This window comes from Durio zibethinus, chromosome 28, assembly GCF_047325235.1.
Source record: "Durio zibethinus cultivar Kanyao isolate XHJ-2024 chromosome 28, ASM4732523v1, whole genome shotgun sequence".
NCBI classification, from domain to species: Eukaryota; Viridiplantae; Streptophyta; class Magnoliopsida; order Malvales; family Malvaceae; genus Durio; species Durio zibethinus.
The window spans coordinates 11,580,998-11,653,086 of NC_143189.1; the positions used below are offsets into that span (position 1 = coordinate 11,580,998).

General features: G+C 31.6%; 2 protein-coding genes and 2 pseudogenes across 2 annotated transcripts; all 4 read right to left on the reverse strand.

Moving 5' to 3' along the window:
* Positions 1-2,654: 2,654 nt before the first annotated feature.
* LOC111280624 (uncharacterized) lies at positions 2,655-23,417 on the reverse strand (annotated as a pseudogene).
* A 2,111-nt stretch (positions 23,418-25,528) lies between these two features.
* On the reverse strand, positions 25,529-26,277 carry LOC149510769 (uncharacterized). The gene has a single exon (XM_089757462.1). The coding sequence runs from the start codon at positions 25,940-25,942 to the stop codon at positions 25,712-25,714; it is 231 nt and encodes a 76-aa protein (XP_089613588.1). The 5' UTR covers positions 25,943-26,277; the 3' UTR covers positions 25,529-25,711.
* A 17,985-nt stretch (positions 26,278-44,262) lies between these two features.
* LOC149510770 (MAPK kinase substrate protein At1g80180-like) lies at positions 44,263-45,253 on the reverse strand (annotated as a pseudogene).
* A 24,917-nt stretch (positions 45,254-70,170) lies between these two features.
* Positions 70,171-71,187, reverse strand: LOC149510771 (putative disease resistance protein At1g51480). Its single transcript, XM_089757083.1, has one exon. It carries the CDS (start codon positions 71,185-71,187, stop codon positions 70,171-70,173), a length of 1,017 nt encoding a protein of 338 aa, XP_089613209.1.
* Between the last annotated feature and the right edge of the window lie 902 nt (positions 71,188-72,089).

Here is a 72,089-nt window from a genome sequence, read left to right on the forward strand (position 1 = left end):
TGTTAATAAAAAATAAAAAAATGAAAAAAAAAAAAAACAAGTAGTTGAGTTTGTGTGAAATTGTTGGAATTGGTTTGTAAAGTTGGAGTTGGGTTTAAGGTTGAATTCAAAGAAAATTGGTATTTCTTTCTGGATTGGAGTCATCAGAGTAAGAACTCTATAAATACATGTCTACATAAATTATACAAACACACACAAAAAAAAAATTAGGGATAAAGGCAGAAATCAAAGAAAGCAGTCAAGAAAATTTTTTGAAGATATTTTGGGGTTTAAAGAATTTTTTTTTGAAAAAAAAATTTTAAAATTCTCAGATTTTGACGATTTTTTTTCTATTCTTATCTCAAGCTAAGCCGCTTTTTAAGCTATTTCGGCTTTTCTTCCTGCAGTCAAGCCTAGCTTTCTAGCCGCTGAATCAAACCATTTTCCTATTTGGTATTTTTTAATAATTTTTTATTAATTTATTTTATTTTTTTCATAGTATTTTTTTCATGATTAAATTTAGGAAAAATAAAAAATGTAAAACTTAATAAAATAAAATTTGAGAATAAATAATAATTATCCAATGATGGAATTTATAGAAATTTCAAATGATAAATTTCTATAAAATTTTTAGATGAGAAATTTTATCTAAATTTGTGCCAAATAGTGAAATAATTTAGATAAAGTTTGAATGACAATAATTAACATTTATTTTCAATCCAAAAAAAATAAAAAATAAAAAATTTTGGTTGAAAATATTTGACAATTATCTAAGGATGAGATTTTTAGAAATTTCAAATGATAAATTTTCTAAGAAATCTCTAGGTGAGAAATTTCTTTAAATTTGTCCCAAATTATGAAAGAATTTAAATGAAATTTCAAGAAAAATAATTGTCATATTATTTTCTCTCCAAAATAAAAGGGAAAAAGAAATAAAAAGAATTTCTAAATAAACCCAAATGGTAGAAATTTTAAAAATTAAAAAAAAAAATTTCTAATTTGACCCAAATAGTGAAATAATTGGATGTATTTTCAACAAAAAAATAAATAATTAAATATTTTTTCGATAATGGAGCCTATTTAAGAAATCAAACGGGATTCTTGAATACTCTTGAGGTAACGAAATATTTTTAAGAATTCTACCAAATTGATGAAAGAATCTTAAGAATTATTTCTAATATTTTAACATAAAAATTTGAAATCATTAGACTCAAAATCCTATGATAAATATAAAATAAAATGTTACCATCTTTTGGATGGGCATGTGAGGGTGCTATAACTTTCTCCATATATAACTGAACTTCCAAACCCTTTTCTAGTTTATAGATCTAAACTTATTCTTTTAGGGATTTTTAGTCAAACTTAGGAGTTCTTTAAAATGATAGATTTCTTAGGTGGTCAATCACACATAGTAAAAAAAGATTTGTAATGACTCCTTTTATTAACTCTAGCTATAGATTTTTAGATCTATATGTTATGACACTTATAATATCATATAATGAATTATACAATTAAATATATTTATAATAAGTTTAAAAAATTATCATCATTTGACTATATAAAAATTATATGTTTAGTATGGATCAAGAATAAGTTAAAAATATAAAATTCTTGTTTAATAATTTTTTATTATGAAAAATAAAATATTGTAAAAGTAATTCTAAAAATAAAAGTTTATATAAAAATGACAAGTGAAAATTTTCAATTTTACTTTATTAGAAAAATTCTAAAAAAAATTATAATTATACAATGATACAACATTATCTGATAAAAAAATATTGATTGCACAATCAAATATGCAACAGCAAATGAATGTGTGATGTATATTAAGACATATATAAAATGAAACATTACTTTTGTGATAAATAAAAGTTAGTAGATATACGAAACAAAATAAATTGTGTTCAGATATATTATACACAACTAGTAATTGTACTCGTAAAAAAATACATTAAACAATCACATGTAATCACAACATTATGTTTTCTTTAAAAAAAAAAATTATAGGATCAAATAATAATCAAGCCAAAGTTGGTTTTTTGTCACAATCATACACGAAATTTTGTGGGCAAAAGATTCCTTCGGGGCTGGGGACCTTTCGGCATTTTATGTTGGCCCTAGGCAGTAAAGAGGAAGGTGCTCAATAAAGCAATGCATTAACTTTCACGGACACATTTTGGGCATTAATTGGTCAATATTTAATTTTGTGGGGTCGGCTTTTCTGTTGTGTGGAAGAAGCACAAGCTTGATCCAATTTGGCCTGCACTTCTACAGCTAGTTAAACCAAGTCACTTCTTACAACAACATTGTTTAAATCTTATTTTTTAAGAACACTAATTAGACGTCAATCGCTATATTTTATGTAAAAAAATGTTCATTTTCTAGCCGATCAAATCTTATCTTAGTACTAAAGAATGAGCTTTTAAAATCTTCAAGTCTCAAATTTTAGGCTTGTTGAATGTGAATTATTTATTTAATTAATATTTATTAATTTTTTTCATAAATGATTGTATGTAACATGTGATGCATAAAATTATTCGATTATAATAATAATTTTAATTATAATTATAACCAATAAAAAAATAATTTTTATAACTATTAAATTCATCGATCACATAAAAATTTTATTTTGATCGAGCTATTTATTTATTTATTTTTAAATAAGTCCTCCCGTACCACTGGAGGAATGCTAGAGCTAGCTAGAGGCTTGTGGTATTGATTCTATTAAAAGCTTACATCTGTGACAAACTATTAAGCACCATGATGGGATAGCAATCAAATTAACTAAATCATCTACTGGAGCTTCTTTATCCCGGAGAAGAAGGGAGAAGTGCAAAAAGAGCATCACCATATCCAACGGGATCTGTCATGTAAGCATAACATGTAAGAATAGATGACGAGGAGAGACTAAAATGCACTGAAAAGTGACAACACGTTCGACTGGTTAAAGAATGATCAGAATTAGAAACAAAACCCAGATTCATTGATCATATAAACATAAGCACGCATGAAAAGTAAGTAGCAAGACACGTAGGGTGAAATCAACCCCTCATTTCCATCAGTCAACATACAAAAGTAAACACATGGTAATTCCCATCCAGTCAAGATTTAAACCTCGGTTGGAATTTCACCACCTAGTTGTTCAATGTAGCAAAGCACCTGGCCCTTCTTCACTATTTGCCCCTGTTGCAGAAAAAAACTCAGAATTTCTCAATAGAACCTCTAACATATGGAAACGAAAGCAACACTTGAGAGTACAAGTGAACCAATGATGGCTTCCAAATCAATGGTTTCATTTATGTTTTGTCTCTTGAAGACAACACGTTGGAAAATAAAAGGAAGAAAAACAGTAAAACCATTTTGAATGCTATGGCCAAATGAGAAAAAACATTATCTCTTTCTGCTAATGTGATCAAAGCAATCTATTGTTTGGGCCCCTAAAATAAACAAATACTCTTACCAAAATCCATTGAAGTATTACCTCTTTACACGATGGTGGAGCACGCTTCCCCTTTATGGTTCGTGATCTCCTGAAGAAACCTACCTGCACAATTTATCATCTTACTTCTATGAGTTCAAAGCAAGTGAAGAATTTAAATTTCATATTCTCACCTTCGGAGACTGAAGTATCACCAAGGCTTCATCTGCAGCTTTATCAAATAAGGATTGGATTCTCCCTGAAGAAGATAGGGGTTTGGTGACAGCTAAAGAAGGTGAAGAAAAGCCCCGTTTGAGTCAGGTGGTTCAACAGTTCTATTGGTGCTGACGCTGACAGGAGGAGGATTTGGGATCGCAGGTGGATGTTCACTTTTTCCCGCCAAGTCCCTCACTATGTATAGCCGAAATCCACCAAGCTAACAAATGGAGACAGAACAGAAAGCCACTCAAAACCACAATATCTGTAATTGTTTTGGATGCGAAACAGAAACAATTCAAGTAGAAAAGCCATTAACATTATCAAGCTATTTGCGGCACAAGAAATTAAAACCTGCTTACTTTTAGTTCAAACTCTGCAATTGAAGTTGTATTTCATATATCTCTGACCAGAGATTCCACCTGCAGTTAGAAATTCTAAACTGCAAACTTCTAAAATATAAGCTAAAGGTAAGATTTTTCATTCATTTTTGAAAGAAGTCCCTAAGCAGGCAATATTCACATATTTTTTCCCAATTTCTAACGTTTGAGTACATTAAAAAAAAAAAAAGAGAAATCAATTACTTCATTTTCTCCAAATCCCACATATTGTTTCTTCACAGCGGCTTAAAACAGAGTTGAAACTTGAAACAGCTAAGCATAGTTCACTAATTACCCAGTAAACTTAAACGGTCTACTAGATAAAATATTTTTAATTTAAAGGTGAAAAAAAGAATGGCAATAATGATGTGGCATAACATACATGCTTGCATTAATGATTTACAAAAAAACAATTATGAACTCACCCCAGAAGAATTTGGAATAAGCTGGCTGGTCAAACCAGACATTTTAGTCTCTTCAGAATCATCTGCTAAATTTGTAGTAGCTGCAAGTCAGCAACCAAAATGATGCAGACATTACAACAAATCATGTAGTTTAGAAAACTTAAAAACCAAAAAACAGAGATGATGGCAAAACTTCAAAATATTCAAATTTACACACTTTAATCAGTGAGGTACTTCATTTCTATTTTGACAGTGGTTAATCTGAGATAAGACGGCCAAAAAAGTGACAAATGACCAGAAACAATCGGGTACAAGATTTTTTTTCCCAATGAGTAGCATGTACATCAACCTTAAATGCAATAGGATTGAGCAGTTGAGACACAAATATCTGGATATTTCACGAACAAGATATTTCATGAAATTATTACAGATCCAAACAAGCTTCAATAGTTACAGCAGTTCTTTTCTTTTCCTCCTTACCTCACCCTGTATTTTTTTTTCGTACTTTTTTCTCTCAAAGCCTTACAGCATACTGACAGATTAGAGATTTTTGTAACCTGTATAATGAAGTGAGAATGACTTTAAATTGCAGAAACATTATAGACTATCCCTATTTCGACAAATTTGAGTGGACAGTAGAACCAGAAAGAGAGATGAATTGAATATTATCAACTTGCACCATAGGCACTGTCATTGAATCACATTACTCACCTCCAAAATAAATAAACTAAAAACTACTTCTCTATTCATTTGTTATACACGTGCACAACTACTGTGCATAAATAGACGTATACAGGAGTTATGTGCCAAAAACTTACCAAAGACTTTAAGGAAAGATTAGTCTGTAAAGCAATTCAAGGGTAAAATTTTACTAAATCTGAAACAAGCAGAAGAACATAGAATATATGTCTTCATGAGACTGCTACAATGTGAAATGTATTTCTTCAAGAATCAGAACTATTATTGAGAGCACAAAAGTTCATTGTGTCAACTCTTTATATTGACACACCTTACAGCACAATTTTATTTTTTAATACACTAATTTAATAAAAATACTTCATTTATATATAATTAAAATGTTATTTATATTTAAAAATGATATTTTTATAAAAATTATACCCAATTAAAATTATTAAATTAATTTCGGTCAAGTCAAGTTAAATGCACACTGAATGCATATAGTTAGGATTGAAGTTGAGTATAAAAAAAAAAATCTGATGTCAAGTTAGAGAAAAATTAGATAGAATTATTAAAGAGTAGGTTGATCAAAGGATGAATTTTAACTCATCCCAACTATATCCGTTATCATATTTAAATGGAGGTGTTTATGTGACACCTCAATTTGGCTTTCTTTTATTTTTCATTTTTGCCCTTTCATTTTTTTTTAGATTTTATTTATTTCTAGATAAATTTTATCAAGAAAGGGTCACTAGTTATATGAATGACAAAATAATCGGTATCTAACAAATTCTAACTCGACTTCATCCAATGGGGGAGATTTTTTCTTTTCAAAATTGGGATCAAGTTGGGCTAGGATGGTTTTCTATTTTTTAAATTAGGATCAAATCAGAGGCAAGTTCAAGGTGCTTCATGACGATCTCTTCAAGATATATAAAAAATACATATTCTATTATTTATTTAATTTTATATTTGTATATGTATTATATTAATATAATTATTATTTAATAACTTAATTAAATAAAAATACTACGTTTCTATATAATCTAAATACAATTTATATTAAAAATAATATTTTAATAGAGATTGTACTAAATTAAACTTATTGAATTTATCTCTTATTAAATTAAATCAGATGTGATTATACATATATGTGCTTAGTTGAGATTTGATATAAAAATAGTAACCCGATGTCGGGTCTAAATTGGATTCAGATTGAATAATTAAAAAGTTGGGTCAGAGCCAATGCTAGAAAATCTGCCTTAACCCGACTTCTTGTCATCCTAAGTGAATGTATCCACGTTACATCTCAGTTTAGTTCTCTTTTCCTTTTTTTTTTTTTCTTAGGCCATTTTCTTTTATTTTCTTTTTTAAATTGTCTATTTTATTTTCTTTCTTAATTATGTTTGAAAAGATAAATTTAAAAAAATGAATTTTGATTTTATTTGTTACATAAGATGTCAAAATAAAATGCACATATTATGCATAAATTAATTGATAAATTTTTGCTAATCATTACATTTATTAAAAATATTATAAATGAAACTATACTCGTTGATTTATTAAATTTATCTTGAACATTGTTTATTACAAATAAAAAAACATTGAACCAACGATAAAGTGCAAGACTATTTCTAGTTCATTTTAAAGAAACAAAAGTTCATTTATTTACCCTGAGATCATGCCCTATTGCTATGGACCATTATTGCAAGCATTAAACAAGAAAATTAGTGAGAAAGATTCAAACAGAATAAAAATTTCATACACTTAGTATATATTGTCGCCCTGAAGTTTGGTTTGCCTGATCCCTCATTATAAATCTTTTCGTAGTTTTTCACTCCCTTATCATAATTTTTGGTTCTTTTTAACTATTTAAGTGGAAGTTTTACCACAGTGAAAATAAAATTAAATTAGCCTAACAAAAATAAGAGAAGTTGAGAAAGCTATATTTCCTCATAACAGCTTCCAAAGTGTATTTGCCACAAAAATTAATAGATTGTATCAATATATATTAACTTAATATAAACTATTGACTTCTGAAATATGTGAAGGAAGCCATTAAATTTCAACAATTTCAGAATCTAACTATTAAAAAATCATAGAAAAAAATTATTTCCCTTACCTTTTCTTCTTCTTTGTTCTTTTGTTTTAATTCCCTTCAAAATCGATCGGTGAGATAGCTTACCTCCATCATCCAGCTCGGGTGAGTGGAGTTCAATTTGGTGACAGTCAAATGACTTTTCCCTTTCTCGTCTCTCCTTCCTCTTTCATTTTCCAATTCTTTCTCTAAAGGAAAGGCCATGGCTTGACCTCCCTTCCAACTTTCTCTTTTTTTTTTCCTTTGTTTTCCCCCTTCAGCTCCCTCCAGAAAATCTCTTTTAGCTTTATCTTCATTGTTTCTCGTCTCATCCAAGAGCTTTTCAAGCTTCTCTCTTCCTTTGGGGCTTTCTAAATACACCACAAATTTTTTTTTATACACCCTCAAAATTTTCTTTCAAAAATACCCATATAACAAGTACAAATTTTAACCTTTAATAAATAATAAAAATAACCTCAATGACTTATACATCCCAAAATCAACTTTGTACATCTTGGAAATCCATTCCGAGAATTATATTACTTTCTCAAAAATGGATTTTTGAGAATCTTGTATTCTTATAAATCCGTTTCCAAAAATGCATAATTTTTTGTTTAAATATATATTTAATTATAAACTCTTGATAAAATTTAATTTTAATTTAAATAAAATAAATACATTTAATCTTAAAATAAATAATACTAAAATAAATCAATCTCTTTATCAATGTCTGACATGAAAAATCAGATGTGCTGGAATCTCTAAACGTCTCTAATGATTTCTCTGAGGCATGACTCAATTCTAGCAATAAAGACCTCTAATTTTTAGGCCACTGACAATGTCTTCAGCACATTGACAAATCCAGCAATAAAAACTGGTGGTTGAAAGAGTAGAGTTCTTTACTGCCATATTTATCGGTCTGCTGATGACATGGTCAATGTTCTATAGGGTGTTCAATCTCGAACTAGCATGCATGCACACACATGAGTCATTGATGTGCCCATTCTTATGTGATCATATGTATTAATAGAAGAGACATGTTAGTTCTTAAGCATGCATAGGCATAAAAGTGTTGTTGTCTAGAGACCAAAAAACCAAGAACACCCTTTGGCCCATGCAAAATCAGAAAACTAGAAAATGGTTTTCTTGATTTTCTAGAGTATCAAGAGAAAGAACAAGTTTATGCCATGTATGTTGAGAATATCGATTTTAGTTTCAATCATACATAAGTAAATGGGTTTTGTCATAACGTCTAGATCCGGGGATCTATCGCTAGACATTGACTTATAGGGACTCGCCACCAATCTTTTTTATCTAAGTGCGATTGGCCACCTAGAGAATCTGTCATTTTAGGGAACACCTAAGTTTAAGGGTCCCTAAAAGAATAGGTTCGGCTCTGCTAACCAGAACAGAGTTCGGGAGTTCGGTTACATTTGAGGAAGGTTATAGCACCCTCACAACGCCCATCAAAAGATGGTACCAGCTTAAATTTGTGTTATCCAATTAGCCTTAAAATTTTACCAAGTAATTAATTATTGGAAATTGTTCTCAATAAACTCTAATACTTTTAGCAGAAAATTGAGAAAATTCCCTCACCTCAAGAGTATGCAAGAAAACTACTGTTTCACTTGCAGAGGCTCCGTCGTCGGATTATTTAAAAAAAATCAAAATTAAAATCAAAATAAAAAGGAAGGAAAGAATAATCGTTTTTGTGTAGGAAAAATTGATACTTTCAACTTTTCCCCAAAAATGTTTTTTGTTTGAAAACTTTGATTTTCAAGAAAAATTGATACTTTTAACTTTTCCTCAAAAATCCTTTTTTTGAAAATTTATTTTTAAGGAAAATTGATACTTTCAACTTTTCCCCAAAAATATTTTTTTGAAATTTATTTTTTTTAAGGAAAATTGATAATTTTAACTTTTCCTCAAAAATATATTTTTTTATTTTTATTTAAAGAAAATAGAACAAAATAAAAGTGAAAATAAATAAAGATAAAAAAATAAAGAAAAGTAAAACAAAAATAAAAATAAGATAAAGATAAAAAATATTAAATAAATCTAATCTAATAAATAAATAAATAAATAAAACAAATAAATAAAAAAATTCCAAAAAAAAAAAACCTGGAGCGACTCGGCTATCGGCTTGGCTCGACTCAAGGAAGAGAAACAGCTCGGGGGATGGCTTGGGAAGCTCGGCTCGACTCGGCTTGGTTCGGAGGGGGCAGGCACGTGCGGGTCAGGAAGCGGGTCGACGCTCGGGTCGGGTCTCGGCAAAACGCGCGGATCCCCTGGGTCACTTAAGGCCAAAACGACGTCGTTTTGAGAGGGTATAAAAGGCAGTTCCCTTCATTTTTTGATAGAAACCTTCTCCCCTCTCTCTCTCTTCTTCCCTTTTTCTCTCCCTTCTCTCTAAAAGCTGAAGAACTCCGATTGAATGTTCGTCAGATTCTGAAAAATGTCACCGGAATCTGGAAAATTTCATCGAAAATTCACCAGAAGTTGGCCGAAAGATCACCGGTTTCTGAGATTCTTTGTCGAAAACTGGGCTGATCACCGAAAACTTCAAGGTTGGTAGGAATTTTCGTCGAAAAATTCAAACTTCGTCGAAAAATTCATCGAAATCTGGAATTTTCAGAAATTCCCAAAAAAAAAAATCGCCAAAAAACTTCAAAAAATTTCTCCTAATTTCCCGAACACTCCTAAACCTTTTCTTAGCTCTCTATACGCCCCTATTCTCTCAATCAGTAGCTTTTGCTTACTGTTTTCTGTCTGTCCAGCATCTATTCTAGGAGGTCCCTTTTATAGGGGTTGATCAGGAGTTCTTGATCAATCCCAATTCCTCCTTGGACGGGGATTTAATCTTTGAATCCAATCTGGACTCTCTTGATTGAATTCCCCTTCACAGTGGGATTCTTCAACTTTCAATCACAGCCATCAAAAAAGGAAAATAATAATAATAATAATAATCGGATAATAAAAAAAAATGAGATAAATGAATAAAATAAAATTGACAGATAATTAAAAATAAAATAAAATAAAATAAGATAAATCCAAAAATATTACAAAATAATAATAATATAATAATAAATATATAACTATATAAATAAAATACATATAAATATTAACAAACAAAAAAAATAAATAAATAAACATATATATTAATACATAATAATAATAATAATAATAATAAATAATAAAATACATAAAATACAAAAAAATAATAATAATAAAAATAATACCAGATAGAAATTGAATTGGGTTTACCCATTTGGGCCAGGCCCAATTGATCCGGGCTTGGACCAAATTGGGTGTCTACAGCTGCCCCTCTTTGCACATTTTCTGTGAAACAGAAATTGCGCAAAAACGTAGACACCCAATCAAGACTCAACTCAACATTGTCATTTTTTGTTTTTTTTTTTGTTTTTTGTGTTTTTTGTGTTTTTTTTTTGCTTTTTGTTTTTTGTTTTTTTTACCAAAGCTCCTCTAAACATAGGCTCAACGACTTTGAGAAACATAAATTGCTCCTTTAAACAGAGGCACCACGACTTTTGAAAATAAATTGCTCCTCTAAACAGAGGCACCACGACTTTGAAAAGTAAATTGCTCCTCTAAACAGAGGCAACCGAACTTTGGAAAATAAATTGCTCCTTGACAATCATGTCCAAAGGAGTTGAAAGTTGTGTTTGTAGGAATTTTCGGAGATTATGCCCAAAGGTCTTATAAATCAACCCTGATACCAGAAGACATCCTATTTCAAGGATTAGGGACTTACCTGACAAGCTTTTTCTTTTTCAATTCTGCAAAATATCTTCATATCTGTCTTCTCCATGTGGGATGTTGGAACACCCTTGCTTCTTGAATTTATACACTATACTTTCCTGAAAGTAGTGTATGCTATGCAAATGCATATGAATTTCAATGCATGTTGTGCAAATGTTGGCCAATTAATTCCTGTTCAAAGTATAGTACTCAAGTTTCTCAAGCTTTTTCTTGGGCATCAAGCCTTTTGATTCTTCAAAGATCCAATTACGCTGCTCTTCTAAGATCAAGCCTGTGTAGCTCTCAATTGTCTTTTCCACTTACATTTTTCCTTGTTCAGTTTCTCAATACTTTGGAATAAGCTTCATCAATCGATCATCACTTGACCATCATCCAATGAATTTCTCAGCACTGATAAATTTCAAAACAAGTTTCATCCACCATCACTGGGTCATTACTCATAGGTATCTCAACATTATCCATTCCAAAATGAACTTTGTCCACTGATTGTTTTCATCATTCAATCATAACTTGCAAGTCATATCGACTAATTCATCTTTATACTCATCACTTAGTTATACCACCTTTCAAGATTTGCCCCATCACATTCTCCATTTGGTCACATCATATATCCTTTTAAATCATCTCTTCTATAATTTCTTCATTTTGTCACCATCATCATCTTAGATTTCTTTTCAAATGAATGCAAGACTCTTTTAAACACATATTCATTCATTCATTATCATTTCAATTTTTGACAAATACAATGCAATCAAGCATTTTTTCAATTCATTCTAGGGGTGAAACAATAAGAGAACGCAAGGTGAATTATGGTAAAGATAATCAATGAAGATCTGTTTTGGTACAAAGCAAATGAGAAAGGAAATGAATTGGATACATGTCTTTGGGATGGATGGTATGTCCAAATGATGAATATTCAAACAATTCTCAACATTAATCTAAGATTTTTTTCAAAAACTCATTCTATTTACAATTGAAGTCATATGGAGTTTGGCGAACTTTGCCCAGTCTTTGAGGGATCTTCAGATGTCTTTCATCTTCCATTCATGTGAGCCATTTGACTTGGATCTTTCTCTACCAAAATCACCCTTTCAGGTTTTCAATTTGAATCTTTTTTCTCATTTTCTCATTTCTTTCTTTTTTTTTTCATCATTTTTTTCTTTTTTTTTCATTTTTCATCCATTGTTGATATCTTTCATACATCCAACTCTAGAGCAATGTAGCATGATTCCATTTCTTTATCATGAGCATACCTTCGCTCAACATATGATCATTCAAGTTGAGTATTCGCACTTGATCTAAATGGACTTTTCAAGGTTATAATGTAGGCCAAGGTGAAGGGTCATAAAAAAAATGGACATAATAGGCTCAAAACATGTATTAAAAAGGTTTAAAACCAAAGGATCATTTCATACAACTTGGCATTTTGCCCCCACATCATTTCACTATTTTTTTTTTTTACACAAAGGATTCTCAATACTTTGCCCCAAGTCATGTGTGGCATTTATTTTTTTTTTATTTTTTATTTTTGAGACCTTGTGTGATTTTTTTCAAAAATTGCCCCCCAGTGTAAAGGGTGATCCTTGGTTGGGGCTCCTCCAAAAAAGAAATCATAATAGGCTCAAAAGGGGTAGCAAAGAAAAATGGTCATTTTTCATCTCAATTGTGAACACTTTTTCTGAACATCATCCATTAAACAAAGCTCATGATCCTGTATAAAAGATTACATATCTTCAAAACATATCTCTTTCACTTCTGGTAATGGCTTGCCCTCTTTTTTTTTTTTTTTTTTTTTTGCTCAAATTATCTCCTCATATTAATGTGGATGAGTTCTCAAAATTAAATCTCAGAATTATTGTTATCATTGTCTAAATATTCATCATCTGAAATTTAAGAATGGGAGTATAAAGTCATGAAAGGTAACAGAACATGGAGTAATGGTCAAGTGAAAAAGAAAAATGTAATAAAATGCATTAACTTGCCTTTATTAAGATGATAACAAGTGAAGTCATATTGCAAAAAGAAATCCAACAATCACTCAAAAAGAAATCCTAACATGACAAAAGAAATCTTCAACCAGCCTTATCTCCATTCTTTAAAATTGTTCCCCTATGCGATCAGGTGAAGAATCTCTATTGACATCTTGCCCCTCAATTCATTGTGACTCTTCAGACCGTTTCTGTTCTTGACTTTCACTCAGAATGCTAACATTAGGTGTTGTTGCTTTCCCTTGATCAAAACTTACCATTCCATCATTGATCAACCGTTGCGCCTTATGCTTTAAAACAGTGTAATTTTCAGTAGAATGGCTAGTAATTCCATAGTGGTAGTCGCAGTGGACTGTAGGATCATACCACTTTGGGAGGGTGGTTTAAGCGGCTCCACATGGCTGGAGGCAATCAAATGGCTATTAAAGAGTTCTCGATATAACTCTGTATAAGTCATAGGGATTGGATCAAATACAGGTTTTTCTCGAGTAGTTCGTTGTTCTCGTGAACCACTTGTTGGGTAAATAGGACGAATTTGGGTTCTTGCAGGAGCTTGAATGTTAAGGTTATATGTAAGATCTTGGGGGTTAAAAATTGATTGGTGTGTGGATGAATAAGGTGGTTGTGAAGCTAGCTGGTATGGGTAAGATGAGGCATTATTCACAGTAGGATAATATGAAGAGTAACCTTGGGATGGATAGGGTTGATAACCCCTGAATTGTTGTCTATCAAAGCTCACAGCTTGAGCTTCAGCTTCTTTCTTTTCTGATGTCTTCTTGGTTTCTCCTCCTTTTAACTTACTATTTTTTATGACACTTTCAATAATTTCTTCAGAGATCACAATGTCAGCAAAATTCTTTATTGCATTCCCTATCATCTTTTTATAATAGGGAGGTTTCAAAGTGTTAACAAATAGCACTGTGGTCTTTTTTTCTGTTAGTGGAGGTTGTACCTGTGAAGCTATATCTCTCCATCTCTGGGCGTATTCTTTAAAAGACTCGTTTGCTTTTTTCTTCAGATTCTGTAAAGACAAATGATCAGGGGCCAAATCGATAATGTGTCAATATTGACTGATGAAGTCATGAGCCATATCACTCCAAGAGTGAATGTGGGTCCTATCCAACTGAACATACCACCTGGCAGCAGAGCCAGTAAGGCTTTCTTGGAAAACATGCATCAAAAGTTTTTCATCATGAGCATGAGCTGCTATCTTCCTACAATACATGGTGATGTGGGTTTTGAGGCATTTTGTACCATCATATTTTTTAAATTTTGGTACCTTAAACTTATGAGGAATGACCACATCAGGGACTAAACAAAGCCTAGCAGCATCAACTGACCCATAAAAACTAAATCCTTCCACAGCCCGTAGCCTCTGCTCTAGCATGGTAATCTTGGAGCTTTTCTAAACTTTCGCTCTTATCTTTTTTTTCTCCTTCTCTTTTAAATCATCTAGATCAGGAATTGGTTCTGCTGCCTTTTCAGTGAAAACAGGATTTATATAGCTATTATACTACCCCGGATTGAAAGCTGATGGCATTCCAGGATATGTTGGATATGCGAGGTATTGTGGCGGGACCTCTTGAGCAGAATGGGCTTGAGGTGGGCCAAAACCTGGAGGGTACAAAGGGTCAGCCACTTCTTGTGATGGGGGAATTTACTGGCTTGTATCTCCTTCAACTCTTTTTCCTTTATTCATGTTATTAAGAGCCTCCAGGATCTTGCTTAGCTCACTTTCAATCTTCTCTTGTGCTTTTTCTATTTTTTCAAATCTATGGGAACTTTCCTCTTCCATTTACCTTGCTCTGGATCTTGTGTTGTATGGATGAGCAGGGTTTTCGCTAGATGGAGCTATCCTAGAACCTTGAGTACCATACTTATGATTAGAAATGTTATGCTATGCTTTATGTATGATGCTTTGATGCACGAATGAAATGCACATTTTCCTGAATGAAATATAGTATGAAATGGATGCAAATGATTATGTTAAAACATGATCATGAAAATAATACAGATGCATACAATTAGACAAACAACATAGTTAGTTCCATGGATGAAATGAAAGTGATGCTGATGCATAATGTTACATATGATAATGAAAATGATACACAAAGTTAAACAATCAAAATGATTAGATAAACACCCTTTTGTGTCTTAATTTCAGGGTATATCTATCATTGGGTAGAAAGGGCTCTATCCTAGGTTTAGGCACTCTTAAGGTTCACTATATGCGATTTTAGGGTCAAAGTCTAAAGGTCCTCAAATTGTTCCTTACATCCTTGTCCATCACAAACTAGTAAGGCACCCTAATCCTCACCCATTACAGGCTACAAGTGAAAAAGGTTCAATTTGAGTGGGAGTATTTCGCTAGCCACTACAGAGGTATTAGATCTCACGAAAGCAATAGGTACTTTACTCCCTCCTAGAGGGACGGAGCTCCGGTGTAGAGCTCATGTTATGCACATGCATATGAATGACATATTAACAAGGTAAATAAACATGAATGAATAATAACACATATATACAAACAGGTTCAACTTTATTAGGCTTTTGGATAACACAAATTACTTTCTGGCCTGACTCTCAAAGTCCCCAGTGGAGTCGCCAAGCTGTCATAACGTCTAGATCCGGGGATCTATCGCTAGACATTGACTTATAGGGACTCGCCACCAATCTTTTTTATCTAGGTGCGATTGGCCACCTAAAGAATCTGTCCTTTTAGGGAACACCTAAGTTTAAGGGTCCCTAAAAGAATAGGTTCGGGTCTGCTAACCAGAACAGAGTTCGAGAGTTTGGTTACGTGTGAGGAAGGTTATAGCACCCTTACAACGCCCATCAAAAGATGGTACCAGCTTAAATTTGTGTTATCCAATTAGCCTTAAAATTTTATCAAGTAATTAATTATTGGAAATTATTCTCAATTAACTCTAATACTTTTAGCAAAAAATTGAGAAAATTCTCTCACCTCAAGAGTATGCAAGAAAACTACTGTTTCACTTACAGAGGCTCCGTCGTCGAATTATTTAAAAAAAATCAAAATTAAAATCAAAATACAAAGGAAGGAAAGAATAATCGTTTTTGTGTAGGAAAAATTGATACTTTCAACTTTTCCCCAAAAATGTTTTTTGTTTGGAAACTTTGATTTTCAAGGAAAATTGATACTTTCAACTTTTCTCCAAAAATATTATTTTAAAATTTATTTTTTTAAAGGAAAATTGATACTTTCAACTTTTCCTCAAAAATATATATTTTTTATTTTTATTTAAAGAAAATAGAACAAAATAAAAGTGAAAATAAATAAAGATAAAAAAATAAAGAAAAGTAAAACAAAAATAAAAATAAGATAAAGATAAAAAATATTAAATAAATCTAATCTAATAAATAAATAAATAAAACAAATAAATAAAAAAAATTCCAAAAAAAAAAACCTAGAGCGGCTCGGCTATCGGCTCGGCTCGGCTCAAGGAAGAGAAACGGCTCGGGGGACGGCTTGGGAAGCTCGGCTCAGCTTGGCTTGGCTCGGAGGGGGAAGGCACGCGCGGGTCAGGAAGCGGGTCGACGCTCAGGTCGGGTCGGGTCTCGACAAAACGCGCGGATCCTCTGGGTCACTTAAGGCTAAAACAACGTCGTTTTGGGAGGGTATAAAAGGCAGTTCCCTTCATTTTTCGACAGAAACCTTCTCCCCTCTCTCTCTCTTCTTCCCTTTTTCTCTCCCTTCTCTCTAAACGCTGAAGAACTCCGGTTGAATGTTCGTCGGATTTTGAAAAATGTCACCGAAATCTAGAAAATTTCATCGAAAATTCACCGGAAGTTGGTCGAAACATCACCGGTTTCTGAGATTCTTCATCTGAAACTGGGCTGGTCACCGGAAACTTCAAGGTTGGTCGAAATTTTCATCGAAAAATTCAAACTTCGTTGGAAAATTCACTGGAATCTGGAATTTCAAGAAATTCCCATAAAAAAAATCGTCAAAAAACTTCAAAAAATTTCTCCTAATTTCTCGAACACTCATAAACCTTTTCTTAGCTCTCTATACGCCCCTATTCTCTCAATCAGTAGCTTTTGCTTACTGTTTTCTATCTGTCCAGCATCTATTCCAGGAGGTCCCTTTTATAGAGGTTGATCAAGAGTTCCTGATCAATCCCAATTCCTCCTTGGACGGAGATTCAATCTTTGAATCCAATCTGGACTCTCTTGATTGAATTCCCCTTCACAGTGGGATTCTTCAACTTTCAATCACAGCCATCAAAAAAGGAAAAAATAATAATAATAATAATAATAATAATCGAATAATAAAAAAATGAGATAAATGAATAAAATAAAATTGACAGATAATTAAAAAATAAAATAAAATAAGATAAATCCAAAAATATTACAAAATAATAATAATATAATAATAAATATATAACTATATAAAGAAAATACATATAAATATTAACAATAAATAAATAAATAAAGATATATATATTAATACATAATAATAAAATACAGAAAATACAAAAAAAATAATAATAAAAATAATACCAGATAGAAATTGAATTGGGTTTACCCATTTGGGCCAGGCCCAATTGATCCGGGCCTGGACCAAATTGGGTGTCTACAGGTTTATAAGATAATGATTTAAGGTTTTCAGTGATTAAAGTGAATTCGTGCTTCTAAGAAATAGATATCCAAAAATATTTAAAGATTCTCGAATATTCATTTTGAGAATGCCAAGAACACCCTTTGGCCCATGCAAAACCAAAAAACTAGAAAATGGTTTTCTTGATTTTCTAGAGTATCAAGAGAAAAAACAAGTTTATGCCATGTATGTTGAGAATATCGATTTTAGTTTCAATCATACACAAGTAAATGGGTTTATAAGATAATGATTTAAGGTTTTCAGTGATTAAAGTGAATTCGAGCTTCTAAGAAATAAATATCCAAGAATACTTAAAGATTCTCGAATATTCATTTTTGAGAATACTCAAAACTTCTTGAAAATGGATATCTAAAAAGCTTTCAATGTTTTTATAAATGAATACCTGAAAACCTTTGAGGCTTCTCAAAAATAGATATCTAAGAATCCTTAAAGCTTCTCAGATGTCCATTTTTGAAATGCTTCAAAGTTTCTCGAACATTTATTTTCGAGAAACTCGATTTCAAAAAATAAAGAGAGAAGAAAAAAGAAAAGGTAGTAATGGAAAATAGAAAGTGAGAGGTGGAGTGTATTTAGTTAAATAGAAAATTGAGTTTTGAATTTGGGTATATTTAGAAGTGGGGTGTATAGAGTAATAAATAGGCTGTAAATAGAATTCCCCTCTTCCTTTTACCTTATTATAAATATTATAAAGTCTTTTTTAACCCTACAATTATATTAAATGTCAAATTTGAGTTGGCTTTAAGGGACAATTTTTATTTATTGTTGTTTCTCATCTCATCCAGAAGCTTTTCAAGCTTCTCTCTTTCTTTTACTTCTTTATAAATATTATAAAGACATTTTTAACACTAAAGTCATTTTAAATGTCACATATAATTTGGCTCTAAATTAGAATAATAGGGATAATTTTTTTTTTTATAGATAAAAAATTTCTAGGTAAATTATATAAATTGGAATTTCTAGTATCTTATGCTCATATAAATTACAATGCCTTTAGTATACTAATTTTTGGCACTTATTTGATGTATGTATAAGTTTTATATCTAAATTGAATTTAATAAATAATTTTCCAGCAAAAATGAAGGGAAATGAATGTAGACATCAAATTTATTTGGATTTTAATTGAGTCTTGGTTTAAAATTTGTCGGGTATATTAGGTTCTCAAGGCGAGGCCTGAATTCAATTCAACTAGGCTTCAAGCTCGATTTTAATTCAACTAGGCCTAAAGTTTGATTTTAATTGGGTCTTAAGCCCATTTCATTCTTTAGGCCCAGCCTATTTTTTATTTTATTTTATTTTTAGTTTATTTTATTTTTTTGTTAAATTAAACAAAATACCAAAAAAAAGAAACAACTAGAAGAATACAAGAAAAGGAAAAAAGCAAAGGAGGCAGGGGGTGCTTGGTCCCGTGCATAGCACCACTAGCACCATCAACCCTTGCTAGGCCTTATGCCACCCGTTTAGGCATAGGGCTAAGATTGGACAAAATAAAAATAAAAATAAAAAAAAGAGAGCAAAGAGGAGGCTAGTGCTTGGGGTGCCATATACGACACACCTATTTGCGAAGCCCTGTGCCACTTACCTAGGCATAAGGCATAGCTGGAGCTCCATAAATAGAGCTCCGTGGTTGACCCTTGAAAAAATGAAGAGAAGATCCTACAAAAAAAAAAGCATTTTGCCAAAAACAAAAATCAAACAAAAACTTAGTCCCTTGGGAATAGGAACCTAATGTCAAGAGTCCCTACAAAAAGAGAAAACAAAATCAGTCTCAAAAAACAAAAAACAAACAAGTCAGAATACCGTAAAAAAGAGTTTGCTCGAAACTTTGAAGGTCGATTCAGGTTGTTTGGGACCTTTTTTGGTGAAAAAGAGGTTGGATCTATGCTTATGAAGGCGAGGGAAATTTTTTGAAAGCTTTTTGGATTTTTGAACAACCGGTCAACGACCATCTATGACGGTTGACACGATAAACGATGAATGACAAATTTGGATAGAGAGAGGGGGTTTGAGAGAGAGAGAGGTAGAGAGAGAAAGAAAAGAGAAAACTGAGCTAAAAATATTTGAGGTTTTCATTTAAAGTTGAAGGCCAAAATGACGTCGTTTCAATTAAAATACCAAAATGATATCATTTTAAGCCTAGGATCCACACGTCAACCCGTTGACTCGATCCCGGGTCCATGCACCCGACTCGACAACTCGTCTTCCAATTGACTTTTTTTGGTTTAGCTGAACTGACCTAGAATGAAGCAGACCGACATTGAATCATCGAAACAACCAGATCGAGCTGTCGAATCGATCAGACTCGTATTGACCCAACTATTAACCACTCTGGTTCAAGCAAAAAATATTTTTTTGAATTTTTTATATATTATTCTAATAACATTTATTCATATTAAAATATTTATATTTGTTAGAATAATTTTTTATTGTGATAAATAATTCATTAGTAAAAAAAAAATGATGAAATATTTATTTAAAATTTTTATAATTTTGTTAATTTTAAAATAAAATTTAAAAAATAAAAATAAACTTTATAATAATAATAATATAAAGTAATAAAAAATGTAAGAAAAGGAAATTTTTATCTAATAATGAGATTCAAAGGTATTCCGAGTAGTGATACCTATGAAATCTCTAGGTGAGAAGATTTTTTTTAAATACTACCAATATATTGAAATATTTATAAAAATTTTTCAATACAATAAAAATTTTCTTTTTTTTTTTTATAAAATAGTAAATAAAAATTAACTAATAAATTAAGAATAAAGTGTTAAAAAATGAGAAAAAAGAAAATTTTATTGATGATAGGATTCTAAAAGTATTCTGAGTAAAGATGCTTTAAGAAATCCCTAGGTGAGAAGATTTTTTTTAAATATTACCAATGTATTGGAATATTTATAAAAAATCTTCAATATAATAAAAATTCCTCTTTTCTTCAAAAACTTAAATGATAATTAAAAAAATAATAATAATCAATAAAATTTTCAAAAAGTAAAATAAAATGTATGCATTAACATGTTAGCATTTACATTACATGCATGGCATAATTTTTTTATGAAAAGTAAATCTATGCCTTTGAGGATGAGATTCTAAAGTATTCCAAGAAACGGTGCTCAAGAAATCTTTAAATAAGAAAGAGTTCTTTCAATGTTACCAACAAACTAAAATATTTTAAGAATTATTTCAATAAAAAAGTTATAACTTATTTTTCCCAAATAAAATTTGAATAATAAATTTTTAATAATAAAAAAAGAGAAAACTCAAATTCCAATAAATGAAAAATCAAGGTGTTAGCTTTTTAGGTGAAATTATATTTTTAAACCCTGAAAATAAGACTATTTTTATCAAAATCAATGGATAACGCGTAGTTAATTGGTACCATTTTTAAACAGGTGCTGAGGGTTGCTAATCCTTCCCCACACGTTACTAACTTCCGGACCTAAACTATTTCGTAGACCCTAAAATTATCTTTTTAATAAATTTTAATTAAATTTAAATTTTCATTAAATAGATATGTTTTAATAGGTGACCAATTGCATCTAACTAAAAAAAATTGATGGCAACTCTATTTTCTATTTTTTATTTTTGTCTCCAAATTCATCAAGCGACCTTAAAACCGTTACGAAAATGAACAGAAAAAAGTGAGAAGACAACAAAAAAAAAAATGTTGGGTTTTCTTTTTTATATTTGACATAAGGAAAAATAAACAAAAAATAAAAATAAAATTGTAAATAAAATGATTATTGCGTTTTTTTTTCACTTACTTTTTGAAAGATTGAATTTAGAAAGACATAAAATCTATAAATGAATCCAATCATTTTTGTTTCCTTTAATCTAAGAAAAAAATTAAAATTTTTTTCCTTTCTTTTTTTCATCCCACCAAACACAACGTAGAGTCATGACAAATTGAGAGTACACATAAATGTTATTTTTATAAACTATGAGTAATTCAATTCCCATCACCCTAATTTGAATGTCCAATTATATAAAATATTTATCACAATTTGTACTTCAATTTGATTGAAAGGCTGAATACTAGCTCTCCACTTAAATTTGATGCGTACACAATTTTCATAATTGACTTTTGGGTCCTTCGGCTTGTCCATCTATCATGGTAACAATTCTTGTGAATAGCAATAATGGATCTTAAAAGTAATAAAGCAAAAAAAAACTTGCCAATTAAACTTTGATTCAATGGCACGAATATTTTAAAATTTGAGATTTTAAATTGAATTTTATTATATGAATTTGTTTTAGTTTTATATTAAATTTATTTAATTATATTTTAATTTAGTCGATAATTTTTTATATATATGAATATAATATTTATTATGATTGTGATTTTTTTTATAATTGTAATTTTATAAAAAATATAGTCAATTACTAGTAATTATAATAGTTAATTATTATTAACTAGATATATCCAAATTCAATGACAACTCTAGAAATCCTCATATTGCATTTCTTTTCAAAAAATTTTAACTTTTTCATTTTCACTTAATAACAATTTTTTTTAAAAGCGTCCGCCACGTTTTATCTAGAAAGAGCACGATATTTATCTATTATTGAAAAGGATTTAAATTCTTTTTTAAATAAAAACGTTTACCACAAATAAATTTCACATCAATAGATTAGATTCTTTCACATAAAAGAACTATATACAGTTTTACATATCAAATTATATAATTATTTTTGAATATGATAATTAATAGATTTTAATTTAACTCATAACATTTGTAATTTTTTTTAGGTTATGATTTTTTTATTAAAGAATTATATAAAATATTCTTTTTTTGTCCTTTTTTAGAGTAATCATGTTGGAATATTAGTTGGTGGGGAGGAATAACAAAATTAGAAACACTTAAATAGCTCAGTGTATGCATGGCCCTCTCGTTTATTAATTTGTTTATGATGATGCAATTGACAAGAAGATGAATCAATTATAAATTGATGAGGAACACTGGTAGCTATAGATTTGCAGCTTAGGCAATTAATTTACTAATTGTATTCCCCCATGTTTAGTGTGAGAGCATGGGGACAGTGGAGAAGAAGCTGAAAGGAAATGGATGTGGAATACGTGCGGGCAATAGTGGAAGAAGGCGGGATCTATATTGAACAACTGTTCTTCCATTACCCAGTTGGGTTCATGATTGAGATATGCAACTGTGATAACCTACCTACCAGTGATCCCACTGGCAGGTGAGATGGCTCGATCATGCTCCCGAGTGAATCTGCAACTGCTGCAGCGTCAGTAGATACAGCAAGTGGTTCAGCAGTAAGAGCAGCTGTAGGAGCAGAGCTGAGTCATTTGATTTAGGTGCATGTTAATAAAAATCATGAAATAAAAGGCACCCTATCTGCTTCTTTTTTTTTTTCATGTTCTTGTCTAACTATTGTATGGACAAGTCCTTATTTTTCTTCACTTGGTTTAGTAGTTTGTTCAATATTATTTATTTTGTAATTAATAAAGACATGGCCTAGATGTGATCCCAAGGGAAGTGATCATTTTATGAGCTTATTTTAATTAATTAAAAATGGACTATTCTCTAAAGTTTTTCTAGTACTTAAAATTATATAAGGCCCCCTTCTCTTGTTGTGAATGATTTGGGGTTTCAAAATCTACTAATTTAATGCACAAGTTGGAACTAGTTTTGATTGATATACAGTCTGAAATGCCATTCACATGAAAGAGTTTGTTGGAAATCATGTTATGAGCACATAGTCTTATCCTAATTTATTTATCATAGAACGAAAAATAAAAATTTCATAAAAAATCAGAATTTGGATAGGATTTTTCTATCTATCCTTTCATAAATTTCAAATAATACTAGGATATATAGCTATCATTCACACCTCATTTACGTATTTAGATTTGTTTCAATTTTAGGGTTATGGTCTATCACTAGGTTACCTTTACAACAGGTCATGTTATATTGTCAATCTAATTTCCAAATTGGACAAATTCATCTCGTATTAATTAGATTCAAGTTTCTATCCCGAATTACAATTTCATCTACAATCTATCATACAAATGTAATGCTGAAAAATCAAATGAATAACCGATAAAGAATCGAAAATTATGATTGCACCTGTCCAATGGAAGTTCATTTTGGAGGCAGAGGAGAGTTAAGAAAACAAAAAATAAAAAAATAAAAGATTGCAGAGAGTTGAGTAGTTTTATATATGTTTATGTATCTTAGAGATATTTAAGCGTAGTTGATAGGATTCTGAAGCCCACAAAATCTAAATCCCAACCAATCTTGAGTCCTGGATTGGGACGGAAGTTGGCAAAAAAGTTCCCTCCAAAGCTGAAACCTGCGATTTCTTCCTCTTTGAAGACATTGCCATGCTCTTAAAATTGATCATTGATTTGGCATTCATTTTGGCTTTGGATTTACGTTTCATCCCTTCTGTATCTCTCATTTCATACTATTACTATTTCTCAACAACAAAGATGCTTTAGTTAAACATAATCTCTATTGGTGATCATAATTTCATCTTTTTTAATATTATAAAATAATTATTTTACCTTTAAATAAATTGGCCATTCCTTCATAGGTCTTAGAAAGGGTTTCTTGTCTTGTCTCTGCCTGTTTGTGGCTATTTGGAGGCAACCAGACGAACGAAAGAGAGTTCTTGGTTGAGTTGCTTCTTCGATTTTTTGTTCATGAATAAGCGATCCAAAGAAAATTTGAAATTAAAATGAGAGAAACCGCTTGTCTCAACCCAAAATTCTCAACCTACACAAGGCCATATTCATTCGTGTTGTTTGGATGCTAGGACTTCTGTCTCCCGCTTACCGAAATGCGATCTTGTATTTTACTTTTTTCGATTGGCGGCTGATTTCTATGCTTTTTATTGGAATTTTCTTGTCTTCTTGCAACACTGTGTTTCATCATTTATGAATTTGAAAATGAAATTTCTCTCTTGGTGATGGATGGAAAATAGATGGAAAATGGGTCTCATGTGTTTTCTATATTCAGGAAGCAGATAATTGCTAAAAATACAATTAAAATGTTAACAATAAAAGTTAAAAATATATTAAAAGAATTTTTAAATAGATTATATTTTATCATCTGTCTAATATTATAAAATGATCATTTTATCATTTTTAATATTATAGAATGATCATTTTACCCTTTAATGAAAATAAAATAACTTAAAATGTTAATAATAAAAATTTAAAAATATATTAAAAGAATTTTCAAAGAAGATATATTTTGACACATTAATCAAAACAAAATAATTTAAAATATAATTAACAAAGAAATTAAAAATATATTAAAAGAATTCCCAAAAAGTTACATTTAGACTTCTTTGCAACATTATAAAATGACTATTTACCTTTTTTAACATTCTAGAATAACTATTTTATTTTTTAATGAAAATAAAATAACTTAAAATATAAATAATTAAAAAAATAAAAATTATAAAATTCGAAAAAAAATAGATCTATAAATTTTTTGTATATTAAAAATTTATATATGAATTCAACAATTTAAAAGAACACCAATCGATGCATTCAATAAAAAAAATTTCTTATCCTTTTAGAAAATGCAGGGGTTAATACTAGTAACTGAAATTAAGGACCCGTTTGATTCCATCACACCGAAGCAATGGAATGCAATGGGATTTTGACCTCCAATGCACCGTGGTTCGTGAGATGCATTTAGATAGCGATGATGCAGTTGGGGGCTTCTGCACTGCTTTTTAGATTTTTATTTAAAGGAAAGGATCCGGTGATTTACTAATCTCTACGGCAGTCAAATGCTTTAATGTATTCGGTTTAATGTAAAATTAAAAAAGAAAAGGATTTTCAATTATAAAATAACTGCTTTTAAAGTAGGGATATTCTTCTTATTGCAAGATTATCAGATGTGGAAAACAGAGATGGAGATTACAGGGGAAAAACAGACAAGCATTCATCATGAAAATATAGTACAAATTATACCAAAAAAAAAGCTTGTATTAATTTAATTATATAATATATTAAGAATTGTTCTTTTACATATTTTCAACCTTCCATGTCATCTGTATACATTCATCCATAATTGATAAAATACAAGCTAAAAAACAGATTAATGAGGCAATTGGAAGAAGCTTGCACAGAATACCAGAGCAAGCTCTTAAAGATAAAAGAAAGGGCAATCGATCAGAGTCCTCTAGCCAACATTTTCTCGTAATTCTCAATGGACTCCAGCCTCTGGAGCAAAAGTTGCTGCCTGAATTTCTGGATGAATGCCTCAGCACTTTCGTTTATGTCGACGAATGGCTTTTTCCCTGTGACATTGGACCTCATGGCTCTATGATCTTTGAAGTTATGGACATTTGGTTCTGGAATTTTGGAGTTGTGGTATGAATGAGGCATGGAGATGTTCTTCATTGTAATTGCAAGATAGCTTTCTCTAATTCTTTCTTCCTTGCACAACTCTCTTTGTTGATAAGATGATGGTATGGTTTCCCATATTTATAGCTAAGAAGTCAAATAAAAAATGGGTTATTTTAATAGGCTGTGATTCCATTTCACATTTTTTATGTAGGAGCACGCCTTGCTAGAATTTTCAAGTAAAAGATATCAACAAGTTCAAGTTATAGATGGAAAACATCGTGGGAGGATATGCTATGGTGCTTCTTTTTTTTTTTTTTTGTAAATTTTATAACTTGTGCAAAGATCTTCCTAAATCCTAATAGTCATGCTTAGTAAAATGATGTATTTTCAACAATTTAGACTTAATCTAATGATTCTTAAAAAGATTGAGTTCCACAATTTGAATCTTGATATATACTAAAAAGAGTTATATGCACTTTTCAATTAATTTGATTAAAAACTTTTGATTTTAAACACCATTTTTTATTTTTATTTTATTTTTATTATTTTTATTATTATTATTATTATTATTATTATTATTATTTATTTAATTTTTTTTCTTTCTTTTCTTTCCCGTTTTCTATTTTTCCTTCTCTTTTTTCTTTTCTTCTTTTCTTTCCTCCTTTCTTTTTCCTCTTTCTTCTTCCTTTTCCGATTCAAATCTAGTGCATTAAATGCACAATCCCTAAAGTCTAAAATCACGACCGCTAGCTGCCAGCGGCCGACCGACAAGCCGCCAATCACGAACAGCAGGCGTGAATTCTCAGTTGAAAAAATGGGATTCGAATCTCAAAAGATCTGGGATTTGAATCCCAAAAAGCTCTATAAATAAATCTTGTTATTTGCAAACGAAAAGGGGGAGGAACCGAAAAAAAAAAAAAGACAAAAATTTTTAAAAAAAAAAGGGCAAAAAAAGTTTCTATTTTAAAAAAATTTTAGCAAAAACACAAAAAAAAAATACACAGTCCTCCCAGAGGGAGGAACCCAATGCCAAGCTTCCTGCAAGAAAAAAAAAAAAGGAGGGTCAGAATACAAAAAAAAAATTTCTCACCGAAACTTTGAAAGCAAATCTAAGGAAGTGGGGACTCTTTTTTGTGAAAAAGAAGTCAGATCTATGCTCAAGAGGACGAGAAGAGTTCGTGAGAGTTTTTTTGAAATTTTTTAGCACCGTTGACAGTGGCCGAAGTTCGTCACTGGCGAGGACCATGGCGGCCATCACGACGGATGGCCACCAACCCTAGGTCACCTGAAAAAAAAATAAGAGGAAGAAGGGTTTTTTTATTTCGAAGGAAGGAAACAATGAGTGAAAAAAAATTTTTTTGAACCTTTTATATAAACGCTGAAAACCAAAATGATACTATGTCAATAAAGCCCAAAACGACATCGTTTTAAGCATCTAGGATCCGTGCTCAACCCGCGACCCGACCCGAGGTCCGCGCACCTGACCCGCGACCCGCGACCCGCTTCCTTTATCAACCTCTACTGGTCTGACTAAACCGAAATTGAACCGCCTAGACTGAACCGAACCGGTACTGAACCACTGAGCCACCTAGACCGTGCCCATACCGGATTGAGCCGCGCGTTGATCGGTCCAGTTTAGGTTAAAAAAAATTTATTTTTAATTTTTTTAATTTTTTATATATTATTTTATTAATATTTATGCATATTAAAATATTTACATTTGTTAGATTAAATGATGAAATTGTGGTTAAATATTTTTTTATATAATTATGTTAATTTTTAAAATAAAGTTTAAAAACAATAACATAAAAATAAATTTAATAATAATACTAAAGTAATAAAAAATGAAAGAAAAGGAAATTTTTATCCAATGATGAGATTTAAAGGTATTCCGAGTAGTGATGCCTACAAAATCTCTAGGTGAGAAGTTTTTTTTTTAAATACTGTCATAACGATTTTGGGACCGTTAGACGTAAAAGATGATGTTTTAAAATCGAAAAAAATAAAAAGGGGGAGTCGCCACCAATCTTTGTTAGGGTGTGATTGGTCACCCAAAAGTTTATCATTTTAATAAAACTATAAAAACTGGTTTAAAGTTTATCAAAAAGATAAATTTCGATCTACGAAAAATCAGGTTGGGTCCGAGAGTCGGTTACGTGTGGGGAAGGATTAGCACTCCCACAACGCCCATAAATTGGTACCATTTAATTGATGTTGGATAAAAAGGATTTTAATTTGAAATTTAACACTAATTCCCTTCATTTAAAAAAAATATTTTTGCTACAATTTTTATTTAGGAATATTGAGAAAATCTTTAAGTTAAAGAATTATCTTGAAATTCTCCAACATCTACGCAGAATTTGAAATAACTCTTTTCGCTTAAGATTTGACACAACAATCCTTAAAATGAAATAACACTCTTTATAGAAAATTGTTGGTGACTCTCCAACATCTAGGCAGAGTACCAAGAATTATTTTTTTCGAAATGTTATTTTTATTTTATTTTGTAATATCATAATTTTTTTTAATAGTAGTACAAATAAAAATTAAAGACAGAACAATACAAATAAATACTAATAATAACATGCTAATGTGTGTATGTCAATGAATGTTATGTAAAATGTAATGTAATTTAAAAGTTGGATTCTTAAGTATAATGAGACCACCCTAACTCTCCAACATCTAAGCAGAGCTTAGGTGCGATTGTTTATATTTAAGATCCCAATTTACTATTATACATTTTATTTATTAATCTTATTATTAATGTAAATTAAGAAATCTTGTGGAAAGACTTAACAAAGTAAAATTTCCTAAATACCCCATCATCTAGGCAGCATTCAGGAACAAATTGCTTCAAATGGAATTTTCACATGTGTTCTTAGGATTTTTAGGAGATTTTCAGTAAGGGCTTGAGTAGAGGTTTTAAAGGTTTGGTTTTAAGGTTTAAAGGGTTTTAAGGCTTGAATTTTAGGATATGAAAGATTTAAGGTTTTGATTTTAGAGTTTGGAGATTTTAAGGTTTGGGTTTTGATTTAAGGGTTTGGATTTTAGAGATTTTAGATTTTGGGGTTTGCATTTAAGAGTTTAAGATTTGGGATTTCGGATTTTTGGGGGTTTTGGATTTTTAGGGGTTTCGAATTTTAGGCGGTTTGGATTTAAGGGATTTTGAATTTTTAGGGGTTTTGGATTTTAGGATTTTGGATTTTTAAGGGTTTCGGATTTTAGAATTTTGAATTTTTGGATTTTGGATTTTAGGAGATTTTGAATTTTAGGGAGTTTTAGAACCTAGGATTTTGAAAATTAAGAATTAGTGTTTAAATGTTTAAGTAAAACGCGAACATCTCTAAAAATCTCCATCATCTAGGCGGACTTTTGGAGCAAGTTCGATTTTAATGATTTTTGAAAATTAATTTAAAAGTTTATTGTATTTCTTTTTATGAAAATTTATTAATAATAATTCTCCAACATCTAGGCAGAATTATTTTTTTAGAAAAAATATTTTTTATTCCTTCCAACATCGAGGCAGGGAAAATAATAATAATAATAAAATATATTTTTTAGCATTTTTAATATATATTTTTAATTATTACTTGTTTTCAATTTTATTATTATTAAAACAATTAAACATTTATTCTAACAAATTTAGAAATTTATCATGCATAAATATAAAAATATACTTAAAATAACAAAAATAATAATATAAAAAAAATTAGAAAATTCAAACCTGTCTAGTCAACGCTGGTCTGGACCTGTTTTACCAGTTTTACGGTTCAATCAGCGGTTCAGGTGATCCAGCGGTTCAGACCGGTTCACTGGACTGGTTCAAGGTTGGTTGAAGCAGGTTGGCGGGTCAGTTCGCATGGATCTTTGGTCGGATTCGGGTCCACGCGCGGATCCTCCTTAGTTAAAACGGCGTCGTTTTGGATTTTTCCCTAAACGACGTCGTTTTGAGTTTTGCTTTCCTATATATAGCTAAAAAAATTTTTTTGGTTCATTATTTTCTGTTTCAAAAAGAGATAGAGAGAGAGAGAGAGAGCTTTGGGGGGAGAGCTCCGACCGTCTCACCGTCCGGCCGCCGGAGCACCGTGCCGGCAGCCACCTGGTCCACCGTCGTCGATGACCAAAAATTTCAAAAAGTGACCAGAAAGCTACTTTCAACGCGATCTTTCTAGATCCGAAGTTCGTTTTACCATAAACAACCTCGATCAACGTAGATCGGGGTTGAAGCTTTCGGTTTCTTTTCTTTTTTTTTTTTTTTTAGAAACTGACTTTTTGTTTTTTGGTTTTTGCAGGGCTTGCTCGGTGCTAATGGTTCCTCGCCGTAGGCGAGGACTGTGTTGTTTTTTTCTTTGTTTGTTTTCTTTGGTTTGGGTATTTGTTTGGTTTTCTGATGGTTAGGAGGTTTCGTGAGAGGTTTTGTGAGAGGTTTGGGTTTTTTTTAGTATGGGAGGCTAGGATTTTGGATATTCAAAAGCTTGTTCAAAGTAGGGGGGCTGTATGTCTGAAAAAGCTTTTGAAAGGGGGTTTCCCGAGAGCAGTTGAAGGGGATTCGAGTTGTTGATTTTAAAGAGCTTCTATTAGGGGGATTTGGGTGGCTATAAGGTGGCTATAGGTGAGCTGAACAGGGTGCTAGTCAGGTGGCTGGTCAGGAGGCTAATAGGGGGCTGGTCGGGGGCGGCAACAGTGTCAGCCATCCTACTTTTTGTTTTTTTCTCTTTTTGTTTTGTTTTTCTTTTTATATGTTTTTTTATATAATTAATAATTATATATTTTTTTTAAAATTAATATTATTATTATTATTATTAAAATTAAAACAATAGACCCGGACAAAATCGGTGTCTACAGCTACCCCTCTTTGTACATTACTGAGAATCAGGAATAGGACAAAGACAAAGACAACGATTTTGTCCGAATCATTTTTTTTTTGTTTTTTTTTTAAAACACAAAATGATTGGGATGACACTGCAAGTCAAAAAATAATAAATCAATCGAGATAACATCACGAATTGAATTTATGCTCGAAGGTCTTACAATTCATGCCCGGAGGTCTTACAGAATCGACTGGGATAACACCGTAAGTCGAAAGATAAGAAATCGATTGGGACAACACCGCGAATCGAAACTATGCCCGGAGGTCTTTAAAAATCATACCCGAAGGTCTTACAGAATCATGTCCGAAAGTCTTACAAAATCGACTGGGATAACATCGCAAGTCAAAAGATAAAGAATCAATCGGGATAATACCGCGAATCAAAATTATGCCCGAAGGTCTTACAGAATCGATTGGAATAACACCACAAGTCAAAAGATAAAGAATCGATCGGGATAACACCGTAAATCAAAATTATGCCCAGAGATCTTAGAAATCATGCTTGGAGGTCTTACAAAATCATGCTCAGAGGTCTTATAGAATTGCTCAGAGATCCTAGAAATCATGCCCAGAGGTCTTATAGAATTGACTGGGATAATACCGTAAGTCAGAAATAAAGAATCGATTGGGACAACACCGCGAATCGAAATTATACCCGAAGGTCTTAGAAATCATGCCTGGAGGTCTTACAGAATTGCTCGGAGGTCTTAAAAATCATGTCCAGAGGTCTTACAGAATTGATTGGGATAACACCGTAAGTCAAAAATAAAGAATCGATCGGGACAACACTGCGAATCGAAATTATGCCCGGAGGTCTTAGAAATCATGCCTGGAGGTCTTACAGAATTACTCGGAGGTCTTAAAAATCATGCCCAAAGGTCTTACAGAATTGGCTAGGATAACACCATAAGCCAAAAATAAAGAATCGATCGGGACAACACCGCGAAACAAAATTATGCCTAGAGGTCTTAAAAATCATGCTCGGAGGTCTTATAGAATCATGCCCGGAGGTTTTAAAATCGACTGGGATAACATCGTAAGTCAAAAGATAAAAAATCGATCCGGATAACACCACAAATCGAATTTATGGCCAGAGGTCTTCGAAATCATGCCCGAAAGTCTTACAGAATCATGCCTGGAGGTCTTACAGAATCGACTGGGATAACACCACAAGTCAAAAGATAAAGAATCAATCGGGATAACACCACGAATCAAATTTATGCTCGAAGGTCTTAGAGATAATGCCCGGAGGTCTTAGAGATTATGCCCAGAGGTCTTAAAAATCTCAAAATCTTTGAATGCTCCTCATAATCAGAGGCAATGAAACTTTAAAATTTGGAAATCTTTTAATCTTGAAAGTCATGCTTAGAGGCTTTTAGAAATTATGCCCGGAGGTCTTACAAATCTCAAAATCTTTGAATGCTTCTCATAATCAGAGGCAATGAAACTTTAAAAACTTGAAAATCTTTTTAAACATGGCTTTTGCCTGATCAGATATTTTTGATACTCTAAAAGTCTTTTTCTGAGGAAGGTTCCCTCTAAACAGAGGCTTTGAAATCTTGATTGAAAATAGTTCTTTTTAAACACAAACTTTAAAACTTTAAAAACATGCCCCTTTTTTTTTTGTTTTCAATACTTACAAAGTTGATAAATGCAAACATGGTACAAATGTTTGTTCTCATCAAATGATGCTAATGAAAATGTCGATGCAAATGTCAATGCCAACGTAAGAATGCAAATGCTTGATACATTTGACTTTTTCACAATGTAAATGACAATGTCCTTGTCTGTAGATGCCCCTACAAATACCTTTTCTTAAAATACAGATGGCATGATGCAAATGCAAATTCTTCTTATGGTGTGAATGCAAATGTCTTATACAAATGCCAATGCAAGTGATGTAAATATGAATGTTTTTCATATGATGTAGATGCAAGTGATGCAAACGTAAAGACTTTTCTTGCCCCTTTTTTTTTTTGAAAAATTTTTGTTTAAATTTTCATTGTTTCATTTTCACCCAAAAAATGATCTCAGTATTATGTACAAAATGCTTCAATAATCTTGAAAAATTTTAAAAGTAATCAAAAATTACCCCACATAAAGTATTTTCATAATTAATGAAAAATTTAAAATTCAAGACTTCTGAATCTCTTGAAAGTTAGTGATCACTATTTGGAAAGCTTATGGATGGGAGGGTAATTTACAATTCAACTCCTTTTACTAGTAGGCATATCTCATGGAAAAGCTCAACAAGGGTTACAAAGATTTCATCTTGGGCTCACAAAAAGAGATAATTTTTAAAACACATTTTTTTATTGAAAACGTGATACTCCAATATGAATCAAAACTAGCCATTACTTTTCAAACAAGATTTGAGAAGAAGATAAGGCTGGCCATTTTTTTTTAAAGAAGGTCTTTAATGGGTACTGGTCCTTCAAGAGGCTTTGTATCGAGACCTTTTATTTCGAATAGAACCTTGGAACTATGAAATTGATTATGAGGCCTAAAAAATGACTTTAGCTCTAAACTGCCCTTTTAAGGTTTTCACCTTAGAGCTATATGTATATATATTTTTATCAATGAAGAATTCAACAAGTATATACAAATTCAAGGATATTGCTCTTCAATCCAAGTATCCACATTTAATCAAAATGGACTTTTTAGGGTGTGTAATGTAGGCCGAGGTTAAGGGTTCTGAAAGAATGGATAAATAGGCTCAAAATATGTTATTCAGGGTGATTAGGCCAAGGATCTTGATGAGCACTCTTTGACTTTCTTCTTTTGCCTTTTTTTTTCTGGAAACATTTGGCTTTAATTTTATCAACTTTACTCACCCTCTTTTTTTTTACCTTGAATTCTCATTTTCAAGGTACATATTTTCTCTCTTTTTTTTATTTAATTTTTTTTTAATTCTAAATAAAGCTTCAGATTCTTATCTCTAAGGTTTCTTTGTTTTGCCTTAGAAATACTTAACTTCATCTTTGGCTATTCACTTTCTTGAATCTTGAAATTTCAATTGAAATTTTGTTCACTTTTTACCCTAGACTTTCACCTCCGAAGGGAATGTTAGACGCTTTCAATATCAGATACTTTTCTTGAAGTTAATCTTGAATGTATCCCAATTTTGCCTTCTAATGTAGAAAATGATCCTTAGCTAGGGTTTATTTTGGAATAAAAAATTTAATAGGCTCAAATGGGTAGCAAATGGATAATTTTTATTTACGAGAAGGATAGAGAAAGATGGCATTTCATCATTTCAAACATGATCACTTGGCTAGAAGAGCAAATCATTGAATATGTCCCTTTTTTTTGCTTGTTTTGTTTTTTTATTTTTTTTATGCCCCATCTTTTTTACTCAAGGATCCAACGACGACTAAGTCCATAAGATCGATTGCATAGTTCAAAAGGCTCTTTGGGCTCTAAAATTTTTGGCATTTTCTTGGTGAAAGAAAGCGAAAAGGTATAAAGGTATGAAATAAATTATCTTAGGTAGAAAGAGATTCTTTTTTTTTTCTCAATGTGCCTTAAAATATGGAACAAAGGTTATTTAAGAAAAAGGCTCAAGTGTTTTTATATTTATGGTCATAGCAAAATTTTGACACACATTGAATTATCAATTGAAAATTTTAAAAGAATATCTGATTTTTGAAATTCAAAACAAACTTTCAAAATTAATCTCTTTTGTTCTTTACCCAAGAAAAGATTATCGGCCTTTTAAGGTCTGAACTCAAACTCACATTCCCTGAAAGGTTATGGTTAATGAGTCCAATCATTTAAGTGATTAGGGATATGAAAGTATTTGAAAAGGTGTGGAGGTATTTGATGAGCTTTTTCCTAATAGTCATCACCATTTCCTTTAAGAATCCTTTCATCTTTATTGCAAAATAAAACTTCTTTTTCTCTTCTTTTTTTTTGAAAGTTACTTATGTGGGACTTTTATCCAAAAAATGCATAAAGAGAAAATTTCATGAAAAAAAAAATCCAAAGTATTCAATTCTTCCAAAATTAGTTAAATAACTCCTAGAGACACAATGCACATGTCCTACATACATAGTAAAAAAAAAATAATCCTATCATGATTTTCAAAACTTGACACCTCCCTCTTCATCTCAACTTCTCACATCTGACAATTGAATGGAGTCAACAACTTCCATTATTTTATTGCCTTTGGAGTCAAAATACCATTCTTGATAAGATCTTCAACCTTTTCTTTTAATTGCCTGCATTTTTCAGTTGAGTGGCCAATTGCCCCCATATGGTAATCACACTTATCATTGGGATTGTAACTCCTTGCTGATGGATTTGGTGTTGTTTTCAGAGGCACAGGAGTAAGATATCGACCTTCTATTAGCAAAGGCAAAAGGTAAAAAATAAGGATGGGTAAATTTTCTTGATCATTTCTTGGTCTCTTTCGATTCTTTGTTTGTCGAGTGGTGGATTCAAATGTAGAAACAAGATCATGAATAACCACTTGAGGATGAGAGTTTGCTGGAAAGCTCAAATGTTGGCTTGGTTGGCAAATGTATGGATTTTAAAAGATATGGCTTATGGCAAGGTGATGGAGTTGATAAGTAAGATAAGGATTGTATGGGATAAAGCTATTAGGTAGATGCCCCTCCAATGTGATTGCTTGCACCTTTTCTTTATTCTATTTTGATGTACTTTCTTTTTCAACATCTGTCGCATCTTTTAACTTAATCCTACCACTCTTAATTGCATTTTCCATAATTTCACTAGAAATCACCATGTTCAAAAAATTTTTGGAGAGATTCCTAATCATTTTTTCATAATAGGGAGTGTCCAAAGAATTGACAAACAGAACAATAATTTCTTTCTCTGACAAGGGTGGTTGTACTTGAGCTACTATGTCTTTCCATCTATATGCATATTCTTTGAATGTTTCAGTTGATCTTTTCTTCATGTTCTATAAGGATAACCTATTTGGCACCATATCTTCAACATGCTTGTATTGTGCTAGAAAAGCCCTAGCTAATTCATTCCAAGAGTAAATCTTACCTTGGTCTAACTGAGCATAGCATCTTGCTACAGGTCCAGTGAGACTATCTTGAAAGTAATGGATCAATAATTTATTATCATGAGTGTAGCCTGTCATCTTTCGACAGTACATGGTAATGTGTATTAAAGGGCATTTCATTCCATCATACTTCTCAAAACTTGGGGCCTTGAATTTTGATGGAATAACAAGATTAGGTACTAGACTAAGTTCACTAGTGTCGACATTCTTGTACACATCGTGGCTTTCAATTGCTTTCAATCTCCCTTTCAACATATCATACTTATCTTTCATCACCATATCTTTTGATGGATCTGGCACCCTTTTTAATTTCTTCAATTCTTTATGATCATCCATATTAGGCACAGTAGTGAAGTCGTGAGGAGTATGCCCAGGATTGACATTTGTCTGAACTGATGGTAACTTGGCAAAATGGCCAATATAAGGTTGATGAGTTGTTGGAAGTGCTTGTGACACATGGGGTCTTGAACATATGTGAACCTAGATGGATACAATGGTGTCTCGATAGCTGTTTCCTCCCTTGTCCTATGCATTTCAACAACTTCTTTTTCTTTTGTCAATTCCACTATCATCTATTTTAATTCTGCCAATTGTCTATTCACGTTTTGTTACATTCTCGTAACTGTTTCATCGATCTTTCTTTGGGCTTTTTCTACTCAGTCCATTCGACTGGTACCTTTATTTTTCATGATTATGGTACTGGCTCGAGTGCTATAAATATGTAGACTCAACTAACCTTGTTTCCCAGAATAGCTATCCTTGAACCTTTTATTAATTACCAGAAGTCAGAAATGCATGGCATGAATTCTATTATATATATAAAAAAAATTGCTTCGAAGGTTTGACAAAAGTATATTTATAATTATCATTCCTTATCCTTAGCTAGCATGAAAAGTAATGAATTCAAGCAAATGATGCATGATATGCAAGTCAAATTTTGTTACTTTGGTGAGGGGAAACTTGAATTCCATCCTATATTCAAAATGGGTCATCTAGATATATCCCTTCTGTCTCAAAAGTTTGGTGAAAACATACTTGCAACCATCATTCTTTCTTACACTCTTTTAGGCATGCCAATAAAATAAACAGATGCATCAATTCATAGAAAATCTAGGTTAAAAAAATGTTTTCATTCATTTCCAAAAGCATCAAGTTTACACATCATGAACCATCAAGTGCCAAACATGCTCCCACTTCCCTTTATTTTTCCTAAAAAAATAGTTGACTATGATTACTAGGGAGGATAACTCTTTGCTTAAAAAGCTTTTTATTCATCATTTTGACCAACTTTACTGTTACCTGTAGCACTGCCTACCATTTTGACATGGATCAAAAAAGGGTTTTCATGAATAACTGGCTCTATTTTGGCATCAAAACTCATATATCTGGCTTTCATCAATCCTTGCACCCTATGTTTCAAAGCTGTGCAATCTTTTAGAGAATAGCCCACAATACCAAAATGGTATTCACATTGGGCATTAGGGTTATACCATTTAGGGAAAGGTGGTTTACGAAGTTCAGCAGGGATAAAGGTAATGAGGTAGTTCCCTAGGAGCAGCGAGTATAACTCTGTGTAAGACATGGGTATTGGATCAATAGGAGCTTTTCCTTTGGTGTTACCGGAGTTTTTCTGTCCTATGGTTGGTTTGCTTTGCTGAAAAGGTGCTGGTATAGTTGGTCTCGAGGTGAATTGAGAAACTCTGGGTCGAAGATCGGGTTCAAAAGGTAGTGACAGGATAGTATGCTGAACAGACGATTGTGAAATATAAGATGGTGGATATGGGTTCAGGTGTGAAATTCTTGGTGGTTGCAAGAAAATTGGGGGTTTAATCCTAGGTGCTTGGAAAGGAGGTTGAAAATGGTCATAAGGAGGATTGAGGTATGGGTTAGAGCTTGAGATAATTGGTAATGGTTGTTTGAAGCTAGGTGACTCCTTATTGGAAATCAAACTCTTGAGCTCAGTCATTTGCATGGCTAGTTCAACCATTCTTCTCTTAAGTTTACCCAAACTTCGATCACTGTTCAAATCACCCAATGCTTTAGCATACTCTGGTAGAGTGTAAAACTAACGGAAGCTAATTGACCTTGACTTGATGGTAGTGACAACGGTCTTTGAGGAGGAACAAACTCAACTCCATCACTACCTTTAACCATTTCTATCAATTGAGCCATCTGTAGTTTCATCTCTCAAAGCTCAAGTCATAATTCCTCTTGATTCAGCTCAAAGGCACTAATCCTTGCTTCCATTTCATCTCTCATTTTCGTCACTGTAATTCCCACCAAGACAGACATTTTATTCCAGAACTTATACCAAAAATTTTAGACTATTACCCTTATTAAATGAATATCACAAAAACAATGACACACAAAGTATGTTTATGAACACATGAATATGAGAATGTCACGGAATGCATATATACTTATGACAATGGATTTTTATATGTATAAAGACCTAAATAAAAATTTTCATCAACCATGAATGTGTATGCAAAAAAAAAAATACAATGTTATGTTGTAAGAATGGTGGGATATGAAATGCAATGTATGTTCCATACGACCCTATTATTCATGAATCTATATGCATGAAATGCAATGACATATTTATGTGAATGATGAGATGTATTCCTATGACTAATGTAGCATACTTGTATGGAATGCACGGACCTACTGTATGTATGAGATATGTATGTATAAAATGCAGTGTATGTGTTGTGCTGGCTTAATAAGGTAAACACTGCCTTAAGATACGTAACGAGATAGAATGCATGTACTACTTGTCAAGAAGTGCACGGGATGCATGTGCAAGAAGTAAAATGCATGTGCTACTTATTGATATGGATATGATGGAATGCACGTATTATCCTATTATAATGCACAATGGGTGAGATACATGTATGATGTATGAAATGCGAAAGATGAAATAAAATATGAAATTTTTTATTTTGAGAAGGAAAAAAGAAAGAAATAAGGTTTGAAAATTAGTCTTTATTCGGCCAATAAACAAAGGATTTAAGAAAAATCGTTAATCTTTGAAAATGTTCTTTTGTCTTTTTTTTCTTTTCAATGATTGACCTAAAATAAATACCACATATTCAAATATAATGCACACAATAAAATAAAATAAAATAAAATAAAATAAAATGACTCAAGAATTCAAAACAAACAAGTAAGAAAAGTAATATAATAACCATACAACAAAATAATATAACGAATAATGTCCTAATTTTTGGTAATTTTTTAAAAGGTTGCATGGCTCTATCCTAGGCAGGCTTCCTATGGCTCACGATATGCTGGGTTAGGATTTATATGTTTAAAGGTTCGCAGACTATTCCTTACATCATTGTCCATTATAGACTAGTAAGGTTCCCCGATCCTTGCCCATTATGGGTTATTAACGGAAAGGATTCAATCTGAGTGGAAGTGTTTTGCTAGCAAATGCGAAGGTTATCACCTCACGAGAGCGTAGCTACTTCACTTCCTCCTAAAAAGGATGGATCACGGGTATAGAGCTCATACATGCGAGTGAATCTGCAAAGTATGTGCAAAGTAATGTACTGATCAAAATAATATGAATAAATCATAACCACAAAATCAAAATAAATTAATAACTAACACATAATTTATTTTATTTATTAACATGAATGTTTTTGAAAGATAAAATAAAAGAAACTAAATTAAATATCAAATAAAATCAATTAAATCCAACCATTGTCGATAGCGTATAATTAAAATTTTGGCCTAACTCCCAAACAATTCCCCAGTAGAGTCGCCAAGCTATCGTAAAGGTTTTGGGATCGCCAGACGTAAAAGATGATGTTTTAAAATAAAAAATAAATAAAAGGAGAGAGTCGCCACCAATCTTTGTTAGGGTGTGATTGGTCACCCAAAAGTTTATCCTTTTAATAAAACTATAAAAACTAGTTTAAAGTTTATCAAAAAGATAAATTTTGGTCTATGAAAAATCGGGTTGGGTCCGGGAGTCGGTTACGTGTGAGGAAGGATTAGCACCCCCACAACGCTCATAAATTAGTACCATTTAATTACGCGCTATTTTCGATGTTGGATAAAAATTATTTTAATTTGAAATTTAACACTAATTCCCTTCATTTAAAAAAAATATTTTTGCTACAATTTTATTTAGGAATATTGAGAAAATCTTTAAGTTAAAGAATTATCTTGAAATTCTCCAACATCTACGCAGAATTTGAAATAACTCTTTTTGCTTAAGATTTAACACAACAATCTTTAAAATGAAATAACACTCTTTATAGAAAATTGTTGGTGACTCTCTAACATCTAGGCAGAGTACCAAGAATTATTTTCTTCGGAATGTTATTTTTATTTTATTTTGTAATATCATAATTTTTTAAAAAAATAGTACAAATAAAAATTAAAGACAGAATAGTACAAATAAATACTAATAATAACATGCTAATGTGTGCATGTCAATGAATGTTATGTAAAATGAAATGTCATTTAAAAGTTGGATTCTTAAGTATAATGAGACCACCCTAACTCTCCAACATCTAGGTAGAGCTTAGGTACGACTGTTTATATCTAAAATCCCAATTTACTATAATACATTTTATTTATTAATCTTATTATTAATGCAAATTAAGAAATCAAGTGGAAAGACTTAACTAAGTAAAATTTCCTAAATACCCCATAATCTAGGTAGTATTTGGGAACAAATTACTTCAAATGGAATTTTCACACGTGTCATTAGGATTTTTAGGAGATTTTGAGTAAGGGCTTGAGTAGAGGTTTTGAAGGTTTGGTTTTAAGGTTTAAAGGGTTTTAAGGCTTGAATTTTAGGATATGGAAGGTTTAGGGTTTTGATTTTAGAGTTTGGAGATTTTAGGGTTTGGGTTTTGAGGTTTAGGGTTTTGATTTAAAGGTTTGGATTTTAAGCATTTTGGATTTTGGGGTTTGGATTTAAGAGTTTAAGATTTCGGATTTCAAATTTTGGGGGGTTTTGGATTTTAGGGGTTTCGAATTTTAGGCGGTTTGGATTTAAGGGATTTTGGATTTTTAGGGGTTTCAAATTTTAGGATTTTGGATTTTTAAGTTTCGGATTTTAGAATTTTGAATTTTTGGATTTTGGATTTTAGGAGATTTTGAATTTTAGGGAGTTTTAGAAACCTAGGATTTTGAAAATTAAGAATTAGTGTTTAAAGGTTTAAGTAAAACGCGAATATCTCTAAAAATACCCACAATCTAGGCGAACTTTTAGAGCAAGTTCGATTTTAATGATTTTTGAAAATTAATTTAAAAGTTTATTGTATTTCTTTTTATGAAAATTTATTAATAATAATTCTCCAACGTTTAGGCGAAATTATTTTTTTAGAAAAAATATTTTTTATTCCCTCCAACATCTAGGCAGGAAAAATAATAATAATAATAAAATATATATTTTTTAGCATTTTTAATATATATTTTTAATTATTACTTGTTTTCAATTTTATTATTATTAAAACAATTAAACATTTATTCTAACAAATTTAAAAATTTATCATGCATAAATATAAAAATATACTTAAAATAACAAAAATAATAATATAAAAAAATTAGAAAATTTAAAAGATATATATATTTTTTTACCTAATCGGACCAGTCAACGGTCTGGTCAACGTTGGTCTGGACCGATTCTGCGGTTCAATTAGCGGTTCGGGTGATCCAGCGGTTCGGACAGGTTTACTGGACCGGTTCAAGGTTGGCTGAAGTGGGTTGGCGGGTCGGTTCTTACAGATCTCGGGTCGAATTTGGATCCACGCGCGGATCCTTCTTAGTTAAAACGACGTCGTTTTGGGTTTTTCCCTAAACGACGTCGTTTTGAGTTTTGCTTTCCTATATATAGCTAAAAAAATTTTTTGGCTCATTATTTTCTATTTCAGAAAAGAGAGAGAGAGAGAGAGCTCTAGGGGGGGAGCTCCGGCCATCTAGCCGTCCGACCGCCAGAGCACCACGTCGATCGTCGCCTGGTCCACTGTTGTCGGTGACCAAAAATTTCAAAAAGTGACCAGGAAGCTGCTTTCAACGCGATCTTTTCAGATCTGAAGTTCATTTTACCAGAAACAGCCCTGATCTACGTAGATCAGGGTTGAAGCTTTCGGTTTCTTTTTTTTTTTCAGAAACTGACTTTTTGTTTTTTAGTTTTTACAAGGCTTACTCGCGCGTTGATGGTTCCTCACCGTAGGTGAGGACTGTGTTGTTTTTTTTTTTTTTGTTTGTTTTCTTTGGTTTGGGTATTTGTTTGGTTTTCTGATGGGTAGGAGGTTTCGTGAGAGGTTTGGGTTTTTCTGAGTATGGAAGGCTAGGATTTTGGATATTCAAAAGCTTGTTCAAAGGAGAGGGGCTGTTGTCCAAAAAAGCTTTCGAAAGGGGGTTCCAGAGAGCGATTGAAGGGGATTCGAGTTGTTGATTTTAAAGAGCTTCAATTAGGGGGATTTGGGTGGCTATAAGGTGGTTGTAGGTGGGCTGAACAGGGAGCTGATCAGGGGGCTAGTCAGGAGGCTGACAGAGGGTTGGTCGGGTTGTAGGGCGGCTGGTCAGGGGCGGTAGTAGCACCAGCCGCCCTACTTTTTGTTTTTTTCTCTTTTTGTTTTGTTTTTCTTTTTATATGTTGTTTTATATGTTTTTTTATAAATTAATAATTATATATTTTAAAAAAATTATTATTATTATTAAAATTAAAACAGTAGACCAGGACAAAATCGGTGTCTACAAATACTATCAGTGTATTGGAGTATTTATAAAAAAAATTTTAATACAATAAAATTTTCTTTTCTTGATAAAAAAATAAAATTAATTAATTTAAATAATAATATAAATAAGGAAAAAGAAAATTTTATCCAATAATGGGATTCTAAAAGTATTCGGAGTAGAGATGCTTTACGAAATCTCTAGGTGAGAAGATTTTTTGTAAAATATTACCAGCGTATTGGAATATTTGTAAAAAATCTTCAATATAATTAAATTCCTTTTTCTTCAAAATTTCAATTTTAAATAAGAATATTAATAAGATAATTAATAAAATTTCTAACAAAGGAGAATAAAATGTGTGTATAAACATGGTAACGTTTTTGCATTACATGCATGACATTTTTTTACGAAAAATAAATTCAAGCCACCGAAGATGAGATTCTAAGGTATTCGAGAAGCGATGCCTAAGAAATCTCTAGGTGAAAAAAAATTCTTCTAATGTTACCAACGTACTGAAATATTTTAAGAATTATTTCAATAAAAAAGTTTTAATCGAGATTAAATTTTTTTTAATAAATAAAAAAAATCAAGGAAATTATTTTTCGAACATAAAAAATTGGACTATTTTTATCAAAATCAAAGGATAACATGTTGTTAATTGGTACCGTTTTTAACGGGCGCTGTGGGAGTGCTAATCCTTCCCAATGCGTAACCGACTTCCGAATTCAGACTTTTCGCAGATCGTAAAATTATCTTTTTAATTAATTTTAAAATTTTTTTTAAAAGGATATGTTTTAGTAGGTGGTCAATTGCACCTAGCCAAAAAAGATTGGTGGCGACTCCGTTATTTTTTATTTCGTTTCTAAATTCGTCGGGGCGGACACAAAACCGTTACGATATTGATAATGTGAAAATGTTAGACCACTTACATATAATTGATAATGGGTTGGTTTAGCTTAACATTTCCCATGTTAGGGCAAACAAGGTCCCTTATTCACACTCACTACCCATCTATAGAATTAGAGATATTATTATGTCTCAAGATATAGTATGGACATTATATTTTATTCACATGATATTATATAAATTAATACCGTAAAACGTTAATAAAATTTTAAATTGCTCAAAATTTTTAGTAAAATTATTGAGAATCATATATAATAATAATAATAATAATAATAATAATTTTATTCTAAAGAGAAAACTACAAGTGACTAATTCTAGCAATTAAGCGTTGGGATAACAGACTGGGGAGTATTACTGCCTACTCTGACCATCTTTTTACTATGAAGAAAGACCTAAGTTTTAATTTTCCCACACGTATTCAGGGAGTCAAATTCAAATGACAATTACGGCTTAAGCAATGACCCAGCGGGTTGAGGCCCCAAGGTGCCCTTTCGAGGCACCATTGTTGGAGATCTAAGGACAAAATATGAACTTGCGTTTCTATAGATTTACATATAATAATTGTTAGATATCATACCTGTTTTACCAAAAGAAATAGTATAAAATTGAAAGGTAGATGCGTAGTTAAAATATTATAATATTTTAATCATCCTAATTAATTTGCCTTAACTTTCCATCCTAACTCTTCCTAGCCATGATACTCGACCGAGTCCCAGCTGTCATACTTTTGTTTGTGAAATGGCACCACCATGTTTATTGAGTTTATTGAGTTGGATTTAAACTTAAACTTAAACCCCCTATGTTCACCGGAATTCCTACCTCCGGTCACAGGAAAATACGAGGAAAAGAACAGACAAAAACCTATCTTGATCTACGCTTACCAGGCTTTTTTCCTATGAATATGATTCTTGGTTTGTTTCCCGAAAGCACTGCAAAAACCACAAGCTGAAACCTTTGGAAAAGGTGGCTCAATAGCAATGGATACCTTACTAGTACGGTAACCTCGTCTTTCACCATTAGATTGGTTTCTTTCAATGGTATTGATCGGTTCGATGTTTCTTATCGGCTTAACATCCTTAATAACTGTAAAGAAAATGGGTCCAGTTTCATGTAAGTGGTTTTGGACCAAGTAAAGGCCATGGGTCTTGATCTTTCATTTTACACAGAGCCCTAGCTACTTAATAAAAAAGAGGTGGGGTTATTTTAAGTGTATGTTGAAAACCAAGTAGAGAAAGAAGAAAAGCTCGAAAAAGTAAAGAGAAAAAGGACAAGGGAGAGTTGGTTGAACGGAAGTCGATTCGTGGTCCGATTGAATTGGAACCTTGTCAGAAGGTTTATGATTAAGAGTTTTACATTCTGAACGGTGAAGATCGGGTTTGAAGCTCTCTAGGAACAAATCCATGGTGTATTTGTTGAGTCACTTATTTGGTGAGATTTCTCCAATTGTTTCTCTAGTTGTTTAGCTCTAGTTTTAGCTAAAGAAGAACATTGTATACCTATTATTTGATAGTGAAGATTTTTTTGGTGGTCCGTAGTTTTTTCCCTCTACACTGGAGGGTTTTCCACGTAAATCTTGGTATGCTTTATTTTTCTTACGTTTTTTATTATTGATTGTTGTCTATTGCTTCTGTATTGTTGTGATTATTGCTTCAAGCGCAACAATAACATCAATCTTTTCTGGGTTATTGTCTTGCAGCTATCCTTGTTCTTCTTGCTGTAGTTGCTTGGTTTTTTCTTCTTGTTGTTCTTGTTCTACTTGGTTTATCTCCTCTGACAAAAACCTGTCGTCCCAAACATGCCCTGAAGATCCTTGCCTCCTAAAAGACATTGCAGATCTTTGCAAACCAGCCATGGTAGATGACAGTTGGATTTTTTTTCTCTTTTCTCTCGCTAATGAAATTAGAAGCTTTCCTTCTATAAATTCCAATTCGCTGTAAAATGTAAATAAACCTTTATATATAAAGAGAGAGAGCAGGATAAAGAAATCTTGAAGATTTAGTTAAGAAAAAGTCATACCAAGGCAACTCAGTCAATATTTCCAAGTTTTTTCATAAAAATAATTTTCTATCAAGTGTTACCATTGATCAGTAAATGGGATTTGGTTAAATTATGAATTAAAATATTTAACTAATTGCAAAAGTTCATAACATAAAGTTGTAAACACCATTTTTTATTTTTATTATTATTTAATTTTTTTTGCCGTTTTCTTTTTTTTTTCTTTCTTCTTTCTTTCCTCCTTTCTTTTTCCTTTCTTCTTCATCTTTATCCGGTTCAAATCTAGTGCATTAAATGCACAATCCCTAAAGTCCAAAATCATCGTCGCTAGCTGCTAGCGGCCGACCGACAAGCTGCCAATCACGAACGGCAAACCTGAATTTCAGTTGAAAAAATGGGATTCGAATCCCAGAAGATCTGGAATTTGAATCCCAAAAAGCTCTATAAATAGAGCTTGTTATCTGCAAACGAAATAAAAAAAAAGAACCGAAAAAAAAAGAGCAAAAAATATTTTACAAAAGAAAGAAAGCTTCTGTTGAAAATTTTTTTTTGCAGAAACACAAAAAAAAGTAAAAATAGTCCCCTGAAACAGGGAACCCAGTGCCAAAATATACCTATAAAAACACACAAAAAAATAAACCAGAAAAACACATAAAAGAAAAAAAAAATTTTACGAAACTTTGAAGGTCGATCTGGGTCGTTTGTGATACTTTCAAGAGAAACCAAGCCCAGATCTGTGTTTAGAGGGATGAGGAGGATTTTTTGGATTTTTTCAACCACCGGTGACGACGGCCTATGATCGGCGAATGGCGACGACATGGAGGGGACGACGGTCGGTCGGTCCCTTGATTTTTTTTGGCCTGAGAGGAAAAGCAGAGATTTTTTTTAGAGAGAAGAAGAAAAATGACCGAAAAAAAATTTTGGTTTTATATATACGTCATTTCACTAATGCCCAAAACGATGTCGTTTTAACCTCTGAGGATCTACGCGTCGACCCGTGACTCAACCCGGGATCTGTGCACCCGACCCGACGACCTGTTTCTCCTTCAAGCTCTAATCGATCCATTTGAACTGGACCAGACTGAACCGGACCGTGCTTGAACCGCTGAACCGCCAGATCGAACCTTGTCAATCGGACCCGCGTTGATCGGACTGTTGACCAATCCGATTCAAGTAAAAAAATTTTTTTTTTAATTTTTTAAAGATTTTTTAAATTATTATTAATATTTATGTATGTAGAAATGTTTAAATTTATCAAAAATAAATTTTTATTAATACAAAATTGATAAAAAAAACAATAATAAGAAAAAAAAATTTTATCCAATAATGAGATTTAAAGGTATTTCGAATATTGATGCCTACGAAATCTCTAAGTGAGAAGAATTTTTTTAAATATTACCAGTGTATTGAAGTATTTATAAAAATTTTTCAATATAATAAAAATTTTCTTTTTGTTAGTAATAAATAAAAATTGATTAATATAATAAAAATATAAATAATAATAATAAGTAGAAAAGAAATTTTATCTAATGATGGGATTCTAAAAATATTTCGAGTAGAGATGGTTTAAGAAATCCCTAGGTGAAAAGTTTTTTTAAAATGTTACCAATGTATTGGAATATTTATAGAAAAACTTCAATACAATGAATTTTTTTTCTTCAAAATTAAAAATAAAAAAAATTAATAAAACAATTAATAAAATTTTTGAAAAAGAATAAAATGTGTGCATCAATATGTTATTATTTGCATTGCATACATGACATAATTTTTTACGAAAAGTAAATTCGAACCTCCAAAGATGAGATTCTAAGGTATTCCGAGAAGTAATGCCTAAGAAATCTCTAGGTGAGAAAGAGTTCTTCTAATGTTACCAACGAACTGGAACATTTTATGAATTATTTCAATAAAAAGGTTCTAATTTATTTTTCTCAATTAATATTTGAATATAAAAACAATAAACAAAAGAAATAAAAAAAAATTATTTTTTAAACATCGAAAATAGGACTGGTTTTTATCAAAATCAAAGGATAACACGTAGTTAATTGATATCATTTTAACCGGGCACTCTGAGGGTTCTAATCCTTCCCCATACGTAACCGACTCTCAAACTCAGACTGTTGCGTAGACCCTAAAATTATCTTTTTAATAATTTTTAATTAATTTTAAGATTTTATTAAAAGGATATGTTTTAATAGGTGGCCAATCGCACCTAGCCAAAAAAGATTGGTGCGCGACTCCATTATTTTTATTTCGCTTTCAAATTCATCGGACGGACACAAAACCATTACGACAAAAGTTAATCATGCAAAATTATAATATAATTATTTATATTTTGTTGACTTTTTTAGTATCTAGTATAATTCATATTAATAGGTGGATCTAAATTGTGATTAAGATAGTAATTAATTTTTGTAACATTGATGGTCTGACCTTAATTCACAAAAATTCATTTGAGTGCTCGATTAAAAGGCTATCATCATATTAAAAAGTTCACTTTGCAACTGGACATCCATCCATAAAATGCAGCAAAAAATATAAATATAAATAATTATGGGGAATATATTTATAGGGGTAGTTAACTCTAAAAAGGATACTATTTTAATTTTAAGTTGATGTTCGGTTTACGAGATTATAAATTGAATAGAATAAAATTATATATGATAAGATTATATTAAATAATATTATCTTATTTCATATTTATTATGTATAAGGATTAAAATATAATAATTTTATTTATTGATCAAAATTATTTTTTAAAATTTATACAATTTAAATTATTGATGTAATTTTCAAAGATATAATTGGATTATTAAACCTCCTTACAATTTTATCCTTTTTTTTAAATACAAACTAAATATAACATAATATAATTATCATTATATCCTATCATCATCCTATATACTAAACATTACCTTAATTGACTATAGTAAAGGATTGAAGAAGATACAAGATATGTTTATTTTATTGTTGGGAGAGAATATGAAATTCTGGATCATATAGAAGAATTTGGAAAAATCTCAACCTAAATGAAACCTAACATATTCTACCCTTCACTTATTTTTAGTTTTATGATTGAAGGCTTAAATTTAAGTTTTATTGTGTGTGAATTTGATTATTTAATTATATTTTAATTTGTTAGTTAATTATTTTGTGATTATAATTTAATTATAATATAGTAGTTGATTATTTAATCCATTATATGAATGTAATATTTTGTAACAATCTAAAAAAAATGCATGATCAAAGGGTAATATTTTTATTGAGACCATGCCATCATGGTCTTCAAGCGTGCTTAATTGATCATGACACATATATATACAAGAGATCTTTTATTTTTTAGTAGTTATATACAAGAGATCTTGTTTACAGACCATCTCATTAGGGGAAAATTATCTTGAAAGAGATATAGTTAAAAGTCGTCTGCTAATGGGCACTAACTGTCGAACTAATCTATACTCAACAAGTCAACTAATTTAAGCTAAAACAGAAATTTAAACACTAACTTCTAAGTGGGTTTAGTTGAAACCCACTGAACTGAAGGTGTCCGAGCCACTGCTGGAAGGAGGTGACTTTGTCGATGCCGCCTAACTCACCGGTGGTTGTTGGCTTCATGGTGGTTGGCGATGCATTGAAGGGGATTTTTTGGTCGTTAGAGAGACAATTCCTCTCTATTTCCTTTTTTGAATTGAAATTAGTTTTTTTCTTGATGGGTCAGAGAACTACTTTATAAGAAGGAAAGCGGGAGTCCATTGTTAGCAAATCTTACACTATCCCATTATGAGTATATACAAAAATAACTTAGGTCATACTTTAATTAAAATCATACTACATGATTGGATATGTCATAATATAGTATCACTATAATTAGTAATTGATTTGATATTAACCAAATTTAATCTGAATCTAAATAATTTTGGTAGTCCATCAACATGAGATTACTATAATACCAACTTGACATTGCTTGCTTCCTACGTTAATAAGTTTTGGCACATTGTTAATGCTTAATATAATTGCTTGTAGCTCCAGTAAAATATCAAAAAAGGAAAAACTTGGATTATTCAGTTCGTCAAATAAGCCAGACTTCTTATTTAATTGTTCTAAAATTTTTATGTGGTATGTTGGTTGGATATGATCAATTCATTGTACAAAATGCCACCCAAAATTTGTCTGTGAAGCACGTTATGAGTTCAACTTTCATTTATATACATGTTTTGTTTGAGGACAACAAGCAAATCAGCATGTGTTGCGCCTGAAGCAATAATCACAAAAATACAGAAGCAATAGACAATAATCAATAATCAAAGACGCAAAAAAAAATAAAGTACACCAAGATTTACATGAAAAACCCTCCAGTGTAGAGGGAAAAAATCACAGACCACCAGAAAAATCTTCACTATCAAATAATAGGTATACAAAGTTCTTCTCTAGCTAAAACTAGAGCTAAACAACAACTAGAGAAACAATTGGAGAAATCTCACCAAATAAGTGACTCAACAAATACACCCTGCATTTGTTCTTAGAGAGCTTCAAACCCGATCTTCACCGTTCAAAATGTAGAACTCTGAATCATAAACCTTTTGACAAGGTTTCAACTCAATCGGACCACGGATCGACTTCCGTTCAATTAACTCTCCCTTTTTTTTTTCTCTCTGCTTTTTCTGACTTTTCTTCTTTCTCTACTTGGTTTTCGACACAAACTTAAAACAACCCTACCTCCTTTTTAATTAAGTAGCTAGGGCTCTGAGTAAAATGAAAGATCAAGGCCCATGGCCTTTACTTGGTCCAAAACCACTTACATGGGGCTGGACTCCATTTTCCTAACAATCTCCCCCTCCAGCCCCATTAGGAGGAGATTCATCACCATAGCAATTTCATTTGAAACTTACCTTGGCCAGGGAACTCACTCCGACCAAGTTACTGCAAAGCTCAAGCTTTTCCCTTGGAAGTATCTTGTTAACATATATGCTATATTCTTATCAGTATGGACTTTCTTTAATAATATCTGCTGTTCTTCAATCACTGAACGTAACCAATGATATCTAACATCAATGTGCTTTGTTCTAGCATAGTACATGGTATTCTTACTCAAATCTAACGCACTCTAGCTATCACAAAATATCGCATACTCTTTTTGATTCAACCCCAATTCAAGAAGAAAACGTTTCATCCAAAGCATTTCTTTACATGCTTCAGTTACTGCAATATACTCAACCTCTGTAGTTGACAAAGCAACACACTTCTGCAACTTAGATTGCCAAGATACATCTCCTCTTGCAAAAGTGAACAAATACCCTGAAGTAGATTTCCTACCATCAAGATCACCTACCATGTCAGCATCAGTAAATCTTTCTAGAATTGGTTGTGAAACTCCATAAGTCAGGCACATTTTTGAGGTACCCCTCAAATATCTAAAAATCCATTTCACTGCTTCCCAGTGAACCTTCCCTGGATTAGAAAGAAATCTGCTTACTACACCAACTGCATGAGCAATGTCAGGCCTTATACAAACCATAAGATACATTAAAGAACCGACTGTAGAAGAATAAAGAATACTAGACATAGCTAGTTGCTCTTCCTTAAACACTGGACAAGATTTCTTACTTAGATGAAAATGGTTGGCAAGTGAACTGCTAACTAATTTAGCATGTTGCATGTTGAATCTACCAAGCACTTGTTCAACATACTTTTCCTATGACAACCACAGCTTTCCAGCTCTCTTATCCCGGATAATGTCCATACCAATAATCTACTTTGCTGGACCTAAATTTTTCATATCAAAGGACTTGGATAATTGTTCTTTCAACCTACAAACCGTACTAGCATCTTGTCCTACAATCAACATATCATCAACACATAATAATAGGATAATGAAGTTACCATTAGAGAATTGTTTAACATACACACAAGAATCTGCTGCTATTCTTTTATAGCTATAACTCACCATAAAAGAATCAAACTTTTTGTACCACTATCGCGGAGCTTGTTTCAAGCCATACAAGCTTTTCTTCAATTTACAAACTAAGTGCTCTTTCCCTTTCACTTCAAAACCCTCAGGCTGATTCATATAAATGTCCTCCTACAAATCAGCATGCAAAAATGCAATTTTAACGTCAAGTTGCTCAAGCTCAAGATTCAAACTAATTGCTAATCCCAGTACCACTTGAATAGAACTCATCTTTACAACTGGAGCAAAGATCTCATCAAAATCGATGCCTGGTTTCTGAGAAAAATTTTTTACTACCAATTGAGCTTGTACCTCACTAGTTTGTCGCCATCTTTTTTCAACTTGAACATTCATTTATTCTTTAATGGCCTCTTCCCTATTGGAAGTTTAACAAGATCATAAGTACCGTTTTTTCATAATGACTCCATCTCTTCTTTCATTGCTTTTAACTAGTGCTCTCTATCCGAAATAGCTTGCACATCTTGGAAGCTTTCTGGCTCCCCTTCACTGGTAACTAAAATAAAATCTGAACTTGGATACATGGTAGATGGCCTGCACTCTCTAGTAGATCTCTTAGGCTGAGACTCTACATCACTTGATGCTGAAGGTAGCTCCTCCTGCTCAATACTCTCAGGTAGAGAAGATTGCTCTCCCTGTTCAAAACTAATTACATCTGGCTCATCACCTACTGTGGTTGGCTCATTCATATCCTCAAGTTCTGTTTCTTGCTCATTTCCACCATCTGTGGCTCTTTCCTGTGGAATCCCTGTTGGTGTTGAAACATCACACTTAATAGTAACCCGTGTAGTCTTCTTATTTTTCTCAATGTCTTTCTTTTTCATGAAAGATCACATCTCTGCTTCTGATTGTTTTTCTCTTTACTAGATCCCATACCCTTTAGCCAAATTCCTCATCACCATATCCTACAAACACACACTATGTGGCTTTACTGTCAAGCTTTGATCTCTGCTCTTTCAGCATATGCATGAATGCTTTACAACAAAAAACTTTTAAGTGAGAGTATGAAGTATCTTTCCCTGTCCACACTCTTTCTGGAATGTCAAAGCCCAAAGGAACTGATGGTGACCTATTAAGTAAATAACAAGCTGTGTTGACTGCTTCACTCCAGAATGGCTTTGGTAATTTTGCCATCCTCAACATACATTTGACTTTTTTCATAATGGTACAATTCATTCTTTCAGCTATACCATTATGCTGCGGTGTTCCAGGTTCTGTCATCTCATGCCTGATCTCATGTTTTGAACAATACTCTTCAAAGCATTTAGATGTGTATTCCCCACCATTATCAGTTCGAATACACTTTAAGGGTAACCCTATCATCCTTTCAACCATGGCATGAAATTTTTAAAAATATTACAGTACCTGACTTTTGTATTTCAACATATACACTCAAGTCTTACGTGAAGCCTCATCAATAAAAGTAATAAAATATCTGTTACCACCTAATGACTCGACCTCAATGGGACCACATACGTCAGAATAAATTAATTCCAATCTATTTTCTTTTCTCTGAGAACTTTTATGAAAAGAAACTCTATGATGCTTACCAAATAAACAATAATCACATGAATCGAGAGACATACCTTTGGTCAAAGGAATGAAAGACTGCCTTGCCAAAACCTATAACCCTTTTTCACTCATGTGTGCCAGCCTTCTATGCCATAAGTTTGCTGAAACATCATTTTCAACGATATTTACCTGGTTATCGTTCAATTGCATCCATGTCTTATGCATTGTGTAGCATAGTTTTTCCCTTGCAACTACCATAGATCTTTTGAGAAGCTTCCACTGTCCATTCTTTTATCGGCTTTCATATCCCTCTTTATCAAGGACATTAATAGCAAGCAAGTTCATTCTCATATTTAAAATGTGTCTGACATCCCTCAAAATCAACATACAGCCTGTACTAGTTTGTACAACAATATTATCAATCCCAACAATCTGTGACACACTCTTGTTTCCCATCTTGGTACAACCAAAGTCTCATACTTGTAAGTTGTAAACAACTCTCTCTTAGGAACACAATGATATGTCGCTCCTGTGTCAACTATCGACTCAATGCCAGGATCACTAACATGATTACAATCACCATGTGTACAAATCAAAGTAACTGAATCACTATTTGAATTTACTGCTGCAATATTGCCATCATCTGAACTCTTGCCTTTCTCATTTTTTCGCTCTTCCTTTAAGATTTTACAGTTTTGTTTTATATGACATGCCTTACCACAATAGAAACACTTCACTTTACCTCTAGACTTGGATCTATGTTTAGACTTACCACGGCCTTTTGAGTCTTGACCACTGTTGATGTTTCTACCCCTGTTCTCTGTGACCAGAGCTTGATTCTCAGGGTCTACATCTTTTCGCCTTGCTTCTTCATTAAGCATATTGTCCTTTACCATCTCTAATGTCACCTTATAATCAGGAGCTGAATTAAGAATAGTCATAACTAGAGTATTCCAACTATTTGGCAATGAACCTAAAAAAAATAATGCCTTCATTTTATTATCCATCTTAAGCTCTATAATAGTCATCCGATTAAATATATCTTGAAAATCACTCAAGTGCTCTGTAATAGATCATCCATCCCTATACTGTAAGTTGTAAGCTTTTTAACAAGCATAACTTTATTTATACATGTTTTTCTCTCATACAATACTACCAATTTTTCTCAAACAATGTGAGCATTTGACTCATGTGCTACATGATGAAACACGCTGATATCAACCTATTTTTTGATTGTAACCAACGTCTTTCTACCTAGCTTCTTCCAGCTTTCATCTTTTATATCTACTGGTTTAGCTTAATTACCCAATACTGGCTCATATAAATCTTCGCAGTATAGATGATCCTTCATCATAGGCTTTCAAATTGAATAATTTCGATGTTGTCAATTTTATCATGGAACCAGTATCACCTTCCATGATCTCAAACAGAATTTACTTCTATCTTGAGTTGCTTCTGTATCTATGTCTCAAAATAACCCTCGTTCTGATACCACTTGTCACTGGTTGAGACTTAAACTTCGAACCCATACGATTTTGAGACCCGGGCATCCACTCATCTAGTATCCCAGATCAGCCTAACCGCCACGGTTCACAACCTTGTGAGGTTTTGTCCGCTTTGGCCCCTCTGACCTCACGATTTTATCCTACAAAAGGTACCTCACAAGGCGGAGGTGATGTGAACCCTTATATACCCTAGTAACCCTCTATTATGTTCGATGTGGGATTCAGGACTCCTTCTTAGGTCCGTGACATTCTCTCGCACCCAACCTCGTGACGCCCTCGTCACAAAGGCTGGCCACCCTGCCTACCTCCCTCGAGGTGCTTGGCATTGATCGAACGGTTTAGGGCTGGCTCTGATACCACTTGTTACGCCTGAAGCAATAATCATAATAATACAGAAGCAATAGACAACCATTAATAATCAAAGACGCAAGAAAAATAAAGCATACCAAGATTTACGTGGAAAACCCTCAAGTGTAGAGGGAAAAAACCACGGACCACTAGAAAAATCTTCACTATCAAATAATAGGTGTACAAAGTTCTTCTCTAGGTAAAACTAGAGCTAAACAACAACTAGAGAAACAATTGAAAAAATCTCACCAAATAAATGACTCAACAAATACACCTTGGATTTGTTCCTAGAGAGCTTCAAACCCAATCTTCACCGTTCAGAATGTAGAACTTTGAATCATAAATCTCTTGACAAGGTTTCAACTCAATCGGACCACGGATCGACTTTCGTTCAATCAACTCTCCCTTCTCTTTTTTTTATGCTTTTTTTGGCTTTTCTTCTTTCTCTACTTGGTTTTTGACACACACTTAAAATAACCCCACCTCTTTTTTATTAAGTAGCTAGGGCTTTGTGTAAAATGAAAGATCAAGGCCCATGGCCTTTACTTGGTCCAAAACCACTTACATGGGGCTGGACCCCATTTTCCTAACAGCATGCTCTATCAAACCCAGACTTGAAAATTAGCTAAAGAATTGGCAACTAGGTTTTGAAACATGATAATAGATTTCTAATTAGCTTGAAAAGTAAGTAAAAGAATTGATATATAAGAATTTAAGTATCTGAGCCTGGTCGGTTAACTATGGTAGATAAAGTTTATGCATTAATTTATTGGTGATTGCCCTTTAGTCGATAAATGAATTAAGCTTGAGATGGTATTAGGTTCACAATTTGTTAAATGAAAAGGAGATTGTGGTTTGAACAAAAAAAAAAAAAAGATTGTGCAGCATCAGAGATAGACAATGTTGTTGGTTTATAACACATTGATTAAGGTTGTTGTCTTTATTTTTTGGGGTATCGCATTATAAAAGCTTCCTAGTAAGAGTACCTGTTGCATTTTTGAAACAAGCATGCAGATAATAATTTTATTGTTTCTCCTAACATCGAATGTAAAATTTATGATGTGTTCAAGACTTTAAGTATGTTTTAACAAGTCACACTTTAGTTTTATGGTGTGGACAATCATAACATAGCACATGTATGTTTTTTTCACTTTAATATTTGTGTGTGTATGCCTTACACAAAAAAGATAGATATCAGTCCATGAAAGTTAAAGATTAGACCTTGACTATAAGTTTTTTTTTTTACTACTTTCTAAACTGTCTTAAAGATTAAATTTCAAGCCCTGCATAACCTGATGATGAATAAAGTTGCATGAGCATAGAAAATTTCCAATCATGTGGTTTATTACAGCACAAATTCAAGCTCTATGAGTTCATTAAAGGCATGATTCTCTTACCAAAAGAAGAAAAAAGATAAGCTTGCAACAAACATGCAGATTTTTCATTATCAAGGAAAAATAATCCATGATGAAGAGAAGCAATCATTTGCAATTCGAAGTTGGTCTTGATATTGTAGTTCTTTGCACTTGTAAGTCACTATGGGGAGATGTTCAGGGGCTTAGATTTGAAACAAGGAGCAAAAGCATTCCTAGTTGTCTCATCCTTTCATTCTAATTCTTTCCACCAGAATTCCCATCCATGAATGGTAATGCCATGTCTTTCAGCATTCTTTACATTGACCGAAAGCTTTTTTAGTTTTGGCCACCAAAATTGAAAGGGTTCCTAATAGATGCATTTTAGTTCTGGTAGGTAAGACAAATGAAAAACTTCAAGCTTTTCAAATGGCTTAATACTTTCCTACTTTATTTAGAAGTCCTGCACATTTGGCTGTGCTGATTATTTCTTTGATTTGGGAGCATATTGATATGCAAAGACTAGCAAGGTTTGGGGCAAGCATGAGCCATGTCAAATCCCCCAATTGCATACAGTTGTCTACACTTACTCTTTAAAGGCCATTAAACCATTTGTCCTTTAAGATCATAGAGCTGTGGAAATCAACAGATGTTAGTTTTTTTTTTTGTTCCTGTAACTATGTTTCAACTTTTCTAAACTCTTACAGTCTAAGATATCTAGCATATTGAGATGCTTCATATCTACTAAACATGAAATAGTTAGAATATTTAAAGCACTTAAAAACTAGAAGCATAGGTTTTGAGTGCAACTTTTGTGTGGGAGCTTAAAAATCCTCCAAGTGCAAAGGCACTCCTTATTGTGAGACTCAACATACTCAATTGTTTCAAACACTACAATTCCTTGACAAAGCACTCATTTATTTCCCCTTAATAAAATATTACTTTGCATAATCATATCAGATGAACCACAATTAAGCATTCTCAACACTTTTAAGAATGGAAAGATGGATATCAGTTGGTATGGAATTGTATTTAATACAAATGTATAATCCAAGTTCAAATATTTTAGCTTTTGGAAGGACTTGAGCTCATTTGGCAATTGGCTTATACTTGTCTTGGATAGATTGAGATATTGTAGGGAAACAAGTTTTGAAATTCCCTGGGCCAGTTCAGTTATACCACTATTACAGGATAGGTTTAGCACTCTTAGATTAGGCATAGATTGGAAGAAGTCATTTGTGATTGTCTTTAATGTGTTTTCATTGAGAAACAAGGTTAGCAGGTTGGGACATGAAGTTGTTTCGATTAAACTCCCAAAACAATTTGCCATCAGTGATATCTTTCTTACTGCTTCTTATTTTCTGATCTTTGGTGCTTCAATCAATCAAACACCTTCCTCAAAATTATTGCACTCATTGGCTATCCACAGAGCCATATCACGAATCACATCATGCATTTTCACATAATGACCTTCTTTTTGCAATAAACATGCATACACAAGTGTCCCAATTATGTCATACCTTTGGTTTTGAGCTCCATTTCTATCATTACATTCATCTAAAAGACCCTCACAAATCCAATAATCTATTAAGTCAATTTTATGAATAATAAATTCTTTTGGAAATAAAGTACACTATAAGAAGCAAGATCTCACTTTCTCATTAGGTAAATGATCAAAATTGAACTTTAAAAGAGGAAAAACCTTATCCCCCATACTTGAAAATTTTAAGGCACATTTTTTTAAAATCTCAATTACCTAAATCCATTCTTGTGGTGTCTTCTTACAGGTTACGGCTCGACCAATGGTGATAAGTGTTAGTGGCAAACCAACATACTTTTTGGCCATAATTTTCACTAGCATAGGAATATCTGGATGCAGGTTGAAAGTATCATTTCCAATCTTCTTCTGAAACAAATAGCAATTAAAGAGATGGTGGCAAACACTCAACTTTGAAAATTTTGTAGGCTTTCATCAGACCACACACCTTTTCGAAACATGTAGTGAAGATTACCTTGGAGTTATTTTGTTGGTGTAGGATAAGAACTCCAATTTTTGTTAGATCAATTCGGTCCCATAAATCATCCAACAACAAAACAAATTTTCTAGTACTTAAGACTTTGTACATGTCTATAGCATTTTGCTCAAAACTTTTATTTCTCCTCCTATCTTCAGAATATCCTATCTTTTCCCCAATCTCTTCTTGAATCTTTCAGGTTCTAGGTCTTTAGAAGCCATTGCCCAAATCACAAAATCAACATTGCTAGGATGGCTGAGGAGCATGTTGTTGATTTTGTTGGGCCTAAAGTAACAAACACAACAACACAAAAGTAATATATCACAATAAACCAATAGCAATAGACAACAATCACTAATCTAACAATGCAAAAAAATAATAATAATAAAGCACACCAAGATTTACATGAAAAGCTCTCTAATGTAGAGGGAAAAAACTTCATATTATTAAAAAAATCTCCACCATCAAATAATAGATATATAAAGTTCTCCTCTAACTAAAACTAAAGCTAATCAATAACTAAAGAGACAATTTGAGAAATCTTACCAAACAGGTGACTCAACAAATATACCCTGATTTTGTTCCTAAAAAGTTTTAAACCTGATCTCTACTGTTTAGAATATATGACTCTAAATCATAAACTTGATAACAAAATTTTAGCTCAATCAGATTACAAATCGATTTTAATTTAACTAAGTCTCCTTTCTCCCTTTTCTTTCTATTTTCCTAGATTCTTTTCTTTTTATTTGGCACCACACTCTATCATTCTACTCCAAAAACATAACCCCTTTTTTTATTGTTAAAGGCTTTATTTTAGGTTAAAAGTCAAAAGCCCATGGCCTTTAATTGGCTAAAACAATTACATGGGGTTGGACCCCATATATTCTTAACAATCTCCCCTTCTAGCCCCATTAAGAGGAAATTCAACACCATAGTAGTTTTCATTTGGAATTTACCTTTGCCAAAAAACTCATTTTGACCAAGTTACTACAAAGTTAAAGCTTTTCCTTAAGAAGTATCTTAGTCTATATATCTACTACATTCTTATTAGTATGGACTTTTTTCAATAGCATTTGTTATTCCCTAATCACTAAATGTAACCAATAATATCTAACATCAATGTGCTTCATTTTAGCATAGTACATAGCATTCTTACTCAAATTTAAAGCACTTTGGCTATCACAAAATATCATATACTCTTTCTAATTTAACCCCAATTCAAGAAGAAAATGTTTCATCCAAAGCATTTCTTTACATGCTTTTTTTATTGCAATATACTCAGCCTCTATAGTTGACAAGACAACAAACTTTTACAACTTAAATTGCCAAGACATAGCCTCCTGCAAAAGTGAACAAATACCCTAAAGTAGATTTCTTACCATTAAAATCACTTGTTATGTCAGTATCAATAAACCCTTCTCAAACTAGTTGTGAAACTCCATAACTCAAGCACATTTTTGAAATGTTCTTCAAATATTTAAAAATCCATTTCACTACTTCCCAATACACCTTTCCTTGATTAGAAAAAAGTTTGCTTATCACACTAATTGCATAAGTAATGTCAAGCCATGTGCAAACCATAAGATACATCAAAGAACCAACTACAGAAAAATAAGAAATACTAGATATAGTTGCTCTTTCTTAGTCACTGAAAAAGATTTTTTACTCAAATAAAAATTGTTGGCAAGTGGACTACTAAATGATTTAGTGTATTGCATGTTCAATCTACTAAACACCTGTTCAAAAGACTTTTCCTGTGATAACCACAGCTTTTTAGCTCTTTTATCTAGATAATATCCATATCGAGAATCTATTTTGCTAGACCTAAATCTTTTATATCAAAAGACTTAGATAATTATTCTTTCAATATGCAAACCATACCAGCATCTTGTCTCACAATCAATATATCATCAATATATAATAAGAGAATAATGAAGTTACCATAAAATTTTTTTTTCATATACGCACAAGGATTTGCTACCTTTCTTTTATAGCTATGGCTCATTATAAAAGAATCAAACTTTTTATGCCACTGTCGTGGAGCTTGTTTCAAGCCATACAAACTTTTCTTTAGTTTGAAAACTAAGTGTTATTTCAATTTTACTTCAAAGCCCTTAGGCTGATCCATATAAATGTCCTATTGTAAGTTACCATGCAAGAATGTAATCTTAACTTCAAGTTGCTTAAGCTCAAGATTCAAACTAATTGTTAATCTTAGTACCACTTGAATGGAACTCATCTTCACAACTAGAGAGAATATCTCATCAAAATTGATGCTAAATTTTTTCTAAAAACCTTTCACCAACAATCGAGCTTTCTACCTCACTAGTTTTTCACCATCTTTTTTCAACTTGAACACACATTTTTTCTTCAATGGCTTCCTCTTTTTTTAAAGTTTAACAAGATAATGTGTATTATTTTTTCACAATGACTTCATCTCTTCTTTCATTTATTTTTAACTAATGTTCTCTATCCGAAAGAGTTTGTATATCTTGAAAGCTATTTTATGCCTTTTTCACTAATAATTAAAATAAAATTTGAACTTAGATACTTGGTGGATGGCCTATGCTTTCTGGTAGATCTCCTAGGCTAAGATTCTATACTACATGATTTTGAAGGTAGTACCCCTTGCTCAACACTCTCTAGTGGAAAGGACTGCTCACCCTATTTAACATTTTTAGGTAGATAGCATTATTTTCCCTACTCAAAACTGATTGTATCCGGCTTATCACTGACTATGGTTAGCTCATTCATATCTTCAAGTTCTATCTTTTGCTCATTTTTATCATTTGTGGCTCTTTTCGGTTAAATCTCTATCAATGTTGAAATATCACACTTAACAGTAACCATCTAGTTTTTTCATTTTTCTCAAGGTCTATTATGGTTTTTTTTTCATGGAAGACCACATCTTTGCTTTTAATTGACTTTTTTTCACTAGATCCCATATCTTGTAGCTAAATTTTTTATCACCATATCTTACAAACACATACTATGTGGCTTTACGATTAAGCTTTAACCTCACTCTTTTCGGTATATACATGAATACTTTACTCCAAAAAAACTTTTAAGTGAGAGTATGAAGCATCTTTCCTTGTCCACACTCTTCTAGAATATGAAAGCTAAAAGGAATTGATGGTGATCTATTAAACAAATAGCATGTTGTGTTGACTACTTCATCCCATAATGGCTTTGGTAATTTTGCCATCTTCAACATAAATTTGACTTTTTTCATAATGATGCAATTTATCCTTTCAGTTACACCATTACGCTACTGTGTTCCAGGTTCTATCATCTTATGTCTGATCTCATACTTTGAACAGTATTTTTCAAAATCTTTAGATGTGTATTTTATACCATTATTAGTCCGAATAAACTTCAAGGGTAACCCTATCATTCTTTCTATCATGGCATGAAATTTATGAAAATATTGCAATACCTAGCTTTCGTTTTTCAATATATACACCCAAGTTTAAGGTGAAACATCATCAATAAAATTAATAAAATACCTGTTATCACCCAATCACTTAACTTCAATTGGACCACATATTATGGAATGAATCAATTCCAATCTATTTTCTTTTCTTTGAAAACTTTTACAAAAAGAAATTCTATGTTACTTGCCAAACAAACAATGATCACATAAATTGAGAGACATACCATTGGTTAAGGTAATGAAAGATTACCTTGTTAAAACCTATAATCCCTTCTCACTTATACATGCTAGCCTCTTGTGCCATAAGTTTGCTGAAACATCATCCTCAATGGCATTTATTTGATTACCGTTCAATTGCATCCATATCTTATACATTGTGCAACATGGTTTTTCTTTTACAATTACCATAGATCTTTTGAGAAGCTTCCACTGCCCATTCTTTTATCAACTCCCATATATTTCTTTATAAAGGATATTAATCATAAGTAAGTTCATTCTTATATCAAGAATGTGTCTAGTATCCCTCAAAGTCAACATGCAACCTTGTTGATTTGTACAAAAATATCATCAATTCTAATAATGTATGACACACTCTCATAATCTATCACCAAAGGCTTCTGCTTTGTAAGTTATAAACAACTTTTTTTTAAGAACACAATGATATGCCGCTTCTGTATCAACTATCCACTTAATGTTAGGATCAACAACATGATTAGAATTACCATGTGTATAAATCAAAGTAACTAAATCACTATTTGAATTCACTACTACAACATTGCCATTATCTAAACTCTTGCCTTTTTCATCTTTCCACTCTTGCTTCAAAATTTTGCAGTATCACTTTATATGGCATGGTTTACTATAATGGAAGCATTTCATTTTATCTCTGGACTTGGATCTATATTTAGACTTACTATGGGCTTTTAAGTTTTGACCTCTATTGATGTTTCTACCCCTATTCTCTATGACAAGAGCTTGATTCTCAGGATCTAAATCTTTTCACCTTACTTTTTCATTAAGCATACTGTCATTTATCATCTTTAATATCACCTTATAATCAAGAGCTGAATTAAGAATAATCATAACTAGAGTATTTTAATTATGGCAATAAACCCAAAAGAAAGAATGCTTTCATTTCATCATTCATCGTAAGCTTTATAATAGTCATTTAATTAAATATATCTTGAAAATCACTCAAGTGCTTTGTAATCAATCATCAATCCCTATACTATAAAGTTGTAAGCTTTTTAATAAGCATAACTTTATTCATGCCTATTTTCCTTTCATACAATACTGCTAATTTTTTTCAAATAGTGTAGGCATCTATTTCTTGCGCTAAATGATGGAACATGCTAATATCAACCCATTTTTTTATTGTAGCCAACATCTTTCTACCTAACTTTTTTCAACTTTCATGTTTCGTATCTGCTGGTTTAATCAAATCATCCAATATCGGCTCATACAAATCTTTGTAGTATAACTGATCCTCTATCATTGGCTTTCAAATTGAATAATTTGATGTTGTCAATTTTATCATGAAACATACATCACCCTCTATGATCTCAAACAGAATTTACTTTAGTCTTGGGTTACTTTTGTGTCAATGTCTCAAAATAACTTTCACTTAGATACCACTTGTTAGGCCTAACAAATACAACAACACAAAAGCAATATATCGCAATAAACTCATAGCAATAGACAACAATCAATAATCCAACAATGTAAGAAAAGTAAAGCACACGAAGATTTATATGAAAAGCTCTCCAATGTAGAGAAACAAATTATGAACCACAAAAAAATCTCTATTATCAAATAATGGATATAGAAAGTTCTTTTTTTGCTAAAACTAATGCTAATCAATAACTAGAGAGATAATTAAAAAAAATCTCACCAAATAGGTGACTTAACAAATACACTGTAGACTTGTTCCTAAAGAGTTTTAAATCTGATCTTCACCGTTCAGAATGTAAAACTTTGAATCATAAATCTGTTGACAAAATTTCAGCTTAATTGGATCACGAATTGACTTCTGCTTAACCAACTCTCCCCTATCCATTTTCTCTCTATTTTTCTTGTTTCTTTTCTTTCTATTCGGTGCCACATTATGTCATTCCATGCCAAAAACACAACCCCCTTATTTTACTGTCTAATGCTTTATTTTGGGTTAAAATTCAAAAGCCCATGGCCTTCAATTGGCTAAAACAATTACATGGGGCTGGACCCTACATATTCTTAACAAATTTGAGTCATGAGAGTAGTTTTGCTAATGCGTCCCATTCCATATAAACTAATGATTCTTGTTTGATGTTCATTGAGGCAGTTCCAAATAGTAGTAAACATGGACTCCATGTTACATCCTGAAACCAAGACGTAACACTGCCATGTTACCTTAAAGTAAACCCCAAAGTAATACGAAGTTTTATTTCTTAATCATTATAAAATTCTTCAATAAACTAATATAGTCTGTCAAGTAAAATTCATATATTTAATCTAACTAATGATGCATCTTTATATATCCAAATACAAATCATATACAAATACAAAACTATTTCACAAGATCTCATTGGCCAACATTGTCTCTGACGACTAAGCAATCTTTCCCATTTGATCTTCTAGCTTTCACAAGACTAAGAAAACTTATCACTTAGTCATTTGTAAATAAAAAGTAAAAAGGGAATGAGCAAACTATAGCTCAGCAAGTATCGACTGATACACCTTACTGGATCAAGCATCGTTTCCATACATATCATATAGAGTATTCAAAATAATCATCAAATCATAATGTTGAAACATTTCAAAGATCATTACTTTGTCAAATATTTCATAAATTCATAAATCAATGTCAAAATATGTCACTTCATAAATCATTGCAAAATATGCTATCATTCAAATATCATAATCAAACCAAATCATGGATCAATTATTAAAAATCATTGTAAATCATCATCATCATAAATCATCATTAACATTCATTTAACGTTAGCTACAGTCATTGTTATAACCTGTGACATTGGTCGTATTGACAATTTCATCCTCATGATCATTGCTAACTATTATAACCTACTAGCTAGAGCTTTATGCTAACTACTATAACCCATTAGCAGGGCCGTATGATCATGTCTATGCTAACTACTATAACCCGTTAGCTAAGGTCGTAGAACTAGTTCTGTGTCAATGATCCCACTTTCTATGGATGTAAAAACGTCGCTATCATAAAATCGTTCTTTAAACATAAATAATTTTCTTAGTTCATTCATAAGCATGATCCAACATTTATATAGTAAAAACATAAAATAATCATATGCTTGATCCTATTTTCATATATCAAAAATAATAAAATAAAACATTTACTCATTTAGAAACATATATATATATACATAGATTCGAAAACAAGCAAAGTGTGTGAGATTTTACTTACCTGATTTCGATTTCAACACTTAGTTTCTCTCCCCAAATAATTAATGGCCTATTTAAGATAGTTTCAATATAACAATAATTAATCAACCTATTTGAGACCACTTATACCGAAACAATTAAGTTAAATAAGAATTAACTCAAGAAACTAATTCTAGCAGCCTACACTACTTTCACTAAAATGACCATATCTTAAGATATGCAACTTAGAATTAAAATCTTTTTAATGCGTTAGAAACTAGACTCAATAAGCTTTCTAACCATATATGGTCCATCTCGTGATTCCTTGTGGATTAATTCTAACAATTTTTTATATCCACATCATATGCTGCTGCTAGATAACCTGCATTCCTTCTCATAAAAATTACGTATTTATTCGTAAGAAACTCCAAATTCAATTCCGTTTGTTTCATTGGAAAGTAGACTCAATAGTATTTTCAAATATATTTGGCTTAATCTGTAAATCCTTGTATAAAAATTAAGACAACTTTTGCAATTAAACCCTGATGCTATTACCTTACTGCCTTCATATCCTTAAGCTAAAATTAGGTAACTCTTCATAGAAAACTCATATTTGACTTCCATTTTTTCATTAGAAAATAGATTCAACATGCTTTCCAACGATATATAATAATCATAGCAATAATTTATCCATTAATATAGAATCCTATTTTAATTCACTATTGCAGATTATATCATCTTATCTAAAAACAGAATTTCTCCTTCAATCTTTAAAAGCTCAAATCCATACTTTTAACCTTTAAACTCCATTCAATAATCATCAATAAATCTTAAGAACATAAAATAAACAAAGCCCAATAATTTACCCAAATAGATCATGAAGATTAATGAAAGATTTCATAATTTTTCTTGGTTTTGCTCTCAAAACTTCAACTCCAAATAATAGCAATCAACTTGACATTTCTTTTTAAATAAAAAGAGGGCATATACTCACCTTTAGAAGATTAACTTGATTGTAGCCTCTAATTTTGAATCAACAACTTGATTTTTCTTATTTCTAACCCTAGAAGATGAGAAAGAAGAACTCCTATTTCTTTTTTGTTTCTCGATAACTAGGTTTTCTTTCATTTAATAACTCAGCCCTTTTTTCTTTTACTAATTAATCTCTTAATGAATTGATGGGTTTTGGTATTACTCTAGCACAATTATTATTTGGGCTGGGGTATCACATTCTCCCCTCCTTATGAAAAGTTTTGTCATCAAAACTTGATTTATATTTACATATTATTCCTCCATTTCTATAATCACATTTCTTGCTGTATGATTGTTTCATTAAACTTTGACAAAAGTAATCATTTTGCCTCAAAACTTGTTCTTGCCATTTAACCATTCAAAAAAGATATTTTCAATATGTTAAAACCTATATCATCTTAAATTTCCAAATACTCATATCCAACCATATAACTTCTACCAAGATAGTCTCTTAACATAGATTCATTATGCACACTAGACATCGAGGTGACTATATTCTTTATTTTGAATTTCTTTCACTTTACCAAGAACTTCAAATGTCCTTACAATGCAAACTTAACCTTCCTTACTTTATAATCCTAATTATGAGTAAAATGATTAACCACTCGAAGCTATAAATCATATCTCCAAATTCTAGTATAATCCTTTTGCTTACTTTAAATCATTCTTTAATCAACCAAAATTTATCAACCATTTGTTCCATAAATTCAAAAAAAAGTAAAAGTTTTTCTTCTTTGTCCTTATCCCATTAAGTTTAAGACTTAGATCTACTTTCATACAAAACCTCAAAATGAATCTTTGGATATTTGTCTTATAACTATTGCTACATTAAAAAAAAAAAATTTTTCTCTTGAAGTCACAAGATAAGCACTATTTAAATGAATGTCTATCAATGATAAAGCTCCAAAACTAGAAAGAACACAAAATATTCTTATCCAAAATCCGTTAGTCCTTATTTATTAAAGATTCCTCACTTTCCTTACTAACAATAGCATAAAAAACTTAGAACTTAAAAAAAATCAAGATTCCACTGTGCACTATGATATTTTGTTCCAATAAAATTCAGACAAAATAAATTTCAGAACATTGTTTCATATCAAGAAAAAAAATATGTCCACAAATTTTCATCTAATTCGCTTTATGCTAGGTATTCAATCCATAACAACCTTGAATAACAATATCAACAAATCCTTTAGTCACCAAAAAGATATCATATAGTACTTATAATTTTTTTTCTTTTTTTTTTCTCCACCGACAATATAAAATTTTCTATCAATTAACTGTTATAAAGCATATGAAATTGATGCAATAAATCATATCCATAAATTTACATTATGTAAATTTAAACATAAATCTTTGGTTACCCAAGTTGTCTCCAATTTTGAATATTGTTCGTTCAATTTAATAGACTAATTATCATATAACAATTGATTTTTCATAATTCCCACAAACATCATAATGTCTCAAATTTTCTTTTTACCAAATATATTACTATCATCTCCAAGTCAAAGTCAAAACCTACGCATCATAATTCATAAGTAAAATTCTCGTATAAAATTTAAATAATAAAAACTCCAAATACTTGAATTTGTGCTGAAAGTATAGTTATGAAAAAGAACCAAATGCATCACATTATTTCAGAAGTTCCTTTTTTTTTTTAATTTTAAACTTCTCTAAAATTGAATACATGTTCAGTATCACCAACTGCATAAAATCATCACTTGTAAGATTTCAACAAATCTTTTGCCCTTTAAGATTTCAAACAATCATGCTTAGCCAAAACATATATATATTTAGTAAATCGATTACTCCTTCAAAACCAACTTCCTTACTAAATCATCTTAATAACCACAATTTCAATTTTTATTCACAAATTTAATTTCTTACTAGGTACACAACCTTGTACCCAATAGGCAATGTTCTCCATAAATATAAAATTTGAAGGAATCCTATAGTACACTTCAATTAGAAACTATAACCACAAATTAATCACTTTAGTCATTAAAAAAAATCAGTACACCCCAAATAAGAATTTAATGATCAAACTTCAAATTAACTATACAAATGTCCAACTTGCATAATCAAACCTTAAATACTTTCTCAATAAGAATGTATAATCAAATCAAATAAATATCCTTCTTTACGTATATTAAACTATTTACCACAATTATCACATTTTAGACTAAATCCATCAAGACAAATTCTCAAACATTATAACGCATAAATAATTATTTCAAAATTTTGACATATCATTTCATTCCAACTCCAATATTCTATACTTTTAATTCTAACAATGTGCACTATTATTCCAATCTTAATCCATGACTAATGATTCACTTAACACTTATCAAATAATTTCAAAACCTCATTAAGTCGAAGATCTTTTTCTCTAACCCATAGGATCTCCAATGATCAAATCATTCTCTTAAATAATCGATTAGCTCATAGTATATGTCTCATAATAAGTCATATCAAAAATCTCTTCAACTTATAAAATCGCACTATATCAATGTAATTACACTTTCTCTTGACTACAAGATCCAAAAGCAATATGTAATATCAACCAAAATAATTACTCCATGAATTCATTGAATTATTGATTCCTTAATATTTATTGAAACTTTAACTACTCAAAACTTCATCGAATCATTTACTTATACTCACATTATAGTCTATGAATCCAACTTATGTCCTTGAAAAATCATCACATTATCCAGAGGTCATCATTTAAATTCTTAAAAATCTCCACATAGGATATGGATCATAACCACACTCATAAAATCTCTTTCAACCCAAAAATCATAAGTTATATTCTTGGAAAATCACTGTTAATCTAATTATCATAATCTAACTTCTTAGAAATCTTCAAAGATCATAATTGTAATTCTAAAAATATTTTCAAAATCATACTATAAGCTTTTTAACATCCCACATAGTTTAAAATCAAAACCTAAACTCCACGAAAATCTCAAAGAATCATAACTTAAGCTTTTAAAGAAAATCTCATCAAAGTCTAACTCTTAAAAATTTTCCAAAGATCATAACTTAAGTTCGATACTACTTTATGTCACGCCCAAAGACCAAGATGCAACACGACCATATTACCTTAAAGTAAACCCCAAAGTAATACGAAACCTTCTTTCTTAATCATTATAAAATTCTTTAATAAATTGATATAGTCTGCCAAGTAAAATCTATATATTTAATCTAACTAATGATACATCTCTATATATCCAAATACAAACCATATAAAAATACAAAATCGTTTTATAAGATCTCATTGGCTTACATTGTCTCTGACGACTAAGTAATCTTTTTCATTTGATCTTCTAGCTTTCACAAGACTAAGAAAACTTATCACTTACTCATCTATAAAGAAAAAGTAAAAGGAAAATGAGCAAACCATAACTCAGCAAGTATAGGCTCACACACCTTACCGAATCAAGCATCATTTTCATACATATCATATAGAGTATTCAAAATAATCATCAAATCATAATGTCAAAATATTTCAAAGATCATTACTTTGTCAAATATTTCATAAATTCATAAATCAATGTCAAAATATATCACTTCATAATCATTGCAAAATATGTTATTATTCAAATATTGTAATCAATCCAAATCATGGATCAATCATTAAAAATTATTGTAAATCATCATCATCATAAATCATCATTATCATTTTTTTATCATTAGCTATGGTCACTGCTATAACCCGTAACATTGACCGTATCGACAATTTCATCCTCATGATCATTGCTAACTATTATAATATGCTAGCTAGGGCCTTATGCTAACTACTATAACTTGTTAGTAGGGCCATATGATCATTTCCATGCTAACTATTATAACTCGTTAGCCAGAGCCGTAGACCTAGTTTTGTGTCGATGATCCCACTTTCCAGAGATGTAAAAATGTAGCTATCATAAAATCATTCTTTAAACATAAATCATTTTTTCAGTTCATTCATAAGCATGATCCATCATTTATATAGTAAAAACACAAAATAATTATATGCTTGATCCTATTTTCATATATCAAAATAATAAAATAAAACATTTACTCATTTAGAAACATACATATATATATATATACATAGGTTTGAAAACAAGCAAAGTGTGTAAGATTCTACTTACCTCTATCTGATTCCATCACCTAGTTTTTCTCTCCAAATAATTAATGGCCTATTCAAGATAATTTCAACATAACAGTAATTAATCAACCCATTTGAGACCACTTATACCGAAACACAAATATGTTTCAAACATGAGAAGGGAAGTGTGTCCCAGTAAATGCTCTTCAACTCTGGCAAAACATGCAAATAAAGAGACTCGAGTTTTCCAAATAGGCTTAAAGTTTCCATTAGCTGAGCCACTTGACTCAGTTTCCTCTCATTGATTATTTCCTCCATATTGTTGCAGTACATCACAGTAAGAGACCTCAGGTTTGGAGCTAGAATTAGCCATGTTATGTCCTTCAATTTTGTCAATTTATAATATCCGTTTATTCTTACATAGCGAAGGCTTTTGAGGCAATGTTTGCTAGCAATCACAGAGGTTTGAATGTGGCTCTGCTCTTTTATCATTCTGCCTTCTCCTCCCCACTCCATCTCCACCTCTTGCAAACTTTCGCTCCCCAGAAAGCGTAGACTGTCTAGACTCTTCATATTCGCTAAAGATAAAATATTCAATCGCTTTAAGCCCTTGGATAAGTAAAGTTCAATTCGTACAGTGCAGCTGTATAACCTTTCAGTACTCAAAAGTCTATCGAGAACCAAAGCACTCGTTATAGTGACAGTCAACAATTTCAAATGGTTCAAGCACTTCAATTCTTCCACCAAGCATTCACAATTATCTTCCCCTTCCTGGCCCAAAGAATAACCACAGCCTAACATTTTCAATACTTGCAGCTTTGAAAAAGCAGATATCAACTGTCTTGGAATTCTTATGGCAGGACTAAAGCATTCCAAGTTCAAGCATTTAAGCTTTTCTAAAGCCTTCAATTCAATTGGTAGCTCTCTTATCCCTGTATAGGAGAGATCGAGACATTCCAGAGACACCAATTTCGAAATTCCCACTGGAAATTCTTTTATATATCTATTGTCTGACAAGTTTAGAACTTTTAAGCCACACGTAAATTGGAAGAAGTCATTATTGATCACCTGCAACTGATTATCGTTAAGAAACAGAGTTTGGAGATCAGGACAGTTAGGTGCTTCTACTAGATTTTCAATCCTGTTCTTCAACAATGACATCCTGCGTATACTTCCCCAATTCTGAACTTCTGGTAACTTAGTTAATTGATAACCTGCCTCCACAAAAAACCTCCACTTTTCTTCTTCACACTTACATGTGAAAATAATAAACTTTACCTTATGTTTCCATCTTTAAGTATATAATTTTAGGTAAAATTTAATTATGCAAAAGCAATGAGAAAAAATTTACTAAATAAAATTTATAAAAAATAAATAGACAATAATTTTAAAAAATATTAAGTTTATAATAATTACTTTCACATTCTCTTTCAAAAATTTCTTTTATTAAATGAAAAGATAGTATATTTCTAATTGTTATTTCATTGTTATCACTATCATTCAAAATGCATTTTTCTTTTTATATTTTGATGTCAACCAACTTTTTCATTTGAAAAGAATAAAGATTATAAGGGGTCATAACGACCCAAATAATATATAACTGTATGTTATCTTCCTAAATAAGTTTGAACTATAATATCTATTTCAAATGAAATGTTTAAGTTGTTTCCTTCAATCTATATCACAGCAACTTGATTAGCAAGACTTGGGCATAAGAATTTCAAAATCCTTAAAAGAAGATATATCATTTAATCTTTGCACAATTTGGGTATATGAATTTTCTTCTAGAATTATCATTAATATTTCCATAACTTTTGCACTTAAATTTTTTTTTTTCATTCTATTTTGAAATTTAATACCAATGTCATAAAAGTATAATTAAAAATAATATGAATTAATTAACTCAAACTTGAAATAATTCAAGACTCATATTGAGTATACATAAAATTTTTACGCTTTTTGAATTTTACTATAATTAAAAATAATATAATACACATAATTATAAAAATAAACAAATTTCACTTGATTCAATTGATTTTAAACAATCAAAACCTTAGTGGTTA

Excerpts from the sequence above, each read along its gene's own strand:
- LOC149510771 (XM_089757083.1), bottom strand. The coding sequence starts at position 71,187 with ATGTCATTGTTGAAGAACAGGATTGAAAATCTAGTAGAAGCACCTAAC.
- LOC149510769 (XM_089757462.1), bottom strand. The coding sequence starts at position 25,942 with ATGAAGAACATCTCCATGCCTCATTCATACCACAACTCCAAAATTCCA.